Source organism: Oncorhynchus mykiss, chromosome 12, assembly GCF_013265735.2.
Source record: "Oncorhynchus mykiss isolate Arlee chromosome 12, USDA_OmykA_1.1, whole genome shotgun sequence".
In the NCBI taxonomy this organism is placed as follows: domain Eukaryota; kingdom Metazoa; phylum Chordata; class Actinopteri; order Salmoniformes; family Salmonidae; genus Oncorhynchus; species Oncorhynchus mykiss.
The window spans coordinates 64,320,834-64,378,983 of record NC_048576.1 but is presented as its reverse complement, the minus strand read 5'-3'; the positions used below and the strand labels follow the sequence as shown (position 1 = coordinate 64,378,983).

The 58,150-nt window shown below is 42.3% G+C and overlaps 3 protein-coding genes and 1 pseudogene across 6 annotated transcripts; 3 read left to right on the top strand and 1 right to left on the bottom strand.

Moving 5' to 3' along the window:
- Positions 1–2,627: 2,627 nt before the first annotated feature.
- On the bottom strand, positions 2,628–9,026 carry si:dkey-110g7.8 (GTPase IMAP family member 8). The gene is made up of 3 exons (XM_021624541.2): positions 7,567–9,026; positions 6,599–7,183; positions 2,628–4,748 (listed from the first exon to the last, which is right to left on the bottom strand). The coding sequence occupies exons 1-3, from the start codon at positions 8,363–8,365 to the stop codon at positions 4,672–4,674; spliced, it is 1,461 nt and encodes a 486-aa protein (XP_021480216.2). The 5' UTR covers positions 8,366–9,026; the 3' UTR covers positions 2,628–4,671.
- A 7,963-nt stretch (positions 9,027–16,989) lies between these two features.
- On the top strand, positions 16,990–35,539 carry LOC110538015 (adenylosuccinate lyase). Its single transcript, XM_021624540.2, has 11 exons — positions 16,990–17,247; positions 19,189–19,392; positions 19,528–19,572; positions 19,756–19,835; positions 29,121–29,339; positions 29,486–29,576; positions 29,724–29,793; positions 30,158–30,396; positions 34,575–34,664; positions 34,847–35,023; positions 35,279–35,539. The coding sequence occupies exons 1-11, from the start codon at positions 17,113–17,115 to the stop codon at positions 35,363–35,365; spliced, it is 1,437 nt and encodes a 478-aa protein (XP_021480215.2). The 5' UTR covers positions 16,990–17,112; the 3' UTR covers positions 35,366–35,539.
- A 5,502-nt stretch (positions 35,540–41,041) lies between these two features.
- On the top strand, positions 41,042–47,653 carry LOC110538934 (annotated as a pseudogene).
- A 1,561-nt stretch (positions 47,654–49,214) lies between these two features.
- Positions 49,215–52,100, top strand: LOC110538014 (modulator of macroautophagy TMEM150B). Of its 4 annotated transcripts, none has more exons than XM_021624539.2 (8): positions 49,217–49,616; positions 49,901–50,009; positions 50,125–50,208; positions 50,390–50,449; positions 50,699–50,766; positions 50,946–51,004; positions 51,260–51,437; positions 51,730–52,100. In XM_021624539.2, the coding sequence occupies exons 3-8, from the start codon at positions 50,144–50,146 to the stop codon at positions 51,954–51,956; spliced, it is 657 nt and encodes a 218-aa protein (XP_021480214.1). In that variant the 5' UTR covers positions 49,217–49,616; positions 49,901–50,009; positions 50,125–50,143; the 3' UTR covers positions 51,957–52,100. The 4 variants fall into 4 exon arrangements, 2 of the variants coding, with proteins under 2 accessions (XP_021480214.1, XP_021480213.1); XM_021624538.2 differs by having other exon boundaries at positions 49,221–49,616; positions 50,946–51,073; XR_005035083.1 differs by lacking the exons at positions 50,125–50,208; positions 51,730–52,100 and having other exon boundaries at positions 49,215–49,616; positions 50,946–51,073.
- The last annotated feature ends 6,050 nt before the right edge of the window (positions 52,101–58,150 follow it).

The window sequence follows — 58,150 nt, the reverse complement described above, 5'->3', positions numbered from 1 at the left end:
TTCAATAGTGCTGAGCCATAGACAAAGGAGAGCAGTTCAGTATCCTCTACTCACCATAATCTCTGTGTACGAGCAAGAAGGCCTCATCACCATTCACTCTGAATTTCCTCTATTTTGTCCAGCAGATCCAAACTGTGGAGCTCAAGTGTGTTTTCCATACCGGTACCCAGTTCAGGTCTCTGACCCTGCCATATCCTAGAACCTGTGGTGGTTATATGGCGGCTGGGCTGGAGGAAGTCGGCCCCTTGCTTCATTGTGCGCCTCACAGAAACCCAGTCCCAGTTGGGGGTGTCTACTATGGTGACCTTGCGTCCGACCACATCAGCCTGCCTCCTCAGGCTCTGCTCCATCTCTGTCCCCGACTAAAAAGGCCCTCTGACCTAAGATGGTGTTCCCGACAACTTTTTTCCACTCGTTTCCAGCCCGGCAAAACGCAAAGATCATCCGGACCCTCTGTGCCTTCTCCCTCACCCTCCTCAACCGCCCTCCTTGCCTGCTCCTACTCCAGCTGCAAAATACCAGCCATGGTTGTCTTTAACCAGCTCCTCTTCCTTCTCCAGAAGCTCCTGAACCTGTGTTTCACCATATTGTCGTCCTCACTCTGCTGTTTGTTACTATCCAGGCCATGGTATCTTTTACCACACCTCTCCACCAGCCACTGAAGGGGCTCCCCAGCTGTGATGAACTCATCCACAAATGTTCCTTCAGGTAGCTTGTCCACCCCCAGTGAAGAGCACCTCCAGGCCCTTCCTCCTAGATGACCCATCTGCTTCTCTGCAGCCTTCCCGTGGCCCTCTGAAGGGCTGTGACATGGGGACCCCCAGCAGAAGTGTGTGGGGCCCTGGGGGGGGGGGGGGGGGGGGGGGAGTTTGCCCGCTCTGATGGGCCCCGGTAGCATTATCTGCTGAGTCACAGGGTGTAATCCAGGGTGGTGTGTCAACTACGGTGATCCGCCTTCCACAGACCTCCCCGTGGCCAACGGTGCTGTGGACAGTCTCTGTCCCAGTCTGGAAGACCTCCTCACCTAGGATGGCATTCCCTGTAGTTCTATTCTCAGCTTCCGGCCCCGCCAGCAACCGGAGCCTACGGTCTAGGATATGAAAGATGGGTTCTCTTGTCGGAAACGACAACAACAACCACTGATGGCTGTTTTGACTCTTAATTTGTGCTCTCCACAGCAGGAAGGTAGTCAGGCAAAAGGGACAGTTAGTTTCCGGCCTCATCACCATTCAGTCTGAGTTTCCTCTATTAAGTTGACAGCAGATGTTGGGATTGTGCAAGAAGGAGTGGGGATGGATACCTGACATTCAGAAACTAAACTCAATTACGGGTACCAGATTCAGAGCCAGATAAGACTGTAGCCATTCTAGGCTCTTGTTTTCTTTCTTTCTCACTCCCTACCTCCCTTCTCCCCCCAGTTCTTCAGGGGTTAGTCTGTCTGTTAGAATGTGTAAACAGAGAGAGAGCTCCACAAGATGCTGGCAGTCTTCTTCTTGGCTCTCACATTCTATCCCATCTCTCTCAGACTCCTTCCCTCTCACTCTCCCTTCCTCTTTCTTCCTCCCTCTCTAATGGTCTTTCCTTCACATTCCCGGAACTCTCTTGTATCTCTTGTCATATTCAGCCTTAACGAGAACAGATTGTACACAATGCAGATGGGAAGTCAACACAGTGCAGCTCTTCTCTGGAAAGTGACTTGTTATTCAGATGACCCATATTAGGGAGCTGCTCCCACACAGAAAACAACATTTCGCTGAGGACGATGGGGGCTGGCTGGAGCAGGACTGGACTGAAGTTACAATGGTTTTCTGTTAGTCCTGGTATATTTGTCGTCCCAAGTACTAGGCTTAATCTGTGTCCGGGAAACCAGCCCCTAATGTTTTAAGACTACACACTCATTACACATATCACTACACAAGGGATGTTATGATACCAGCTAGCTACCCTACTGATATTGTTGCACACGCTATGTCTAGGTGTCCTAGGCCTAGCTACATGGGCTGTAACCTGATTTTAAATGTGCATTTATGTGAGAAGTTAGAGTATGTGGACCGTGTTGTATACCTGTGCCCAGGACACAGCAAACTTACCTGGGGTCCAGGACCAGCTCCGTTTTGACCCCTTAGTTGGCCAGCCCAAGCAGATTATCGACTTGTTCAGTTCATGGTGACAAAAAATAATATAAAAACAAAAAGTACAAAGAGGGCATGCCCCAAAACTAAAGCTAACACAAAACAAACACTGCCAGGCCGAGAGGCTTGTGGCCACCTTTCTCTGATTGACGATAATCTCAATTGCCCACACCTGTGTGCGTATCAAGGCTTCCTGGCAGAGCACAGGACCTGACTCGGTTGGGGATGGCGCATGGTAGTGGCAGTATGCTGTCCACCTACTATGTCAGGGTTAAGCAACCGTGGTCCTGTTTTTTATTTAACCGACCTAGAGGACCAGGTGTGTTGAATTTAGGCAATCACTAAACTGATCCATTAACTAAGTAGCTCTGTGTGGTGCCCAGTTGGGATAAAATCCTGCAGTACCTGAGGCACTCCAGGAACAGGGTGGCCCACCCCATGTACTATGTGCTAACACTGAACAACCCACCCCATATCATAACAATATACAGTACATGCAGTGCAAAATGCTTTAATGTACATGTTTTCACGGATTTCAGTGCAATTGAACATTCACATAACATCATGTGCATGTATTTTTTAATATGTGTACTGCAATGCACTACTAGATAAAACAGTCAGTAAAGCATTTATACGTGTCAGAGTTGCGATATTTAAAATACAAAGTTAATGTTAGATTTCAATAATACACGGCAGTGCTGTTACAGAACATCCATTACTACATTCCAATTTAGTTTGGTTTGTTCTGACGACACAAACCAAAGCCTGATAAAATGATAAGATTGATGTGATTATTTTAAGAGTGCCGTTTATCTTTAGGATGCTCACCACAACATGCATTTATAAGACAATGTATTCATAATGCGTAGTTGCATTTTCAATTACCATAACACCTTGAGGGAAACAATGACAACTGGGTCGTTCTTGAATTGCAGTGGCATTTTTGGAAACGTCCATTCTCTAGATTTTAAATATTTAAATGTATTTGGGTACATTTTCCCATTTCAAATCAACTAAAAGGGCAGCTTAATGACTTTAAATCATTTCTACCGTTATGATAGAATTGTGCCACAGTAGGAGTAATAACACCAATGATGGTAACACCAATGATGGTAACACTAATGACACATTTTAGGTAAACTAGGATTTTCTTAAATGGAGGCAATAGAAGGTCAAATATTACGTCTTTAACCCTTTAAAAATAATTGACTAAAGTGACATGATGAATAATTTTGCTCACAATATATTTGCCCTTCATTTACATTTCAATAGAGGCAACCACATCAGGTGAGGCAACCCCATATCACAGTCATAGTAAATATGCCACATTATATGCCAAATAGCCAACATGGATGGAAGTATATATAGACGTTTAGTTGCTAATTGATTACATAAAAATGTATCTTGAATGTTGGCTGTATGGTATATATGAGGGAGGTGTGCCCCTTTCTGTCCAATGAGGTCATTAATAGGGGGGAAAAATCAGCAAGTAAAAATATAGTCACACTTCAGAATAGGGAACAAGTATTGAGGTGCTATGCCCCTTATTAGTCCCAGCTTGAGATAGTTTCTTGTGTTACTTGATATTTACTAACAATAAATATGACTTTATTATAGCTAATAATGAGGTTATTATTACATGCATTATAATGTTTGAATAACAAATAAACTTAATGAAGGCCTAATAAATGGCTAATAACACATAATAAAGGCCTTATAAGCTACTTATATACATACTTATAATCTAGAAATGAGTGGCTCATATGTGTACCTTCAAATAAAGTGTCACCCTTGTTTGAATTGTTGTTATTAATTGGCTCAAGGCTGCATCATTCGTGGGGGACGACATGTTTACTGTTGCCTTGTATATCTTTGTAATGAGTAATGAGATCAGCTTTAATATTGCAGAGAGATTGTGACTTCTATCAATGTAATTCTAAGCATAATTTCCAATCCCCCATATATTTTTTGGTAAATAGATATTTTTATTATATACATTTGCCTTCTTTTAAATATACTTTATTTGTTTTCATTGAACTATACAATATTGTGTTACTTTCTAGCATTCAAAATGGTAGATAGATATCTCTTAATGCCCAAAATATCTCACTACAATGTGCTTGCATTAAGTACTGCATACAGTTTTGCAGTATAAAGGACTTGCATTATGTTGTATCATTGATAAACAGTTCAATATAAACAAGAACATGAATGATGTGCAATTATTTGTCCTTTTAAAGTGTTCTTCATGGTTGCAAAGGCGAGGGACGCAAATGCCACAGCAATTCAAGAATGACCCAACTACTTTGAATACATGTTCAGTCCCTTCAGAATGTATTCAGACGCCTTGACTTTTTCCATTGAAAAAGTCAAGGGGTGTGAATACTTTCTGAAGGCATTGTATGTGTTATTTCATTTCATTTCCAGTGTAATTATACACCAGGCCACTTTGAAATGTGAATGTTTTGGCTTGGAGTGTGAGAGCATGTCCACCTTACAGTGTGTAAGCATGTGCTCTTGGCTACTCTCTCCCTTGTCACTACTGGAGCTGGCATCCTCTGCTACAGTCCTCTTCAGGGCTGTTGTTCTCAGATGACTCAGGGCTTTCTTCATCCACTGTCAAACACAAAAGAACCCAATTATCTCAAAACTTATTCTCTAAAGGGGGGGTTCAAATAATTTGGTAAAATATTGAATTTGGCCTTTACTACTATAGCCCAAAGAAACACATTAATGGCAAAAAAAAGACTGGCAAAAAAAAACAAATCATAAGGAATAATGTTTTGAAGTGTCTGTCATATATCTAGTATATGTAAGAAACCTCAGGAAATATGTTATTTTTTTGGGACATGTATTTACCCCTTTATCTTTGTTGGCACAAAGCTGCCTTCATACTTCCCTTTGTTTGTTTGGGTTACCTTCAGACGAGTCCCGTGACACTTGTGGGGGTCGTAGAGCAAAACGGAAAACACCATCTCGGGTTCGTGAGTTTCTCCCTTCCATACAGTGGTCATAATAGTTAGGCCAAACCGTTTTTGATGCCACAGACGTTTTCGTGAGAAGAACGATTTTTGGGATGTCTCATGGTCTGACAAACACAGCTGTAGCTCGGCCACGTTCCACCGCAGATGTGGAAGGCCGACATAGGCGTAAGTGGTGGATTGAGACACATCCCATGCAAAAAATTGTATTCCTAGCTTAAACTGAAGGATTTTGATGTTCCGAGACAGGATTCTGTCGAGGAACAGATCTGGGTATTGAAACATTTCTGCAGCATTGAAGGTCTCCAAGAACACAGTGGCCTCCGTCATTCTAAAATGGAAAAAGTTTGGAACCACCAAGACTCTTCCTAGAACTGGCCACCCAGCCAAACTGAGCAATCGGGGGAGAATGGCCTTGGTCAGGGAGGGGACCAAGAATCTGATAGTCACTCTGACAGAGCTCCAGAGTGCCTCTTTGGGGATGGTTGTCCTTCTGGAAGGTTCTCCCATCTCTGCAGCACTCCATCAATCAGGCCTTTAGGGTAGAGTGGCCAGACATAAGCCACTCCTCAGTAAAAGGCACATGACAGCCTGCTTGGAGTTTGCCAAAAGGCAACTAAAAGTCTCTCAGTCCATGAGAAAGAAAATTCTCCCTACGGTGAAGCATGATGGTGGAAGCATCATGCTGTGGGGATGTTTTTCAGCAGCAGGGACCAAGAGGCGAGTCAGGATCAAGGGAAAGATGAACGGAGAATAGTACAGAGAGATACTTAATGACAACCTGCTCCAGAGTTCTCAGGACTTAAGACTGGGTCGATTGTTCACCTTCCAAAAGGACATTGACCCTAAGCACACAGCCAAGACAACGCAGGAATGGTTTCGGGACAAGTCTCTGAGTTTCCTTGAGTGGCTCAGCCAGAGCCCGGACTTGAACCCAATCGAACATCTCTGGAGAGACCTGAAAATAGCTGTGCAACACCGCTCCCCATCTAACCTGACAGAGCTTGAGAGCATCTGCAGAGAAGAATGGTAGAAACTCCCCAAATACAGGTATGCCAAGCTTGTAGCGTCAAACCCAAGACGACTTGAGGCTGTAATCACTGCCAAAGGTGCTTCAACAAAGCACTGAGTAAAGGGTCTGAATACCTTTGTAAATTTGATATTTAATTTTTTTTATACATTTGCAAAAAAAAAAAAAAACCTGCTTTTGATTTGTCATGGTGTATTGTGTGTACATTGATGAGGGAAAAAACCTATTTAATCCATTTTAGAATAAAGAAGGAACAAAAACAATTTAATACATTTCAGAATAAGGCTGTAACGTAACAAAATGTGAAAAAAGTCAAGGGGCCTTAAAACTTTACTGTATAACAAAAAATGCTTGACAAAAACAATCATAATAACATATATGAACTTCATCCAGAAGTGAATTAATGACAGCAGGGAAAGAAGAGAGGGGTTCAGTATCATCTACTGTCTACTCACTCTGTATTGGCAAGAAGGCCTCATCACCATTCTCTCTGATCATTTCCTCTATTTTGTCCAGCAGATCTGAGATGTTCCTTGTGTCCTTCCCCGGCATCTTGCTGTCCACCACGTGATAATAGTTCCCACAGTATTCCAACAACCTGTGGAGCTCCCGCCCTCCCTTCTGAATGTGCTCCTCGACGGGCGTTCGGCCTAGCCAATCCCCGCAGCTGAACAGCACCATGGTGTGGAGACACGCCCTATCACCAAACAGGCCCTCCAGGTGGGCCTCCAGGGTCCGCCTCTTGCGTGAAGTGAGGGTGGAGATGATTGGCAGCACCAGGAGAAGGGTGTGGGGGCCAGGCCGGAGGAGGGTGGCACCTCGCTTCGACTCCTGTCTCACGTGTTTCGGGGTACGTCTGACGGAGAACCAGTCCCAGCCAGGGGTGTCAACGATAGTGACCCTGCGTCCGGCCACCTCAGCCTGCCTCCTAAGGCTCTGCTCCGTCTCTGTTCCAGACTCAAAGTCCCGCCGGCCCAGGATGGTGTTCCCTACAGAACTTTTTCCCACTCCTTTCCAGCCCAACAAGAGGACCCTCAGCTCTGGAAGAGACAGGGAGAGATAGAAAGCTTTATAACGTGTATGCTATTTATTAAAACCTTTGTGAACGTTTAGGAACTATTATGCCAAGTATACAAAACTCTTAGAAAAGAAGGTTATATTTAAAAAGGTTTTTCAGGTGTCCCCATGGGAGAACCCTGTAGCAAAGTTAACCGGTGTTATTACATGAACCGTTGTTAAAAACCCTTTGAAGAACCCTTTTAGATTCCAGGTAGAACCTTTTGGGGGTTCCATGTAGAACCCTTTCCACCGAGGGTTCTACATGGAATCTAAAGGGGTTCTTCAAATGGTTCTCCCGTGGGGACAGCCGAAGAACCCTTTTAAAACTCTTTCTTCTAACAATGAAGCAATAAGAGCTGGTCACCTCTGGGAGGCCCTCCGACCATCCGCAGTCTCTGCCTCTCCCTTTCCTCCCGCTCCTCTCTCACCCGCCTCTCTTCCACCGCCTTCCTTGCCTGTTCCTCCTCTAGCAGAATCAGTTCGTTTACTGCAAAATACCAGCCATGGTTTTCCTTAACCTGCTCCTCTACCTTCTCCAGCAGCTCCTGAACTTGTGTGTTCACCGTGTTGTCATCCCCACTCTGCTGTGGGTTACTATCCAGGCCATGGTATCTGTTACCACACCTCTCCACCAGCCACTGAAGGGGCTCCCCAGCTGCAATGAACTCCTCTACGAACGTCCCCTCCGGTAGCTTGTCGACCCCAGTGAAGAGCACCATGGTGGACCTCCAGGCCCCACCTCCTAGATGACCCAGCTGCTTCTCTGCTGCCTTCCTGTGGCCCTCTGTGAAGGGCTGTGACACGGGGACCACCAGCAGGAGCGCGTGGGGCCCTGGGGGACAGAGGGTGGCACCGACACAGGGTCCCTCCTTGCTAGCCCGCTCTGGCGGGGCCCCTGTGTTATCATCCGCTGAGTCATGGGGTATAATCCAGCCTGGGGTGTCAACCACAGTGATACGCCTCCTGCAGACCCCCCCGTGGCCAACGGTGCTGTGGACAGTCTCTGTCCCAGTCTGGAAGACCTCCTCACCTAGGATGGCATTCCCTGTGGTGCTCTTCCCAGCTCCTGGTCCCCCCAGCAACAGAAGCCTACGCTCCGGGAGATGACAGATGGGTTCAACTGTCGGAGACGACAACGACTGGCAGATGTTTGGACTCTCCATTTGAGCTCTCCAAGGCAGGAAGGTAGTGAGTGATAAATATTGTCCTGTTTTAATGTCTATGCTGTCAGATGGCCAGAGAAGAGAGAGCTATAACTGACAGTAGCTGCTGTTGAGATTGTCCATGGAAGAGTGCAGATAAATATCTGTAGCAAAACATAGAGGAGCAGAGCTCCAGAAGTAAACTCACCTACCGGTACCAAATTCAGAACCAGTGGAGACTGTAGCCATTTTGTCTCAAGCCTCTTGTTTTCTTACTCACCCCTCCACCTCCATGCTTTTTGCCTCCTGCTCCTTCAGGGGACACCGGTAATCTGTTCAATGGTGTATCCTGACCGGTCCACAAAATACTGGCAGTCAAAAAGGTTTAGTCTTCTAGTCTCTCTCCCTCTCATGCTCACTCTCCTTCAATCGCAGAACATTTCACTCTATCCTACCCCGCCCCCTCTCTCTCGCTCTCTCTCGCTCTCTGTTTCCCCTTTCTCTCTTTGTCACTCCTTCTCTCTCTTCCTCTCATTCTACCATTTTCTTTCTCCATTTCTCTCTGTAGGTCTTTCTGTCTTGCCCCCTTTTCCCTGGAACTCATTTTCCCCCCTTTTTTTATTTATCTTCTCAAGAGCGAATATTGTGCAGACAGGAAGTTAACACCATGCAGCTTCAGGGAAATGACTGGTCATATTGAGGGGAAGCAGACAAGGGAGCTGCTCCCACACCGAGCACGACATACTGTTGCAGACAGAGACAAAGTGGGGAGCAGAGTTGGAGAGAATTTGCAGTGGTTACAGCTGTGGGAAGTATTCCCCCAATGCTGAACACTATTTATAATACAGACATTGGAGGAACATGTGTGAGAGAGGGAGAATATGAGGGAGGAGGGAAGAGATGATGACATATTGAAATACGGTATTAACAAGAAAATACAATATTTGAAATGCAGACCAGAAATGTGTGGTTTTGTACATTTTGGCTACTTATAATTCAAACCAAAGAGTCGTGACTCTTATGAATCATTTCAGTTTAGCATGTGAGCATCTTGTGCCAGTCTTACAAACGGAACCACACAAAGCACAGCAAATAAGCTTTGCAACAGCTTTAGGAGGAGGAAAAATGCATCCAGGCAGCCTAGCGCGAGAGCCACTGTAGCGGCGAGAGCACATGAAGCAACCACTAGATTGAGCGGCTCCCTCTGCAGGCCGAAATAAACACAACACCCCTTGACTTTAAAAAACAATAAATACTAAAAGAAATCAGCATTACAAAATGCCAAAGATAAGGGTACCATAGCTATATCTCACATTCTCCCACATTTCTGGTTGGCAACACAGGGAACCCAAACATAAGCAAAAAACGGTACAGAAAGTATTACCCCTTTTTCACATCAACTATTCCCTTTTTTCTTTGACGTTTAGACAAACCAGGAACAACAATAGCAGCCTAATGCCTCTGACTTTATCAGAAACGCGTCAATAATGGTATATAAATGCATCATAATACCAACCAACCAACCTCTTTTGACCTTGGTGGGTTTATTTATTGAATGCATTATACTGCTATTGTACCAGGGTAATGCACAATTAATAAAGATTATCATAATTATGCGTTACCATGGCCGAAGGTTAAAACCATGGTATTTCCATGGTATAAATTATGCAATATCTTGGATTTATTTAGGTGCATGACAGTACCATCATACTTCAAAGCTAAAACCATGGTACATTTCCATGATTCAGATCTATAGCATGGTATAAATGATGCAATATCATGGTAATATTTGAATTGTGCAAATAGTATAGGGCCTACCTATCTGAGATTTGTAAATAGATGTAGAGTCGATGTCCGGAAATGGAATTAGCCTAACAGAAAAATCCCCATAGCAATCTGTCTAAGCTACAGATATGTTTTTTTTCCCCATGGGCTACGTCTCAATCCACCACATTGGCCGATGTCGGACTTCCACATCTGCGGTTGGAGGTGGCAGAGCTAAAGACCTGGAGTCAGAAGACATCCGAAAAATTGGTCTTCTCACGAAAATGTCTGTAGCGTCCTAATGGTTTGGGCTACATCACGGGAAGTCTTGTCTGTAGCTACACACTATGACCCCTCTATGCATAGCTGTGGAAGTAGGGGTGCTGAGGGTGCTGTAGCATGATTGTATTTTGGTGCTATTCATTAACAATATCTCCATGTATATGTTTGCTACTTCCTATTGAAGAATGTGCTCTGACATGTTGACTCTGATGTAGACTGCTTGAATAGCCCACAAAGGCCGTTTTTGAAGTAATCTAAATGGAATAATTTTACACCATCAGCTACCTACCATTAGCCACACTATATGAGTAAAATATGATTTGCAAAACTTAAATTCTACATAAGTCATAAAGTGTGGAGTTGCTCTTCAATCCATTCAATTGGAGTTGAGACATGTTGGATCTACCATTTTTTTTGTGACATGGGCAATGGAAATATTTAAATAACATTGATTTTAAAAGTAGGTGCTTTGGGGTGGCAAGTAGCCTAGTGGTTAGAGTGTTGGGCCAGTAACCAAAAGGTTGCTAGATCAAATCCCCAAGTTGACAAGGTAAAATTCTGTCGTTCTGCACCTGAACAAGGCAGTTAACCCACTGGTCCTAGGCCATCATTGTAAATAAGAATTTATTCTTAACTGACTTGCCTAGTTAAATAAAGGTATCTCTGGTGAGTCTCATCTTATACCATACATCGCCCTGAAGTGTCGCGAAAAAAACAGTTCTTCTCCATGTGACATTTTTGGACAGCAGCTGCACCATGACATATTTGGTAAATCTTCAAGGGCAATCTCAATGCTGTGTGTTACAGGGAAGACATCCTCCTCCCTCTTGTGGTTCATCCTGACATGAACCTACAGCATGACATTGCCACCAGCAATATTGCTCGTTCTGTGCATGATTTCCTGCAAGACAGGAATGTCAGTGTTCTGCCATGGCCAGCGAAGAGCCCGGATCTCAATCCATTTGAGCACGTCTGGGACCTGTTGGATCAGAGGGTGAGGGCTAGGGCCATTCCCCCCAGAAATGTCCGGGAACTTGCAGGTGCCTTGGTGGAAGTGTGGGGTAACATCTCACAGAAAGAACTGGCAAATCTGGTGCAGTCCATGAGGAGGAGTTGCACTGCAGTACTTAATGCAGCTGGTGGCCACACCAGATACTGACTGTTACTTTTGATCTCCCCTTTGTTCAGGGACACATTATTGCCTTTCTGTTGATAACATGTCTGTGGAACTTGTTCAGTTTATGTCTCAGTTGTTGAATCTTGTTATGTTCATACAAATATTTATACATGTTAAGTTTGCTGAAAATGAATGCAGTTGACAGTGAGAGGACATTTCTTTTTTTGCTGAGTTTATGTTACCTAACTAATTCTGATTCTTATGCCACAGACCCTAAAACAGGGAGGCCAGGTGCAGCTTTCAGTGTTCCTGAGTTTAAGGTAGCAGTGACAAAAAGAGAAATGGATCATTTATCCATACACACAATGGAGTTGCTGGCCATACTGGGTAGAGGAGGTGAGGCCAGAGAGGGTAGTCATTTTCATTGAATAGAAGTTTCATAATGCTTAGGTTGTTATGAGTGTACTGATATAAGTAGGACATGTGACATCATGGCAACTTTGAAAGAAAACACTATATATCGGCTATGCACATTCATGACATGAGGCTAGTAGCCTAGCATCTCTCTCCAGTGAATACAGGCGGTTGATGTCAACATCCAATATTCCATAAAGTATTACAATAATGAGATGTATCCACCAATACAAATAGAGGAATGGACGGGAGCATGACAGGGAGCATTCCGGGAGCATTCCGGTCGAGGGTGGAAGTGTCTATGGCTGGTGGTTGGAAGAGCGTGCATGTTTGAAATGGAAAAGCTCCTCAATAGCTACTGACAAAGAAGAACATCAAGACGAAGCAGCTGCTTTACAAGTGGGATGCACTGTTGAGCGTTACGTCCCGAGGGGTTTGTGCTGATTGTATGGAGATTGTGACAGCCGGTTAAATGGCGTCCCTTAAGAGGGCAAGAACAACATGTAAGTCAGGAGAAGTGCAGTATTATCATAAGGAGGAATATGGGGGAGGAATGGAGGGGAAAAGAGAGGCAGAGGAGGTCGAAAAGAGAGAGGGAGGAAGAGGGTGAGCTTGAGTTGGTTAAAATCAGCAAAAATAAATGGAGATGATTTGTTAAAGAAGAATGGTAGAAAGTGTAAGCAGAGTGAGCTGTGTGCTGGATCGAAGACAGGAGAAGAAATGGAAGTGAATGAGGACGAAGTATCGGAGGTGGTAGGTGTGTAGAAGTTCTCAGAGCCCAAGGCTTGCACCAAGGGTCAGGATAAAGATGAGTCAGTGACAGTAGGAGTGAAGTTTTTGGAAAAAGTGGCCCCTTGCCTTTTGGTTGATCCATTTGTGGTTTCAGGGTGGGTGAAAACAGCATTGGGTGCTGTGGAATCGGTGAGGGTAAACATAAGTGGTCTTGTGATAATTGTTTGTGTTTCTGTTGGTCAGAGGGAGCAGGCGCTCCGCGTTAAACAATGGGGACAAGAGACATGAATTGTTTTGCTCTGAAGGAGAGGGCGCCATTGAGAGGAGTGATTACTGGGGTAGCGGTAAATGTGAAATTTGACCAACTGGAGGGGAAGAGTCCCGGTGTTTGTGATGCAGACCAGGTGGCGTGAGTGGTGAAACAGAAGAGTCGTTGTCTGTCCTTGAGTTTTGATGTTGAGTCTTTGCCCGACAAAGTGATGTTAGGATATATAAATGATGGCTTATGGGCATATGGCAGCAATGTGTAGGAGGGCCGTTCCTAGGTGTGAGAAGTGTGCAGAAGTTGGACTTCTGTTGGAGTTGGACTTCAAATTTGGACTCATCAGACCAATGGACAGATTTCCATTAGTCTATTGTCCATTGCTCATGTTTCTTGGCCCAAGCAAGTCTCTTCTTCTTATTTGTGTCCTTTAGTAGTGGTTTCTTTGCAGCAATTTGACCATGAAGGCCTGATATACGCACTCTCCTCTGAATAGTTAATGTTGAGATGTGTCTGATACTTGAACTCTGTGAACCATTTATTTGGGCTGTTAATTGATGATTTCTGAGGCTGGTAACTCTAATGAACTTAACCTCTGTAGCAGAGGTAACTCGGGCTCTCCCTTTCCTGTTGCAGTCCTCATGAGAGTCAGTTTCATCATAGTGTTTGATAGTTTTTGCGACTGCACTTGAAGAAACTTTCAAAGTTCTTCACATTTTCTGGATTTACTGACCTTCATGTCTTAAAGTAATGATGGACTGTCATTTCTCTTATTTTAGGTGTTCTTGCCATAATATGGACTTGGTCTTTTACCAAATAGGGCTATATTCTGTATACCACCGCTACCTTGTCACAGCACAACTGATTGGCTCAACGCATTAAGAAGGAAATAAATTCCACAAATGTACTTTTAACAAGGCACACCTGTTTATTTAAATGCATTCCAGGTGGCTACCTCGTGAAGCTGGTTGAGAGAGAGCCAAGAGTGTGCAAAGCTGTCATCAAGGCAAAGGGTGGCTACTTTGAAGAATCTCAAATATAAAATATATTTTGATTTGTTTAACACTTTTTTGGTTACTACATGATTCCATATGTGTTATTTCATAGTTTTAATGTCTTCACTATAATTCTACAATGTAGAAAATAGTAAAAATAAAGAAAAACCCTTGAATGAGTAGGTGTGTCCAAACTTATGACTGGTATTGTATGTTTCGGTAAGATTAGATGTTTTTGTGCTTATAACAATGGTTATCAACTGTATTGAGTCACAGAAAATTGAGGTGGTGGTGGCAGTTGCAGATAGATATTTGGGTGTGCAAGACTTGACTTCAGAAGAGTTACAGAGTGTGTTACGTGGTGGTGTCCCATCCTTGCAGCCTGTTGGCCTGAGGTAGGACTAAATAGATTTAAATAGTGGAGTAGGGTGGTGGGGTTTTAGTGAGTGTAGTTGTAATTGTAGTGCATTTATTGATTTATTAAGTATTGATATTTTTTTTCAAGCAAAGTATAAGTATACTCCAGTCTAGTAGGTGGCGGTAATGCAACATTTATTGGATGGCAATCGCCGTTAAACCTCATTGAATAATAAGAACTGGAAGTACTTTTGAATTGTTGCTGACTAGACGCAGGTAGTGATGCCAACTTAGCAATTTTGTTGCTAGACTTAGCAACTTTTCAGAGTACCCTGGCAACTTTTCTTTCAAACAGCATCTAGCAACAAATTTAGCTACTTTTAAAAATGTATTTGGAACTTTTAGCAACTTTTGAAAAGTGACTCAAACGCTAAAATGTGCACATTTCCCCTCTAAATGACACAAAAACGATTTCCTCTGTCACACACTCAGTCACAACACACGTGCCTGGCTGCAACAGTGCATTGTGAGTGATTGTCACGTTCTGACCTTTATTCCTTTGTTTTGTCTTTATTTAGTATGGTCAGGGCGTGAGTTGGGGTGGGCAGTCTATGTTAGTTTTTCTATATTTTCTATTTCTGTGTTTGGCCTGATATGGTTCTCAATCAGAGGCAGCTGTCTATCGTTGTCCCTGATTGAGAACCATATTTAGGTAGCCTGTTTTCCTTTGTGTTTTGTGGGTGGTTATTTTCAGTCTTTGTGTGTCTGCACCAGATAGAACTGTTTCAGTTGTCACTTTGTTGTTTTGTATTTTTGAAGTGTTCAGTTTCTTATTAAAAAGATGAACACTAACCACGCTGCGCTTTGGTCCTCTCCTTCTTCCACCAATGACAACCCTTACAGTCATGTCAGCAGCAGGTGCTCAGCTCGTGCGCAGGCCAGCAGCAATTTCAGCAAATTGCAAATCATTGTTGGCTGACTGCAGCAGCAGTAGTATGCGTTTGATGAGACAAACCCAATGAATATAGTTGGTGACAAATGTTTGATATTGAACAGAACTCACAACATCAATCAACATGTCTCAATCAAAATTGTCTTGCCAGAAGTACAGAAAAGAGTGTGAGTCTGTACCTGAATTTAAATGGTGGCTGATGCCAGTAATTGGGGATGATTGTCAGGCATACTGTGTGTACTGCAAATCAGATATGCTTGCAAAAATGTATGACATCAAAAAACATTGTGCTACAGCAAAGCATATAAATAAATCAAAACTGTAATTGTGTAAATTGTGTCCAGAAACCCCTGCAGATCACCAAAGTGCGTGCCACACGTTGGCTATCGATTGAGCCTGCGGTAACTCGTATATTGAGCCAGTGGGAATAACTGAATCTCCCCTTTGAGTTGACCAAGGCCAGAGAGCGTTGCTACATGGTGGATGTGCTACACGCCATATACATGGACAAGACCAACTATGTCTACCTGACATTCTTGAAATCAATCCTGTCTGACGTACAAGTTGCAGTGAAGTCATTTGAGGGAGAGCAAACAGATCCTGTCAAGCTTTTGGACAATCTGGTACACCTCTTAACATCAATTTGCAGCAAAGTAGTCAACACTATGGCAAAAATTGATATCCTGAAGGATGCCATTGATGGACATCTCAGTCCATCACCATACCTTCGGTACCTTTTCGAGAGCACGGTGTACCAGAGGACAAAAAGGTCATTCGGAGACAGTGCATCAACTACATTGTTGCTTTAAGCAAGGAGCTCCAAGCAAGGCTCCCAGACAACCTTGAAACCTTGCGAAACATGGCCTTGTTCAGTGTTAAGGAAACGCTAAAGCTCAATAAAGGCACCACTGAAATGATTAAAGTAGCTGAACTACTGGGATACCAGCCCCAAACAATTGATACATTTGTTCCCCAATGAAGAAATTCCATCTGTTTAGGTGGGACTCAACTGAAAACATAGTCGAGTTTTGGAGAGAAGTCAATAACTACACGGACTCTTCCGGGTCAAATTCATTTGAAGAACTGTGCAAAGCTGCACTCACTGCCCTCTCCTTGCCACACTCAAACGGGGAGGTTGATCGGCTGTTCAGCCAAATGAGTGTGGTCAAGTCAATGTTATAAGAAATAGAATGTCATTGCACACTGTCAACTCCATACTCCTGGTGCGGTATGGACTGAAGCTGGCTGGTGATACCTGTTACCAGCATAAACTACCAAGTGAAGTTCTGCAGCAGTTTGGCACCACAGCAGCATACAGCTTTAAGGCCACTCCATCCTCTACTGCTGGTTCCAGCTCCGTGACAATGAAGATGAAGAGGATTTCCTTGCCAACCTATGATTCATCATATTTACAGTACGTATGCAAGGAGTGGACTTTCTGGAACTGGCGGAGACACACAGCTGATGGTGGCAGTGTGTACTGCAGTGTGTGTGAAAACAGTGGCAATATCTGGAGGAAACCATTGAGCAGCTAGCCAGCCAAGCAGCACAACAACCTGGAGAGGTTGTGTTTCAAAATAAAAATGTGATCATATAAAATGTGTTGTGTTTATATTACTTTTACAAATAAAAATATATGGTAATAAACAAAGAAATCTTTACTAACAAATGTCAATCATATTTTTTGCCGAGATGACCAGTCAATTTCAGTAACTTTGTTGCGTATTCTACGTAATGACACAGTTTTACGTTATTACGTAATGACATCATCACGCAATGACATCACAACGTAATTGAGCAACTTTTAGCCACAAACTGACCTGCCTCTAGCGATTTCCCCTGAAATTTTGTTGGCAGCACTGCACGCATGCTGGTGATAAGCGAGTTTTAGTTATGGACGAGTTTAGTAAGTATCGTTCGCCGCTGGTGTCTCGATATGCCAGCAAGGAAATGGCCTACAACTTCAGTGACAGGAAGAAATTCACAACGTGGAGAAAACTGTGGATCTACCTGGCCAAAGCGGAAAAGGTGTTAGGTATTTTATAGTAACTTAGCTAGCCATCATGGATGAACATGTAACTGTTATGCAGGCCCTCGTCTGTATTTCAGTAACTAACATTAGCTAGCTATTGTTTTCCAAATATATTTTGCAAGTCTATTGTAAAAGTTGCGACCTTGAGAGACTTCAAGTTCCCTGCTCTAAATATGGGGACCTTACAGTAAATGAACAGGTTCAGAATGTTTGCCTTCCCAAGAGAGAAGATGCGAACCATAGTAGGCAACAGCTAAACAAGCTAGTTTTGCTAGTAGGATGCAGTGTCTTGTGATAGTCATTGCATAGTTGTGTACTGTTGGGGGTAGTCGAGGTCCAGGATTGGTTAACACTGGACTAGTGTAACTTACTTTACCAACTTTAAATCAACCCTGTAGTAGTCCTTCAGATTTAACGTTATCCCCTTCAATGAATCTAGCCTCTAACTTAATGTCTGGGTTACATATATTTTTCAGCCTCGTGACCACACTGCAAATTCCAATATTCCACTGCTGTTGGGCTAAACTATTTGGAAACTGGATATATGTCTAGCTAGTCCACATGATGAGTAAAAGTGCAGACTTTGAAACCTAAATAAGTGTTGCAAAGCAAAAACCTTTAAGAGAAAAACACTAGGCAATTTTTTTTATCTAACCTTTTTCTACTTGGCAAGTCAATTAAATACAAATTCTTATTTACAATGACGGCCAAACCCGGAGGCCAATTGTGCTCCACCCTATAGGACTCCCAGTCACGGCCTGGATGTGAGCAATTTTTTTTTGATTAGCTTAAAGACAAAAATGACTTCCACAACCCTTCTAATTTACAGGGGCGCTGTGTGTGTGTAATTAACCTTACTATCAGACCCTCTTTCAAATGCATCAGCTCATCTGTTCTGTTAGTGGAGGGGAAATGGACTACACAAAGGTAAGGATATAGGCAGGGATAGCCAGAAATGACAAAATACAGATACATTGATCGTTATATTTTGTATCAAAATAAACTACAAAATATGTGTGCAAATAAACACTACATGGCCAAAAGTATGTGGATACTCCTTCTGATTAGTGGATTCGCTATTTCAGCCACACACGTTTCTGACAGGTGTATAAAATCGAGCACACAGGCCGGCAATCTCCATAGACAAACATTGGCAGTAGACTGGCCCATACTGTAGAGTTCATGGACTTTCAACTTCATAGGATGCCACCTTTCCAACCAGTCGGTTTGTAAAATTTCTGCCCTGGTCAAGTGTTTTTGGTTACTATATAATTCTGTATGTGTTATTGCATCATTTTGATGTCTTCACTCTTATTCTACAGTGTAGAAAATACTAAAAGTTAAGAAAAACCCTTGAATGAGTAGGTGTCAACTTTTTGACTGGTATTGTACATTTATATGTAATTCATTTAGCAGATGCTTTTATCACACCATAGTGCTATCAGACTTCTGATTCCAATGTAGGGTGAAAGGGGAGCCACAAAATGTGAACCACTATACAAAATTATATAGTAAAATATTTTGCTTTTTGAAAATACAAAGTACATTGGAGTTTAGTTCAGCCCAGTGTAATTCAAAATACTCTAATTAAAATGTGTTTTTAATACATAACATAAATTAGGCAGGTAGCCTGGTGACCCAATTGGCTTACTTTTTATTACATAGGAGCCTACAATGTGCAACTACTACAAGCTGCAATGTTGCAACGATGTTTCGGCTTAATAAAATCCAGGGAACACTTGATAAAGTAGCTAGCGCTTACTCTGGGATATGCATCCAGTGTATCAGCTACAATGACAGGCTGCAGTGCTTTCCCTACACCCCTAGAGTACCATCTCTAACTGTCTCTGCTTCTCTTTCCCCCTCTGCCGCTGACCTCCAGGATCTTTGTCTGCTCCTTCTAACTCTCTCTCCTCTTCTTATCCTCCCTTCTCCAGGCTCTTGGCCTGCTCGTCACCGACGCCCAGGTGACCGAGATGGAAAGCCACGCTGAGGACATCGACTTTGCCATGGCGGTGGAGGAGGAGAGCAAGCTGAGGCACGATGTCATGGCCCACGTCCACACTTTCGCCCACTGCTGCCCCACCGCTGCTCCCATCATCCACCTGGGCGCCACTTCCTGTTACGTGGGAGACAACACGGTAAGAGAAGCCTGACAACCACGTTATTTTAGGATGAGTGTGCTTAATGGTCATGTTTGTTTCTCATGGGTGTATATATGCGACTAAGATTTTTATTCATATTGACTGATATACCTGCTTTTTTTTTTCTCCCAGGATTTGATCCTGCTTCGTGACGGTTTTGACATTCTCCTGCCGAAGGTAAATTAGTTGTTTTAGACCAGGAAGGATTAATACTACTACCCCCAGGGAAGCACTATATACTGATAGTATAGTGTAAAGTTATGTGCAACTTTGTTGAAAATGTCTGCGAAAGTCGAACAAGTATGATCCTATAGATCCTCATCACTTCCGTAAACTAAAAACAGTATTCTGTCTCTATAGTTGGCCAGAGTGATCGACAGACTGTCAAACTTTGCTGAAAAATACGCTGGTCTCCCCACCCTGGGTTTCACACATTACCAGTAAGTATGAACACCCCAGGAGGTTCGAACGTCTTTATTAGTCCATGAGCATGTGTGACAGGTTAAAGGAAATATTCATAGCCTGTTATACATTAAAAAGTATTAGTAAGTTTATAGTAAGTGAGGATCGTAAAACATCTAAGGTTAAAAAGATGCATTCAGTATTAGTTGATAGAGATGAATAACATTCATATAATTGTGTTAACGTTAAAATCTGTCAAAGGGTAAGAATTGAGAGTAATGTGTAAACGTTATATTGATTACTTTATTTTGTGGTGCCTAAAAGTGTTAATCTGTGATCTACGAAATGCTCTTAATCTATGAGCCGGAGATCGATTGCTCTGGTCTCCACCCATATTCCTGGGGAAATCGCGGTCTTTTCTCATATCCCTAAACGTTGAATTGAGAATACAACACCGTATCACGCTCGTGATTATTTCTCCCCTGTTTTCAGGTACTTTATTGATGATAAAAATAGTAATTTAAATGTTATAACTCACTAACATGTCAAGAGTGTTTAAGGTGTGTCTTAGTAACGTCTTGAGGAAGTTAGAGTTAAGTTTGAAGAGAGTAATATTAGCCCTGCTCATTTGAAGTGAAGAATAGCATCGTATTGAGAGTAGCTGCCATTTTATGTCGATTGTGAATGAACATGTACGTTGTTAATAAGATATTTTGCTGTGTTAGTTGTATAATGGGTTTTCTGTTGTTTTGTAATGTGTTACTTTTGTGAAATGATATCACTAAACGTTGAATTGAGAATACAACACCGTATCACGCTCGTGATTATTTCTCCCCTGTTTTCAGGGGCATAACATTTTTGGAGGCTCCAATGAGATTCGAACTCAGGATCTCCTGTATAAAAGCTCTCACCTTGTTTCTTTTGAGGCTTGGGAAAGCTGTTTTTACTGTACTGTATCGTTTAGTCTTTTCGGTCATTGTCAGGATGTGCTCGATAACATTGAAACCTATGATGGGATGATCTAAGGTTGACTGCAGCAAATGGGACTGAAATGCCATACCTGGGATGGATTGAAACAACTTTTCGGCTAGCCTCTGAAACTGACCAAACAAAGGAACTGATCATCCCGGTGCTGGTAATGAAAGGATGTCACCTATCACATCCCATCATAGGTTTCAATGTTATCGAGCACATCCTGACAATGACCGAAAAGACTAAACGATACAGTACAGTAAAAACAGCTTTCCCAAGCCTCAAAAGAAACAAGGTGAGAGCTTTTATACAGGCTGTTAGCGCAGAACAGACAGATGAATACGCAGTGAAAACCAATAAAGAGAAGGTTGCTGTACCAAAACACAGTAGCATTCAGATTGAGTGCCGTGTAGCTTCCCAGCCTTTCAAAGATGACATGACAATGCTTTTCCAGCCAGACCTAAACCCGCAGTGGCCAGACGACCTTGAGTTCTTTGACACACTAGTCAGAGTCAGGAAAGGTGTTTTTCCAGTTATCCTGCTTGATGTCTCTAACCCCACTGACCACGACATTGCCCTGCTAGGACGCACAATAATCGGTACAGTACAAACCATTATGACTGTGTTACCTGCCCAAGTCTTTGAAAAAACTGTCACCCCAGCCACAGTGAATCACACCAGCGTTCGAACCCCATGTACTGCTACTGAACAGTGGGATCCACCAGTAGATTTAACTCACCTAACCGAAGAACAGAGAGAGGTTGTTAGGCAAATGCTTAGAGAAGAGTGTCACTCCTTCTCCAGATCAGACAATGACATTGGCTGCATTGAACGATTGAAAATGACTATTTCTCTAAAGGACTCTGAACCAGTAAAGCGCACATACATGTCAGTGCCCAGGCCACTGTATCAGGAGATGAAGGGTTACATTTATGACCTCATAGTCCAGGGCTGGGTTAGGAAGTCAAACTCTTCATATTCTTCACCTGTCATGTGCGTTCGTAAGAAGGACGGGACCCTCCGGTTGTGTATAGATTACAGAGACCTGAACAGAAAGACACATCCCGACCGCCAGACCATCCCTCGGGTCCAAGACATCATGGACAGTTTAGGTGGTAATTCCTGGTTCTCCCTCTTAGATCAGGGGAAAGCGTATCACCAGGGGTTCATCTCTGAAGAGAGCAGACCACTGACCGCATTTGTGACACCGTGGGGACTCTATGAGTGGATACGTATGCCATTCGGCCTCATGAACGCTCCTGCAGCTTTTCAGCGGTGTATGGAGGAGTGTTTGGAAGGGCTCCGGGATAACATCTGCATTCCTTATCTGGACGACACGCTAGTTTTCAGTAAAACATTCGACAGCCATGTGAATGATGTGCGAAAAGTTTTGCAGCGTCTCAGAGAGTATGGCATTAAACTCAAACCAAGTAAGTGTGATCTCTTTAAACCCCAGGTCCGTTATTTGGGCAGAATAGTGTCTGCAGAGGGCAGCCGAGTTGACCCAGCTGATTTTGAAGCAGTAAGAGCATTGAAAGAAATCAGACCAGAGACTGTGGGCCAGCTCAGAAAAATGCTTCGTTTACTCACTTACTACAGACAGTACATCAAAGACTTTTCTAGGAGTGCCAGCTGCCTATATGACCTCCTGAAAGCAGATTCAGAGAAATTACCTGACCACCCACGGAAAACAAAAACAAAGAAAGTAAGTCATGTGGTGCCTTCAAACAAGCCAATCCTGTGGACTGACCAGCATCAACAGGCACTTGAACAGCTGATTGAGTGTTTGCTTCACCCACCAGTTTTAGGTTTCCCTGATTTCACTCAGCCATTTGTTGTACACACTGATGCGTCACACCAAGGCTTGGGAGCAGTTCTTTATCAAAAGCAAGAGGGGAAGCTTAGGGTCATTGCTTATGGCTCTCGAACCTTAACAGCAGCTGAGAAGAACTATCACTACCACTCAAGCAAGCTAGAATTTCTAGCTCTAAAATGGGCGATCACTGATAAGTTCCATGACTATTTGTACTATGCTCCGACCTTCACTGTATACAGCGATAACAACCCGCTCTGCTACATTCTGTCTACTGCAAAACTGAACGCAACCACTTCCAGGTGGGTTGCAGACTTGGCTGATTTCCACTTTACAATAAAGTACAGGCCAGGCAGAGAGAACAGTGATGCAGATGCTTTGTCAAGGATGCCACTGGATGTAGAGTCACTGATGAGAGAGTGTTCTGAGGAGCTTCCACCAGACACCATCGCCGCCACGATACAAGCAGTTGAGGTACAGAAAGAGGCTGTTGTACCTTGGTCATTTTCAGCTGCATCTATGTCAGTATTAGCTGAAGGTGAGACAACCACTGCAACAACCAGCTCGATCCCAAAAGATGGGATAAGAGAAGCACAAGAATCTGATCCGATCATCCGTCCTGTGCTCAATTTCAAACTGTCTGGTTCCAAACCGCCAGTTAAAGAGCAAAAGAAATTCAGTCCAAAGACAAAATGCCTATTCAGAGAATGGGACAAATTGACAGTAGACAGTGATGGCATTCTGTACAGAATCACTACAGCCTGCAAGCAGTTAGTTCTACCAGAGCAGTACAAAGGTAAAGTGATGGAAGAGTTGCACAATAACATGGGACACCAAGGTACTGACCGCACTGTTTCACTAGTACGTGACCGCTTCTTCTGGCCATATATGCAATCTGACATCGAGCACTATGTGACTAAAACCTGTAGCTGTGTCAAGCAGAAAAAGCCAGCCCATGAAACAAGAGCTCCTCTGACAAACATTGTGACAACACAGCCATTTGAACTGGTATGTATAGACTTCCTTCATCTCGACAGATGCAAAGGGGGATATGAGTACATCCTCGTGATTGTTGATCATTTTACACGTTTCACTCAAGCCTACGCCACCACATCAAAGTCAGGTAAAACTGCTGCAAATCTCATCTTCAATGACTTTGCCCTGAAGTTTGGGTTCCCGTCCCGCATCCACCATGACCAAGGGGGAGAATTTGAAAATCAGTTGTTCCATCAGTTAAAGAAACTCAGTGGCATGGCGGGGTCCAGAACAACACCCTATCACCCGATGGGAAACGGTCAAGCAGAACGCATGAACAGAACATTGTTGCAAATGTTAAAGACACTAACTGAGACACAAAAGTCAAATTGGAAGGAGTCTCTGAACAAACTGGTTTATGCCTATAACTGCACCCGGTGCGAAGTGACTGGCTATTCACCATTTTATCTTCTGTTTGGGAGATCACCCAGGCTTCCAGTTGATATGCTCTTTGGATTGTGCACAGAGGCAGGTTCCAGTAACCAGCGAGACTACGTGGAGAACTGGAAACGAGGGATGGAAGAAGCATACGCCATTGCAAATGAAAATGCTCAGAAAGCCGCTGAAAGAAGTAAGAAGTACTATGACACTAAAGTTAGGAGTTCAGTGCTACAGCCTGGCGAGCGAGTTCTGATTAAAAACCTGACACCAAGAGGAGGACCAGAAACTCCGTAACTATTGGGAGGATACAATTCACACAGTGGTGAGACAAATGGGTTCAGACCTGCCGATTTATGAATTGAGACCAGAAAGGGGTAGGGGACGCTCCAGGGTCCTGCACAGAAACCTGCTCATGTCCTGTGACCACTTACCTTTTGAGACACAACCAGAAATGACCAAAGTGGACAAAAGTCAGAAAACGAGGAGACACCAGCCTGCATCACAGCCTCTAGATTCTGATGAAGACAGCGGGGATGAATATGACCTTCATCATGAGCCGCTACAGGTTCCCACATCTCCTACAGTACCTGAGGAGAGGAATGCTGAACCAGCGAGAGAGTGGGAACACAAGCCCCCAACAGTGAGACAGACAGTTGCAGTGCCAGTCCCTGATACGCTACCAGCACAGCCTCTTGTTGAAAAGCGGCTGGAGGAGACAACAACAGTTAAAGACCTGCCTGCTGAGGAGATGAACTTGCCTGCTGAAAATTTGCCTGATGATCGTCCACCAAGTGCCTTTCCTTCATTAACTGATGCTGCTGAACCTGAGGAACCAGCCTACCAGCTGCCACAAAGAGAGAGACACCCTCCAAGACGTATCACCTATGATCAGCTTGGTATCCCTTCCTGCTACAGTATACAGCCACAGCCACAGTTGTTCCCTGTCTACTCTGCACCAGGACTGGTTCCATGGCTGCCATCACTACAGCAATATTACTTTCAGCCACCTTACATGTATGGGCTTCAGCAAACATGAGGCTACAGAGTTGACATGTTTGACCATGGACTACTGTCTGATTTCAGACTGTCAAAAGAGACAATTTGCAGACTATGCATATAGATCATTAAAATTGATGGACTGTTGATCAATAGTATGAGAAAAGACTGCTTATGTTATATAGCTGGTCAACAGATATGGACTGTGAATATAACTTGTTAGTTATATTTGAACTGTGACCCTTGACCTCTGCTCAAGTACTACCTTACAGAAGAGGATTTTCTAGGTCCAGTGCATACGGACTGTTGAAGACAATGTTGGTAATGTTGGGACAACATTTATTTTGTCGGGGAGAGTGTGACAGGTTAAAGGAAATATTCATAGCCTGTTATACATTAAAAAGTATTAGTAAGTTTATAGTAAGTGAGGATCGTAAAACATCTAAGGTTAAAAAGATGCATTCAGTATTAGTTGATAGAGATGAATAACATTCATATAATTGTGTTAACGTTAAAATCTGTCAAAGGGTAAGAATTGAGAGTAATGTGTAAACGTTATATTGATTACTTTATTTTGTGGTGCCTAAAAGTGTTAATCTGTGATCTACGAAATGCTCTTAATCTATGAGCCGGAGATCGATTGCTCTGGTCTCCACCCATATTCCTGGGGAAATCGCGGTCTTTTCTCATATCCCTAAACGTTGAATTGAGAATACAACACCGTATCACGCTCGTGATTATTTCTCCCCTGTTTTCAGGGGCGTAACACATGACCCTCAAATTTGGGCTGTCGGGCTCACTTGGGCCGACGATGATGATTTTCAGTGATTTTCTTCAAGGTTTGTGTCTCTAGAGTTGGAAAATGTGTGATAGCAGTGCAGCAATGGTAGCGTTCTCTGTGTTATCACTCTTGATTTCATCCCTCCATCTTATTTATTTTCCCCATAGGGATTTTACCCTATGACAAGCAATGTCAGTTTTGAACAATGTATTGTTCACGTATAGCCTTTAATCCTATATCATTGGAAAGCTTAGCTTCACAGCTATCCACCAGACATATTTTTGGAATGTTCAGGTCAACCTGAACCTTTGACCCCTAGGGTACGTACATATAATATTTTATCTGTGTAAATCACTTAAAGGATACACTGATGCATTTTAATCTTTGTTTGACAAGTGGTTCTGAAAGAAAGTTGAAGTTACCTTTTTTAAAATGATATATAATATAACCAACTTTTGAAAGCAGCAGCTATAACAATTTTTTAATTTTTTAAATAGCCCATATTGTGCCATTGACATTAGAATGTTGGAAGCTTAGCCACATAATTCCATGTAGTGGGGCAGATATGTTTTTGGATTGTAACTTTGATGGAGGTACCACATTTCACACACACTGCTAGAACAGGCCCTTTAAAAAATATTTGTAGATACAGGGCCATCACAGGATTTGCGTATTAACTCCACAGAAACCTTTTTCCTATATGGCCGCCAAGCAACTCAATAGGGTCTTATTGTATCAACTTCACACGATCATACCTGTATGACTAACTGTAGCGTGCCCAATAATATCATAACATGCTCATAGTCATGTAGAATACACAACCAAATGAGCCGGTTGTGCAGATATAAAGATTATTCACAGAACTGTAAGAATGTGCCTAAAAATCTGTCTGAATTGCTTATTTCTGAAGACGTCATGATCAATAACTGCAATGTTTTCTCTTCAAACATGTCAAATGGATATGTACAAGTGAAGAGTCATGGATGTGAGCTGATTAACATTCTATACAATGAACCACTTGTCCAACAAAGATACAAATGTATCAGGGTGTCCTTTTAAAGCAATTTATACAGGTAATTATGATATGTACCCTAGTCAAAGGTCAAGGTTATGTTGACCTGAAAATAAAAAATGTTTTGACTGATTGGTATCTGTGAATCTAAGCTTTCCAGTGGTATATAATTAAAGGGTATACGTGAGCATATAACTTGTTGCATACTGACACATTTCTAACTCTAGTGACTATAGACTTTCAAGGTAATCACTATGAGACATCGTCAGCCCGACCAATCCCCCCCCCCCCTGGCTCATGGACTATATGTGCCATTGTGGATACAGGTGAAGTCTGAAGTTTACATACACTTAGGTTGGAGTCATTAACTCATTTTTCAACCAATCCACAAATTTCTTGTTAACAAACTATAGTTTTGGCAAGTCAATTAGGACATCTACATTGTGCATGACACAAGTAATTTTTCAAACAGTTGTTTACAGACAGATTATTTCACTTATAATTCACTGTATCACTATTCCAGTGGGTCAGAAGTTTACATACGCTAAGTTGACTGTGCCTTTTTAAACAGCTTGGAAAATTCCATAAAATTATGTCATGGCTTTAGAAGCATCTGATAGGCCAATTGAAATCATTTGAGTCAATTGGAGGTGTACCTGTGGATGTATTTCAAGGCCTACCTTCAAACTCAGTGCCTCCTTGCTTGACATCATGGGAAAATCAAAATAAATCAGCCAAGGCCTCAGGAAAAAAAAATGGTAGACCTCCACAAGTCTGGTTCATCCTTGGGAGCAACTTCCAAACGCCTGAAGGTACCACGTTCATCTGCACAAACAATAGTACGCAAGTGTAAACACCATGGGACCACGTAGCCGTCATACCTCTCAGGAAGGATATGCGTTCTTCTAGAGATGAAAGTGCAAATCAATCCCAGAACAACAGCAAAGGACCTTGTGAAGATGCAGGAAACAGGAGGAAACAGGTACAAAAGTATCTATATCCAGAGTAAAAGAACAGGGGTGGCAACATCATGTTTTGGAGGTGCTTTGCTGAAAGAGGGACTGGTGCACTTCACAAAATAGATGGCATCTTCAAGGAAAATTAAGGAAAATTACGTGGATATATTGAAGCAACATCTCAAGACCTCGGTCAGGAAGTTAAAAGCTTGGTTGCAAATGGGTCTTCCAAATGGACAATGACCCCAAGCATACTTGTGGCAAAATGGCTTAAGGACAAGAAAGTCAAGGTATTGGAGTGGCCATCACAAAGCTCTGATCTCAATCCTATAGAAAAGTTGTGGGTAGAACTGAAAAAGTGTGTGCAAGCAAGGAGGCCTACAAACCTGACTCAGGTACACCAGCTCTGTCAGGGGGAATGGGCCAAAATTCACCTAACGTATTGTGGGATGCTTGTGGAAGGCTACCCAAAACATTTGACCCAAGTTAAACAATTTAAAGGCAATGCTATCAAATTTGAATTGATTATATGTAAACTTCTGACCCACTGGGAATGTGACGAAAGAAATAAAATATTAAATAAATAATTCTCTCTACTATTTCTCTGACATTTCACATTAAAATAAAGTGGGGATCCTAACTGACCTAAGACAGGGAATTTTTACTAGGATTACATTTGAGGAATTGTGAAACTGAGTTTAAACTTCCGACTTCAACTGTATATCCCATTTGTCTATGAACACTCATGTTCCTGTTGGCAGTTGATGTTATTCTTCAATAACACAAACCGCAAAGCAAATCAGGGGGAGAAAAATGTATTAATTTGAAAAGGAGAAATCATAGCTGTTATGCTGGGTGGTAATGTTCATTCCCCCTGTCCTCAACTTTTCTCCACAGAACAAAGGAACACAATGCCATTTATACCCCCCCTCCCCACCCTAGCCTGGGGTTGACCAATCAGAAGTTCTTGCAGTACAACTGGGCCAATGGCCAAATAACAAGTATCCTGCTCCAGTCTCAATGTACAGATCAATGAAAACGTGGCACACGTAGCTCCTGAGTCTGACATTTCCAAAGATTCTGAACAGCTGTTGAACTGAAGACCAATTATTTCCATTGACAATTCCCTATTGACCATTGGTACTCTATTTACTTTTTAGTTCTCCTGTCCTCTCATCCTCTACGTTGTGTATCTTCAAAATATTCTTATATTCCTCTAGGATTAAAGCGATGTATTGTGCACTTTAATCTCTGGCCTATTTCTGTCATCTTTCTGTTTTTATTTGAATCTTTTTATTATTTTTTTCATTTTATTTGAACTTTTCTTCTAACCTTTCTGTATTTTTTTTCTTCTCCACCTCTCTCTCGCTCTACCAGGCCGGCCCAGTTGACCACAGTGGGTAAGAGAGCATGTCTGTGGCTCCAGGACTTGGCCATGGACATGCGGAACCTTCAGCGTGCCCGCGAAGACCTGCGTTTCCGGGGGGTGAAGGGTACTACGGGCACCCAGGCCAGCTTTCTGCAGCTCTTCCAGGGGGACCATGATAAGGTGGAGGATCTGGACAGAATGGTCACAGAGATGGCAGGCTTCAAAAAGTGAGTTTAATTTATACTTTTGTCAACAGTCTCTTGAGTTTCCTATCTACCACAAGTTTTGTAATTTGAGGCTAGTAAAAACAGATCCCTCAACTTTTTTTATTTTTAGGTTTATGTTCTCTAATCCTGTTCATTTTTCCTCCCAGGGCCTACATGGTGACCGGACAGACGTACAGTCGTAAGGTGGACATTGACTCCCTCTCTCACCTGGCCAGCATGGGAGCCACCATCCACAAGGTCGAGATGAGATTTTACTTTAGTGGAAATGTTTGTCATCCTTACAGCCCTAAGTCACAAGTCTATATACGGAGAAACAATGCCTCCTGGTGGTCTTTAACAGTAGTTGAATGACCCACAGGTAATAAATTATACTCTCCTCCTCAGATCTGCACTGACATCCGCCTGCTGGCTAACCTTAAAGAGATTGAGGAGCCTTTTGAGAAGGAGCAGATCGGTGAGTTATAAGAAGGAAATTGATCAACTTCCTACCCAGGTATAGGGGAATCTAATCCCGAAATTAGGGTGACTCTCGATTCCTCTCTCCTTGCATCTTTCTCAAAGCGGATTGGAGCAAAAGATCAGAAGATCCTCTACCTCTGATCTTCTGCTCCAATGTGCTTTGACAAGGAGCTGTAGAGGAAGGATGTGAGGAATCAATAATATACAATTGAGTTTCGGCCCTAGATTTCACTTTGATTAAGGCACCAACCAGTAAATCATCCTGATGACTCAGAGTAAACAGCTAGTTTAAGTTATTTCCTAAATGCCAACCCATTGTTACTTGTCTGGGTCCCACTGACAAGTCTCTCCCCCACCAGGCTCCAGTGCCATGGCCTACAAGAGGAACCCAATGCGTTGTGAGCGTTGCTGTAGTCTGGCCCGCCACCTGATAGCGCTGCTTGCTGATCCCCTCCAGACCGCCTCTGTCCAGTGGCTGGAAAGAACACTAGATGACAGTGCCAACAGGAGAATCTCCCTTCCGGAGTCTTTCCTTACTGCTGACATCATCCTCAGCACCCTGCAGAACATCACTGAAGGTCTGGTGGTCTACCCCAAGGTAGAGTCATTGAGTTTTTTTTAGATAATTAGATGTAGTAAGCTTCTCCAGACAGAAATTGAAGATAAAAACACAATAAACCGGGATGTTTTTTTTTTTTTACCATTGTCCTCAAGGTATTATCACCAGCGTTTTAAACCTTGTCATTTCATGAGTCCACAACTGCATATCTGCACACAGAGGAACAACATTCAACTCACACTGTCTTGCAGGTCATCAGACTGTTAAACAGCCATCACTAACACAGAGGCTGCTGCCTTCATACAGACATGGGCTACTTTAATAAATTGATCACTAGTCACTTTAATAATGCCACTTTAATAATGTTTACATATATTGCATTACTCATCTCATATGTATATACTGTATTTTATACTATCTATTGCATCTTGTTTATGCCGCTCTGTTATTGCTCATCCATATATTTGTATATTCTTATTCCATGCCTTTACTTAGATTGTGTATTAGGTAGTTATTGGGGAATTGTTAGATATTGCTGCACTGTCAGCACTATAAGCACAAGCTTTTCGCTACACTCACATTAACATTTGCTAACCGTGTTTATGTGACCAATAAAATGTGATTTGATGTTATGTAGGGGTGTAACGGTACACATTCATATCCGTACCATTCGGTACGGGGACCTCTGGTCAGCACTTTGAGTGAATATAGCACACACACACAGTTGAAGTCAGAAGTTTACATGCACTAAGTTGACTGTGCCTTTAAACAGCTTGGAAAATTCCAGAAAATAATGTCATGGCTTTAGAAGCTTCTGATAGGCCAATTGACATATGAGTCAATTGGAGGTGTACCTGTGGCTGTATTTCAAGGCCTACCATCAAACTCTGTTCCTCTTTTGCTTGACATCATGGGAAAATCAAAAGGAAATCAGCCAAGAAAAATGTGTAAACCTCCACAAGTCTGGTTCATCCTTGGGAACCATTTCCAAATGCCTGAAGGTACCACGTTCATCTGTACAAACAATATGACGCAAGTATAAACACCATGGGACCACGCAGCTGTCATACCGCTCAGGAAGGAGACGTACTTTGGTGCAAAAAGTGCAAATCAGTCCCAGAACAACAGCGCAGGATCTTGTGAAGATGCTGGAGGAAACTGGTACAGAAGTATCTATATCCACAGTAAAACGTGTCCTATATCGACATAACCTGAAAGGCCGCTCAGCAAGGAAGAAGCCACTGCTCCATAACCGCCATAAAAAATCCAGACTATGGTTTGCAACTGCACATGGGGACAAAGATTGTACTTTTTGGAGGAATGTCCTCTGGTCTGATGAAACAAAAAAATAACCCTTTGGCGATAATGACCATCATTATGTTTGGAGGAAAAAGGTGGAGGCTTGCAAGCCAATGAACACCATCCCAACCGTGAAGCATGGGGGTGGCAGTATCATGTTGTGGGTGTGCTTTGCTGCAGGAGGGACTGGTGCACTTCACAAAATAGATGGCATCATGAGGGGGGAAAATTGTGTGGATATATTGAAGCAACATCTCAAGACATCAGGAAGTTAAAGTTTGGTTGCAAATGGGTCTTCCAAATGGACAATGACCACAAGCATACTTCCAAAGTTGTGGAAGGTATTGGAGTGACCATCACAAAGCCCTGACCTCAATCCTATAGAAAATTTGTGGGCAGAAGTGAAAAAGCGTGTGTGTGAGCCAGGAGACCTACAAACCTGGGTACACCAGCTCTGTCAGGAGGAATGAGCCAAAATTCACCCCATTTATTGTGGGATGCTTGTGGAAGGCTACCTGAAATCTTTGACCCAAGTTAAACAATTTAAAGGCAATACACTTAATTGGTATTTGGTAGCATGTAAACTTCTGACCCACTGGGAATGTGAAAGAAATAAAAGCTGAAGTAAATCATTCTCTACTATTTTTCTGACTTCACAATAAAGTGGTGATCCTAACTGCCCTAAGACAGGGAATTTTTACTAGGATTAAATGTCAGGAATTGTGAAACTGATTTTATGTATTTGGCTAAGGTGTATGTAAACTTCCGACTTTAACTGTGTGTGTGTGTATATATCTATCTCAGAATGGGATGATCCTCCATTTGTTTAAATCTCCAGTTAGGGAACATTTTGGCTTCCTCGTAGAAGCAAAAATGTATTGAACTTATTAGAGCATTAATTTGCCCAAGATAAGACGTGAAAAAAATGCATTTTTTGCACATTTTGTTACGTTACAGCCTAAATCAATTTTAGAATAAATAAAAATCTACACACAATACTCCATAATGACAAAGCGAAAACACGTTACAAAATAAAACGCCTTATTTACACAAGTATTCAGACCCTTTGCTATGAGACTCGTAATTGAACTCTGGTGCATCATATTTCCATTCATCATCCTTGAGATGTTGCTTCAACTTGATTGGGGTCCATCTGTGGTAAATTCAATTGATTGGACATGATTTGGAAAGGCACACACCTGTCAATACAAGGTCCCATAGTTGACAGTGCATGTCAGAGAGAACCAAGCCATGAGTTTGAAGGAATTGTCCGTAGAGGTTTGAGACAGGATTGTGTCGAGGCACAGATCTGGGGAAGGGTACCAAAACATTTCTGCAGCACTGAAGGTCTCCAAGAACACAGTGGTCTCCATCATTCTTAAATTTAAGAAATGTGGAACCACCAATACTCTTCCTAGAGCTGGCTGCCTGGCCAAACTGAGAATTTGGGAGAGAAGGGCCTTGGTCATGAAGGTGACCAAGAACCCGATGGTCACTCTGACAGATCTCTAGAGTTCCTCTGTGGAGATGGGAGAACCTTCCAGAAGGACAACCATCTCTGCAGCACTCCAACAATCAGGTCTTTATGGTACAGTGGCCAGACGGAAGCAACTCCTCATTAAAAGGCACATGACAGCCCGCTTGGAGTTTGCCAAAGACACCTAAAGACTTTCAGACCGTGAGAAATAAGATTCTCTGGTCTGATGAAACCAAGATTGAACTTTTTGGCCAGAATGACAAATGTCACTTTTGGAGGAAACCTGGAACCATCCCTACGGTGAACCATGGTGGTGGCAGCATCATGCAGTTGGGATGTTTTTCAGCGGCAGGGACTGGGAGACTAGTCAGGATCGAGCAAAAGTAACGGAGCAAAGTACAGTGCGATCCTTGATGAAAGCCTGCTCCGGAGCTCAGACTGGGGCGAAGATTCACATTCCAACAGGGCAACGACCCTAAGCACACAGCCAAGACAACACAGGAGTGGCTTTGGGAGTCTCTGAATGTCCTTGAGGGGCCCAGCCAGAGCCTGAACTTAAACCTGATCGATCATCTCTGGAGAGACTCTCCCCATCCAACCTGACAGAGCTTGAGATGATCTGCAGAAAATAATGTGAGAAACTCCCCAAATACAGGTATGCCAAGCTTGTAGCGTCATACCCAAGAAGGCTTGAGGCTTTAATCGCTGCCAAAGGTGCTTCAACAAAGTACTGAGTAAAGTGTTTGAATACTTATATTAATTTAATATTTCATTTAAAAAATATACATAAATTAGCTTAGCTTTTTTGCTTTGTCATTATGGGGTATTGTGTGTAGATTGATGGGGGGGAAAATGTAATCAATTTTACAATAAGGCTGTAACCTAACAAAATGTGCAAATACTTTCCGAAGTCACTGTTTACCTGGCAGAATGATCTCATGATTATTTGCATCAATCCAGTGGTGATTTGATCAGCAAACTCTGCAATCATGTGTGCTACAGAAACACTGTTAACCAAGCAAGGCTCTTGCTGGTGTGCACCTAAATGAAAGGTTATCTTCACCCAAAAATGAAATGTATTTGTTTTTTTGCCAGACCTAAAATGTCTGGTGCATTGTTTTGTTTTTCTTTTAGTGTTTTTGACAGTGGAAATCAGAAACCTGGAAAAACAACATTTTCATTGGGCCCGACATTATATGGCTCATGATCTGTTCCTGGGTTAGTTTGACATATTTTGCCAAAACTAAAATTAACTACAGTAACTGTTGCCTTTTTAAAAATGTCCTGCTCTACCGAAACTGAACCGTGACCCCAAAACCGCAATACGTACCGAACCCTGGGTTTGGTGAACCGTTACACTCCTAATGTAATGTATCCCTTTCTCATCATCATTTTCATCTTTCCCCCTCGCTTTCTCTCATCCTCTCTCGCGCTCTCTCAGGTGATAGAGAGACACATCCGTCATGAGCTTCCCTTCATGGCTACAGAGAACATCATCATGGCTATGGTGAAGGCTGGAGGCAACAGACAGGTACACACCCTTCTAGCGAAGGAGATGTCTGCTGTATGAGTCAACCTTTTTTCTGTATCTGTAACCAACAGATGCTTATCTATATTCCCAGTCAAAACCTTTGAAATGGTTGCATGTTGCGTATTTATATTTTTTGTGTAATCACACAGTAACAGTTTCTCTTGCCTGTGTTCTTGCTCCAGGACTGCCATGAGAAGATCCGTGTGTTGTCCCAGCAGGCTGCAAACGTGGTGAAACAGGAGGGGGGGGACAATGACCTCTTGGCCAGGGTCCAGGCTGACCCCTACTTCGCCCCTATCCTGGGCCATCTTGACAACATCCTGGACCCCAAGACCTTCATCGGCCGCGCCCCCCAACAGGTACTATACAGAACACCCGTTATCTTTGTTTTTCACAACTTGGCCTCAGAGTATTGTAAAATCTTTAGTTTAACCTTTAGTTAAACAGAAAATAATCTCCAGCACACTTGGTACAGATTTCATGGTGGCAAAATATCCATTCAATCTGAGCATCAATATCACCAGTGTGCTCTTTGGTATTTAGTAGAGTATACAGATTTTCTCCATGCGCTTATAGTTGACGCACCCTAACTCATCATTCTGTCTCCCTCTCAGGTGGCGAGGTTTCTCTCTGAGGAGGTACGTCCTCTGCTGGAACCTTACAAGGCCGAGATTGACGTCAAATTTGAGCTGGAGCTCTAAAACAGGGGACACTGACCTAAAAAACGACTAACACTAACAATTCTGAAATTATTATATTATTTTGCAGGTCAGGAGTGGCCTTTTCACTAAAACACACTCTTACACACCAAAATAAACCGCATGACTGACTAATTGCATGCTGTATTGTAAGACAATAAAAGACTGAAATCAAAAGTCGGTGAGTTTGTAATGATGTAATGCTTAACTAGCAGGGTTACAACGTATACATACAGTTGAAGTCGGAAGTTTACATACACCTTAGCCAAATACATTCAACTCAGTTTTTCCACAATTACTGACATTTAATCCTAGTAAAAATTCCCTGTTTTAGGTCAGTTAGGATCACCACTTTATTTTAAGAATGTGACATGTCAGAATAACAGCAGAGAGAATGATTTATTTCAGCTTTTATTTCTTTCATCTCATTCCCAGGAGCTCAGAAGTGTACATACACTCAATTTGTATATGGTAGAATTGCCTTTAAATTGTTTAATTTGGGTAAAACGCTTCAGGTAGCCTTTCACAAGCTTCCCACAATAAGTTGGGTGAATTGTGGCCCTTTCCTCCTGACAGAGCTGGTGTAACTGAGTCAGGTTTGTAGGCCTCCTTGCTCGCACAAGCTTTTTCAGTTATGCCCACAAAATATCCTTTGGATTGAGGTCGGGGCTTTGTGATGGCCACTCCAATACCTTGACTTTCTTGTCCTTAAGCCATTTTGCCACAATTTTGGAAGTATGTTTGGGTCATTGTCCATTTGTAAGACCATTTGCGACCAAGCTTTAATTTCCTGACTGATATATCCACATTATTTTCCTCCTCATGATGCCATCTATTTTGTGAAGTGCACCAGTCCCTCCTGCAGCAAAGTACCCCCACAACATGATTCTGCCACCCCCATGCTTCACGGTTGGGATGGTGTTCTTTGTCTTGCAAGCATCCCCCTTTTTCCTCCAAACATAACGATGGATATTATGGCCAAACAGTTCTATTTTTGTTTCATCAGACCAGAGGACATTTCTCCAGAAAGTACGATCTTTGTCCCCATGTGCAGTTGCAAACCGTAGTTAGGCTTTTTTATGGGGGTTTTGGAGCAGTGGCTTCTTCCTTGCTGAGCGGCCTTTCAGGTTATGTCGATATAGGGCTCGTTTTACTGTGGAAATAGATACTTTTGTACCTGTTTCCTCCAGCATCTTGCAGGGTCCTTTGCTGCTGTTCTGGGATTACTTTTCACACCAAAGTACATTCATCTCTAGGAGACAGAACGCGTCTCCTTCCTGAGCGTTGGACGGCTGCATGGTCCCATGGTGTTCATACTTGCGTACTATTGTTTGTATAGATGAATGTGGTACCTTCAGGCGTTTGGAAATTGCTCCCAAGGATGAACCAGACTTGTGGAGGTCTACAATTTTTTCTTGGCTGATTTATTTTGATTTTCCCATGATGTCAAGCAAAAAGGCAGAGTTTGAAGGTAGGCCTTGAAATACATCCACAGGTACACCTCCAGTTGACACAAATGATGTCAATTAGCCTCTATTTCTGGAATTTTCCAAGCTGTTTTAAAGGCACAGTCAACTTAGTATGTAAACTTCTGACCCACTGGAATTGTGATACAGTGAAATAATCTGTCTAACAATTGTTGGAAAAATAACTTGTGTCATGCACAAAGTAGATGGCCTAACGAGAAATGTGTGGAATGGTTGAAAAACGAGTTCATGGCTCCAACCTAAGTGTATGTAAACTTCAACTGTGTGAAATCTGAAATTTCAGGGCCTATGTCTGAATTCCATACTGTTCCAACACTACATTTTCCTAAATGAATGTATTATTCACCAAGTAAAACATCAACATGGTGTTTAATTAAATAACTTGTTAGCTATTTGAGGCACCATAAACCTATTGAGACTAAAGGACCCAGCTTCCACTTCAAATGGATCGGGTCAAAGGTCCTTTGTCCAACCAATCTTTATTACCAAGAGCGTCGTCATAGGAAGCTGATGATATTGGTGCAGTGGAACCATTATTACACTCATTTATTACTTTGTATTTAACTTATCTAATGCTCAACAGTAGACACCCTGTTACAGCTTTCAGTCTAGAGAGAAAGAAGAGTATATCAAGTCCTTCTGATAGATTTTTGGTTTCACTATGTGGATGTACTTATAATTTATGGTAATGTGGTTGTGCGTGTGTGAGTGAGAGTGAGAGAGCGAGGTGTGCAGAGGAAGCCCACAGTATGTTACTGGGAGGAACGAGTGCAAATAGTTGTGAATCAGGACATTGTTGGCTAGACTGTTACCGTAATGTCTTGCAGAGCAAACCCCTTTCAAAAATGTACTTTCAAAAAATGAATGCTTCTAAGTAGAATAGTTACACAATCTAATAATATTTTTTTTTGTATATAGTGCTTTTCATTACAAAGAGAATTTCAAATATGCTTTGAAAACAATAATCCATTCCGGGTTCTGGCAGTGGAAAGTGCTGGTGTTCCACAGCTGACCGGGTGTTGAGGCAGTTCAGAAAGGCAGTGGCATTGGAAGGAGTGTTGCTGGTACAGGAAGGGAGAAGTGTCAATCAGATACTGTAGATGGGGCCCGGAGCTCAGGTACCTTTGCTGTATCCTCCACAATGTGTTTAAAAAAAAAATCTAGGATATACACTTAACACACATGAATAGAAATACAGTGCCTTGCGAAAGTATTCGGCCCCCTTGAACTTTGCGACCTTTTGCCACATTTCAGGCTTCAAACATAAAGATATAAAACTGTATTTTTTTGTGAAGAATCAACAACAAGTGGGACACAATCATGAAGTGGAATGACATTTATTGGATATTTCAAAATTTTTAACAAATCAAAAACTGAAAAATTGGGCGTGCAAAATTATTCAGCCCCCTTAAGTTAATACTTTGTAGCGCCACCTTTTGCTGCGATTACAGCTGTACGTCGCTTGGGGTATGTCTCTATCAGTTTTGCACATCGAGAGACTGACATTTTTTCCCATTCCTCCTTGCAAAACAGCTCGAGCTCAGTGAGGTTGGATGGAGAGCATTTGTGAACAGCAGTTTTCAGTTCTTTCCACAGATTCTCGATTGGATTCAGGTCTGGACTTTGACTTGGCCATTCTAACACCTGGATATGTTTATTTTTGAACCATTCCATTGTAGATTTTGCTTTATGTTTTGGATCATTGTTTTGTTGGAAGACAAATCTCTGTCCCAGTCTCAGGTCTTTTGCAGACTCCATCAGGTTTTCTTCCAGAATGGTCCTGTATTTGGCTCCATCCATCTTCCCATCAATTTTAACCATCTTCCCTGTCCCTGCTGAAGAAAAGCAGGCCCAAACCATGATGCTGCCACCACCATGTTTGACAGTGGGGATGGTGTGTTCAGCTGTGTTGCTTTTACGCCAAACATAACGTTTTGCATTGTTGCCAAAAAGTTCAATTTTGGTTTCATCTGACCAGAGCACCTTCTTCCACATGTTTGGTGTGTCTCCCAGGTGGCTTGTGGCAAACTTTAAACGACACTTTTTATGGATATCTTTAAGAAATGGCTTTCTTCTTGCCACTCTTCCATAAAGGCCAGATTTGTGCAATATACGACTGATTGTTGTCCTATGGACAGAGTCTCCCACCTCAGCTGTAGATCTCTGCAGTTCATCCAGAGTGATCATGGGCCTCTTGGCTGCATCTCTGATCAGTCTTCTCCTTGTATGAGCTGAAAGTTTAGAGGGACGGCCAGGTCTTGGTAGATTTGCAGTGGTCTGATACTCCTTCCATTTCAATATTATCGCTTGCACAGTGCTCCTTGGGATGTTTAAAGCTTGGGAAATCTTTTTGTATCCAAATCCGGCTTTAAACTTCTTCACAACAGTATCTCGGACCTGCCTGGTGCGTTCCTTGTTCTTCATGATGCTCTCTGCGCTTTTAATGGACCTCTGAGACTATCACAGTGCAGGTGCATTTATACGGAGACTTGATTACACACAGGTGGATTGTATTTACCATCATTAGTCATTTAGGTCAACATTGGATCATTCAGAGATCCTCACTGAACTTCTGGAGAGAGTTTGCTGCACTGAAAGTAAAGGGGCTGAATAATTTTGCACGCCCAATTTTTCAGTTTTTGATTTGTTAAAAAAGTTTGAAATATCCAATAAATGTCGTTCCACTTCATGATTGTGTCCCACTTGTTGTTGATTCTTCACAAAAAATACAGTTTTATATCTTTATGTTTGAAGCCTGAAATGTGGCAAAAGGTCGCAAAGTTCAAGGGGGCCGAATACTTTCGCAAGGCACTGTAATCCCATTAAGTAGAGTATTAACAAGGAAATTCACTTATGTGTCTTAAGTTCCCCAGTTCCACTCACAATGGGCATGATCCGATGCTCAGACATGAGCTATGTCCTTACCTGTTTCTTTATGGTGATACGTGGCAACTTTATTTTTGAATGAATCAAATTATAACACTGTCATGGTCAAAATCGCTATCGGATCACATCTTCACACTTCAATCAATACTGTCATCCTCATACCAATCTTCGTTATCACCATTATAATAATATGAAATATCTAAGCCCCGCGGCGTATTATTTCTTAATCTAGCCCCTGACCCAATGTAATAATTGTACCATACAACCCTCTCTCTGGTAAAGCGAGTGAGAAACAACTTTCTTCTGGTGTCATTACGGTCTATTTGACAGTGACGGCCAAGGGGGAGAGGCATTTTCTCTATTGAGGAGAAAGTCAAGAGGTTGTGTCTGCTTTACCTCCCATCTACATACAAGAAAACTGTGACTTTAAACCCCTTTTTACTTAACTTCTCTTTCTCTGACAGTTAAATATGATTTTATTCTAGGTTACTATGTCATAGAGCTTGCAGGAAAGGCATTTCACTGTACTTGTGCATGTGACATTAACTTGAAATATGAAACTTGTCAATATATCTTATTTTGTGTAAATAGTGTCTATGACATTATTGCTCTTTCTGTATCTTGCTTTCCTCTCTTTCCTTTTAAGTAACGACTTTTCTGGGTGTCATTTGATGAGGTTTTAACAGTCTGGAAGAGCAAGGAGCTTATTTAAACTAGACAGTTATTTTTCTGTGCTTCCATTCTCTTCCTATCACTCAAAATGATTTCTCAATTGAGTAAGCCTGTAGCTTCAAACGTTCCTTTTCACCTCATCAGCTTTGTTCCTGTAAGATGTGTACGAACAGATAATCAACAGATACTTCTCTTTACCGGACCAGGGCTCAAATACTATTTCAGTTATTTCAATTACGTTCACATCCATTTCAAATGAAGTTTTCAGATGTTTTTATTATTATTTGAAAGTAGTTGAATATTGGAATGTATTTGGAAGTATACTTGGAAAGTACAACTAAATACTCCGATGCATTTGAAATAATGAATTTGAAAAATATTTTCAAAGTATCTTTTTTTATATGAAATTATTTGACAATAAATTCAAATACTTCCAACAGAAGTAGTTGACTTTGGCCACGTTATTTAAAAGTACTCAAATACACAGAAAATGTGTATTTCATCATTTGTTATTTAAATACTTGTGTATTTAAACTCGGGGAAGGATTCTACATGGCATTGAAAGCAACTACTGTACACAACTACTGTACACAGGAGTAATTGTGTCTGTCCCAGGTGACCTAAGTGGACCATTATGTGGCTCTGGGCACTGCTCCCGATCTGCTTGGCGGTGTTTGGCACTGTGGGCATATGGGTTGTGTAAGTATTTATCTGACGTCCGTGTGTGCTCTCCTCTTCAGCCACTTCTTTGTTAGCAATAGGCAGAAGAATACTGTGGTCACTTATGCTACAATGATATGGCAATGATGATGATGGAGAAAATGTTCATGTTTACTTACTTTCAGTACAAGTAACAAAAATAGAGCACTTGTGCTCTGAGTCACCCTCCACAGGGTTTTGTCTGGAAGATATACAGCGCCTTTGAAAAGTATTCAGACCCCTTGACTTTTTTCCACATTTTGCTATGTTACAGCCTTATTTTAAAATTGAATAAATAAATGTTTTTTAAAAACTTAACAATCTACTCACAATCCCCCGTAATGACAAAGTGAAAACAGGTTTTTAGAAATGTTTGCAAATGTATTAAAAATAAAAAACAGAAATACCTTATTTACATAAGTTTTCAGACCCTTTGCTATGACACTCGAAGTGGAGGTCAGGTGCATCCTGTTTCCATTGATCATCCATGAGATGTTTCTACAACATGATTGAAGTTCACCTGTGGTAAATTCAATTGATTGGACGTGATTTGGAAAGGCACACACCTGACGATATAAGGTCCCACAGTTGACAGTGCATGTAAGAGCAAAAACCAAGCCATGAGGTCAAAGGAATTGTCCGTAGAGCCCCGAGACAGGATTGTGTCAAGGCACAGATCTAGGGAAGAGTACCAAAATATTTCTGCAGCACTGAAGGTCCCCAGGAACACAGTGGTTTGGAAACACCAAGACCTTTCCTAGAGCTGGCCATCCGGACAAACTGAGCAATCGGGGGAGAAGAGCCTTGGTCAGGGAGGTGACCAAGAACCCGATGGTCACTCTGACAGATCTGTGGAGATGGGAGTTCCTTCCAGAAGGACAACCATCTCTGCAGCACTCCACCAATCAGGCCTTTATGGTAGAGTGGCCTGATGGAAGCCACTCCTCAGTAAAAGGCACATGACAGCCCACTTGGAGATGGCCAAAAGGCACCTAGACTTTCAGACCAAGAGAAATAAGATTCTCCTACGGTGAACCATGGTGGTGGCAGCATCATTCTGTTTGGATGTTTTTCAGCGGCAGGGACTGGGAGACTAGTCAGGATCAAGCGAAAGATGAACAGAGCAAAGTACAGAGAGATCCTTGATGAAAACCTGCTCCAGAATGTTCAGGACCTCAGACTGGGGGTGAAGGCTCACCATCCAACAGGACAACAACTCTAAGCACACAGCCAAGACAACACAGGAGTGGCTTTGGGACAAGCTTGTAGTGTCATACCCAAGAAGACTTGAGGCTGTAATCGTTGCCAAAGGTGCTTCAAAAAAGTACTGAGTAAAGGGTCTGAATACTTAAGTGAATTTGTATTATTTATTTTTGATAAATTAGCAAAAATATCTAAAATCCTATTTTTGCTTTGTCATTCTGGGGTATTGTGTGTTGATTGATGATGGAAACAAACAAATTAATATATTTTAGAATAAGGCTGTAACTTAACAAAATGTGGAAAAAGTGAAAGGGTCTGAATACTTGTCGAAGGCACTGTATGTTGTAATGGGAGGTATTAAAATACTAACTGCAGTTCTTGTTCTCGCCAGGTTTGGTATCGCTGTTTCGAATGAGACTGTTAACATCACAGACAGATTCCCCTACATCAGGTAGGAGTCACACTGGTCTTGCAATCAAGTCAATGTCTCACAGTACTCTATAAATATTCTCAATGGCATGGATCAAAATGAAAAGGGAATCATTGAGGAATCAACACTATATCACTTTAATATTAAAGTTATAACATTATTCAAATTGTATTTGTCGCACGGTATACATCGTCCAATTAAAAACATGCTTGTAGGTTCCTCCTCGACAATGCAACAACAATAAGAAATAAGAAAATATAAGAATACGAACATAACGCAAATGGCAGAAAATAAAATAAACATTTTAGCATACACAGAACGGCCTCACTTTGTCAGGGCGTGGACTTTACAATGTCAAGTTGGCTGGATGTGTTTTGGGGGACCATTATTGATACACAGGAAACTGTTGAGCGTGAAAAACCCAGCAGCATTGTACTTCTTTACACACTCAAATTGGTGAGCCTGGTAACTACTACCATACCCCGTTCAAAGGCACTTCAATTTTTTTGTCTTGCCCATTGGCACACATACACAATCCATGTCTCAAGGCTTACAAATCCATCTTTAACCTGTCTCCTCCCCTTCATCTACACTGATTGAAGGGGATTTAACAGGTGACATCAATAAGGGTTCATAGGTTTCACCTGGTCAGTTTATGTCGTGGAAAGAGCAGGTGTTCTTAAGGTTTTGTACACTCAGTCTAAGTATAATACAGGAAAGCACAATTTATTGTCCAATATTTACACGTGTATTGGAGAGGGGTGCACGTGTATAAATTGAGCAGTATAATACGAGTCTGGTAGCAGCAGTTGTGATGTGTGTGTAATGAATGAATTTATGTGTGTGGGTGTGTGTGTATAATGAATGTATGAGTGGGTGTGTGCGTGAGTGCACGTGTGCTAAGTTGTGGAGAATCAGAGCAGGTGGTCAGTTCAAGTGTTCAGCAGTATGATGGCTTGTGGATAGAAACGGTCTCTGAGCCCGTTGGTATCAGAACGGAAGATGGTATCGGAGCATGAGACACTTGACCTGAGAGCTGAACACTTGACCTGGACTGACCACCTGCTCTGATTCTCCACACACTAGCACACATGCACTCACTCACAGACATACACAGTCCCAGGCCCAGATGCAACCGGTCAGGACGTGCAGCGGTACTATTTGGAGAGGACCCGGGGAGGCATGCCGAAAGCTAGCATGGTGTATTAAAGTTCACCCAAATTACAAAATGACATTGGTTTCCTTACGCTGTAAGCAGTCTATGGGCAAGGTATGACTCCAAAGTGGCGCAGCTCAGTGCAAGAGGCGTCACTGCAGTCCCTGGTTCGAATCCAGGCTGCATCACATCCGGCCGTGATTGGGAGTCCCATTGGGCGGCGCACAATTGGCCGAGTGTCGTCCGGGGTAGGCCGTCATTGTAAAAAAGAATTTGTTCTTAACTGACTCGCCTAGTTTAAAAATAGGTTACATTTAAAAAATGACAGCAATCCATGCTTTGGTTGTGTTTACCGGTCTGCAAGTCAATATTAGCTTCTTTGCGCTTCATGTCCAAATCATCTATAAGCAACTTCATTGAGTTACACACTCATTTTGTTTAGATACTTTAGGATAATTTGAAGCAAAAACTAAGATACATTTTTTTACATAAAGTATGAGAGGGAAACAAGGTGTGTATTGTGAAATCAACGAATACACATTTTGAGGTTCCTACGTCTGATATGATTTGTTTATAATCGTAGAAAATTCAAATGTGAATATTTTTGTTCCGTAGTGAATGTGGCACCTATAATCCTTAGAGCTGCATCTTTGCTCAGATCTGCAACGTCTGTGCTGTCCTGGGTAAGTGAACAGATATATAAAGTGGGGCAAAAAAGTATTTAGTCAGCCACCAATTGTGCAAGTTCTCCAACTTAAAAAGATGAGAGAGGCCTGTAATTTTCATCATAGGTACAATTAAACTATGACAGACAAAATGAGAAACAAAATTCCAGAAAATCACATTGTAGGATTTTTAATGAATTTATTTGCAAATTATGGTGGAAAATAAGTATTTGGTCAATAACAAGTTTATCTCAATACTTTGTTATATATATATATGTCCTAAGTTTTCATAACTGTGACCTTAATTGTCTACTGTCTGTAAGCAGTAAGCGTTCCACAGGTGCATGTTCATTAATTGTTTATGGTTCATTGAACAAGCATGGGAAACAGTGTTCAAACCCTTTACAAGGAAAGTCTGTGAAGTTAATTGGATTTTACGAATTATCTTTGAAAGATGGGGTCTATTTAATTATGTTGTCAGAATGTTGCAGGGTGAGGATGACCTAGAGGTGCTGGACTGTATTTAGTTAACTCTACCACATGGTTGCCCCATCAAGCCATTTCCGTCTACTGACCTATACTCATTTCAGCATACTGAATACTTTTTAGCCTTTACAGTATTCAGAATATCTTTTAATCACAAAACAAAAGTACATTCATTAAATATATTCAATATACAGTGGGGCAAAAAAGTATTTAGTCAGCCACCAATTGTGCAAGTTCTCCCACTTAAAAAGATGAGAGAGGCCTGTAATTTTTTTTATGACAGACAAAATTAGAAAAAAAATCCAGAAAATCACATTGTAGGATTTTTTATTTTTATTTATTTATTTGCAAATCATGGTGGAAAATAAGTATTTGGTCAATAACAAAAGTTTATCTCAATACTTTGTTATATACCCTTTGTTGGCAATGACAGAGGTCAAATGTTTTCTGTAAGTCTTCACAAGGTTTTCACACACTGTTGCTGGTATTTTGGCCCATTCCTCCATGCAGATCTCCTCTAGAGCAGTGGTGTTTTGGAGCTGTTGCTGGGCAACACGGACTTTCAACTCCCTCCAAAGATTTTCTATGGGGTTGAGATCTGGAGACTGACTAGGCCACTCCAGGACCTTGAAATGCTTCTTACGAAGCCACTCCTTCGTTGCCTGGGCGGTGTGTTTGGGATCATTGTCATGCTGAAAGACCCAGCCACGTTTCATCGTCAATGCCCTTGCTGATGGAAGGAGGTTTTCACTCAAAATCTCACGATACATGGCCCCATTCATTCTTTCCTTTACACGGATCAGTTGTCCTGGTCCCTTTGCAGAAAAACAGCCCCAAAGCATGATGTTTCCACCCCCATGCTTCACAGTAGGTATGGTGTTCTTTGGATGCAACTCAGCATTCTTTGTCCTCCAGACACGATGAGTTGAGTTTTTACCAAAAAGTTATATTTTGGTTTCATCTGACCATATGACATTCTCCCAATCTTCTTCTGGATCATCCAAATGCTCTCTAGCAAACTTCAGACGGGCCTGGTCATGTACTGGCTTAAGCAGGGGGACATGTCTGGCACTGCAGGATTTGAGTCCCTGGCAGCGTAGTGTGTTACTGATGGTAGGCTTTGTTACTTTGGTCCCAGCTCTCTGCAGGTCATTCACTAGGTCCCCCCCATGTGGTTCTGGGATTTTTGCTCACCGTTCTTGTGATCATTTTGACCCCACGGGGTGAAATCTAGCGTGGAGCCCCAGATCGAGGGAGATTATCAGTGGTCTTGTATGTCTTCCATTTCCTAATAATTGCTCCCACAATTGATTTCTTCAAACCAAGCTGCTTACCTATTGCAGATTCAGTCTTCCCAGCCTGGTGCAGGTCTACAATTTTGTTTCTGGTGTCCTTTGACAGCTCTTTGGTCTTGGCCATAGTGGAGTTTAGAGTGTGACTGTTTGAGGTTGTGGACAGGTGTCTTTTATACTGTTAACAAGTTCAAACAGGTGCCATTAATACAGGTAACGAGTGGAGGACAGAGGATCCTCTTAAAGAAGAAGTTACAGGTCTGTGAGAGCCAGTAATCTTGCTTGTTTGTAGGTGACCAAATACTTATTTTCCACCATAATTTGCAAATAAATTCATAAATAATCCTACAATGTGATTTTCTGGATTTTTTTCCTCATTTTGTCTGTCATAGTTGAAGTGTACCTATGATGAAAATTACAGGCCTCTCTCATCTTTTTAAGTTGGAGAACTTGCACAATTGGTGATTGACAATACTTTTTGCCCCACTGTATATACATACACACACAACACAACACAACACACAAACAAACAAAAATACCCCCTTCTCTCTCTGTGTGTCAGCCCTGTGGGTTGTGGTGATCCGGTTTCAGCAGGTCAGGGACTATGGTCAGAACAGCAAGGTGAACATTGCCAGTATCGTACTGGGCTTCATCTCCTGTGTGGGCATCTCCATTATCGGAAACTTCCAGGTATCGTTTAGAATCTCGCTTCAGTGTAAACTATTGTGATAAAGGGCAGGCGTGGCTCTGCTACAAAGCCCACCCCTTTAAAGACCGCCACTGGGTTGGACCTCTTCGAGCTACCTTGTGTAGCATCTGCAGCATCCTGGTCATCACCAGTATCCTTACAGACCATACCGCTGGGGGCGAGAGAATGTCTCTTCATGTAGGAAGATGAAACACATCTATTACTCACTGTTGATGCATGCTTAACAGTGTTTATGCAAAATATAGCAACTTGAATACCAGTGAAAATATGACACATAAACAATGGACTGTAGTATATATTCCCTGACCAGACTGGCAGTACAGTGGTACACTACACTTAGCTGGGAATGAGACGGTATACAAACTGTATAGTTTCGACATTGACAGGTCATCTGCTAGTGTTGTTGCTCCTTGCCTGGCCTTTCCCTCCCCAGTGGCAATACTTCATAATACCAGCTACAAATCTGGAACGGCCGTTTGTGAGTGGGCCTTGGTCATGTCCTTCTTTGTCCTTTTTGGCCTCTTTGGGTCCGAGTTCCGTCACATCGACTTCCACCAGCTCACCGTGCAGAAACAAGGTCTGAAGACCAACGGAGTCGTTTCATAGTAAAGCCAATGAGACCGTGACCGTGACCTGTTCATTGCTTAGTATCTAAAAACAAACACACACACATACACGCTGGGTTATTTTGACCCAGCTAGTTGTGTGAATACCCAAACATGGGTTAATTGAACCATCATTAGTTCTTTTTTTACCATCAGTTGGTTTGACCCAGCAGCTGTTTAAAAAAAATTTAATCCATAGGTTATTTTCATGAGGCATGGCCTATTGGGGGCGTGGCTTTCAAATAATGATTTTTGGCCACCTGTAAGAGTAAAGGTCATTCCTGTTAATCATGTTAAGTTTGTACACTGCAAATTTCAATTTTCTTTGAATTTCTTTGCACATTACATATTTGAATATAACATTTATAACATTATTATATACATATCCCAACATTGAGATATCCCATATTTTAGCATAAGCTCTTGGGGAACTCACATACTTGTGTAAGCATCATTAAAGATACAAAGGTGTCTGTGTTTAACCTTAACATGTGATAACAATACAACAGAACACATGAACCAGAATGACATTTACTTTCACGGGTGGCCAAAAATAAAAAAAGCCACGCCCCTACAAAGCCATGACTCCAGTCTTCTGAGCTGACCCGCTGGGTCATATCTCAATAACCCAGCAGTTAAAAAAAAAACAACAACAACTAAGTGGCCCAATGCCTGCAACCCAGCAGTTGGGTCGAACAACCCAGCATTTTGTTGTACACGCACAAACAACTTTTGTATTACTGTTATTTATTTACTTATTGAATATTATGTTATGAAAGTATTGAAAAAATGCATAAAGTTATATAAAAAAAAAATTCACAATTATAATTGTCTTGTACTGTTATTCAGTCAAGCGGATCTAAGATTTTCTCCCCTTTGGTTTTATTTTTGTACCAACAGATATTATTTCAATGGCACATCAAGACATGAACGCTGGAAACATATCTACAGTATTTATATAGAGGAAGATGAATGAACTGATTATTGCCATGGAAATTGAAATCAACTTTAATGTGATTTATGATGTGATACAGGAACTGATACTTCAACAAAGTTTAAGTCATGAGGGTTTACATAAGTGTCTGATGAGGGTTTACATAACTGTAAGTGTTTTTATTTGACTAATGTTTAATCAAATGTAACTTTAAACTTACTGTACAGAGAATATCGAGCATTCCATCAGTGTCTGTCATATAAAAAATAATATCATGACATTTGTTCTCCCAGTGCAAACACGTCATTTAAACAACTTTTTATTTTTTTATTTAATTTTTTTTATTTAATTTCTTTACAAACATTTGAAACAATCAATGTTTTTTTTGCATCAAAGGTCCATATTGTTGATAGATGTTGTACCAAATCTGTTTTCAGTGCTATTAGTGTTTCTGATTAAATAGGCATATAGCACTGTGTGTCCAAGCCTTTAGGACAAGCAGCCTTGTGTGTGGGTTTCCCAAAAACATAAAGCATACCTTTGGGAAACTCACACTCATCTCGGTGAGTGCCGTGTGCAGGTGGTGGCTGTCATCAGCTGTGCTGCCCTTCATTTTCTTCAGAATTACCCTCTCACACAAACAACCAGAGGTGTATTCAGAGAGGTAAAAGCATTAAGAACGTTGCAGATAGAAATATAATTTATAGACGTGGCATGACACCTAATTCTATGTGACATGTAAGGATAGCTGTTCTACGTAACGCATTTATATCTGAATGCTTTTAACGTTGCACCCTCCTGAACACACCCGGTCCTCCGCCGTTGCATCGGCAGAGACAGATTGGCTGCCCGCCAAGGAGAATGCTGCAGTTTCTTCAGGCTCTTGTTTTGTCAGTCCGTTTAGTCAGGCTATCGAGCTGAAGGTGAAGACTGACTGTTTCACATTGCATTAGATAGACAGCATGCTACATGATGTCTCAGTCAACCCTGAGAGTTATGGCAGAAAATACGGGACAAGATTTGCTTCTAGGTAAGTCGTCTACAGCATCTATTCACCTAGAGCCTATCTCTTTGTTTCTGTTGAAAGGGGAGAATATGTCCTCAATGTTTTGACTGCAGCAGCGGTGGATGCTATGTTTCGTCCCTCTGCTGGTTGTCACATGGTATTGGTTTCCCTGCTACAGGGATCTTTGTGTGAGGGGGATGCGGAAGTCAATTCTACCACATGGTGGCACCATCAAGCCTATGCTCACTTCAACATACAATGATTAACCTTAGTTTTGTTTGACTATTCTTGGGTCTCTCTGTTACCAGGTTATAGGTGCCTCTGACAGTTTCCTGTGTAAGGCTCCGAGGAAGGTGATCCTCAAAGATCATCGCAGAAATATTTTTCTGGGATAGTCACCATGTGAAATGTCCTGGGGTAAGATATTTTTATGGCTTCCTGAGTTCCTCAGTTGAGGGCCTTTGTCCCTTTTTATTGAAATTAGGCTAAAGTGTATCTGGCTGTCTCAGTTGTCTCGTTTCATATTTCCCAGGGGAAGTAAGTAAACAATAATGTGGCTCTGGGCACTCCTTCCAATCTGCTTGGCGGTGTTTGGCACTGTGGGAATATGGGTGGTGTGAGTATCTAACAGACTGGTCTGCTCTCTCCAGCTACTTGTCTAGATATAATAACAGTGTGGTCTTATGCTACGGTACAATGAGATTGTGTTGAGGATAATAAACGTACTCTCAGTGCAAATAACAAACAGAAAACCACTGAAGCATTGATATGCTAACGACAGGTCTTGTTCTTCCCAGGTTCGGTATCGCTGTATCAAATGAGACTGTTAATATCACAGCGAGATTCCCTTACATCAGGTAAGAGTGACGCTGGTCTTCACAATACTGTAAAGGGTTTACCCTGAATTCCACTGTGTATCTAGACTATGTCAATAGAGGCTCCACCACAGACCAGTTAAACGGGTATAACCACTAACAAAACATGCTGGGAAATGTGACTGAGCCCACAATGCCACAATACCACTGGCTATTTGTTTAAAAGTCAATATTTCATTACCAAGTCATTTCCAAATGTGTAAATAATTCAAATGTGAATTTGTCTTCCAGTGAATGTGGCACCTATGATCCACAGAGCTGTGTCTTTTCCCAGGTCTGCAACATCTGTGCAGTCTTGAGTAAGTTAATTTATTCAGCACTTACACGTTGGTTCATACCACTTTATTATTCTGTCTTGTCTTTCGTATGTAACCTCATTCTTATTCTCCCTTCTATCCTCCCCACTCCACCCTCCTCTACACCCCCATCTCTCTCTTTTCTGTCTCTCTCTTCCTCTCCCTCTCCCTATCTCTGTCAGTCCTGTGGGTTGTGGTGATCCGGTTTCAGCAGGTCAGGGACTATGGTCAGAACAGCAAGGTGAACATCGCCAGTATCATACTGGGCTTCATCTCATCTCTGGGCATCTCCATCCTCGGCAGCTTTCGGGTATCGCCTTACGATTACAATAGGATACTATAACTACAGTATTGTCGTCATACGAATCCCAATATCGTCCCAATCCTAGCATGTTCCCTTAAAAAGATGCTATATTGATATACATTGAAATATGGTTGACAATATCCTGCCTGGCTCTTTCCCTCTCACCACCATTCCTCTCTCCGTCTCTTTCAGCAATCTGTGCTGTTTGGCATCCATGTGTTCGGGGCTTTTCTGGCCTTCTTTGTGGGCCTGGCCTACTTCTGGTTGCAGGTGTGGCTCACCTATAAAGTCCAGCCCTCTAAAGACCGTCGCTGGATGGGGCCTCTCAGAGCTGCCCTCTGTAGCATCTGCACCATCTTGGTCATCACCAGTATCCTTTAACATCAGATCTATCAGCTGAGATAAATCAGAGAGAGGGAGAGCACAAGGGGAGTGCTCGACGATCCAAGATCAACACAGCTGAATGGTGATCCAGGGTCAACACAGCTAATTGTAAATGATAAAAAAATCATCCTAAATCATGCTTCTTTACCTGAATTTACAGTGAAAACATTGCGCATAAAAATAATATCATAAAATTGTATGTCCTCCCTACAAACCGCTATATTTTAGACATTGTCACCTGTTTGGGTTGTGCTCCTTGACTCCCCTTTCCTCCTCAGTGGCCATAGGTCTACTCTTTGATACTGGCTACCGCTCAATGGCGTCCATTTCTGAGTGGGCTCTGGTCATGTGCTTCTTTGTCCTATTTGGCCTCTTTGCATCCGAGTTCCGTCACATCGACCATCACCAGCTCACCGTGCAGAACCAAGGCCTCAGCAAGACCCAGAGCATCAGCAGTGGTGGGATCATAATGTACAATAGTACAGCCAACAGAACAGTAATGTAATAATTACATAACCTTTGAACATTCAGCTCTGACTGATGAAGCTCCACTTAAGTGTACATATTTGAAACCTATTGTTGAATAAAATGCTACTCTTTTTCTTTAATAAAATACTACGGCCTTTGATGCGGCATCTCCTTAGCTAAACCTCTTTTTGTTTGGTTTCTGTTGAGTTTATGGGAAATAGAGAGTGATTTTTTGGATCTTTGTTAATCTTTTGACTACAGCAGGTGGTGGCTGCTATGTTTTCTCTCTCTGTAGGTTGTCTCATTGTATTGCTTTCACTGTTACAGGAATCTGTAGGGTGAGGGTGAGAGAGGCACTACACTGTAGTTAGTCCATTCTACCACATGGTAGCACCATCAGGCCATGTAAGTCAGCCTGGCCTCAGAGCCATATGAAACATACTTTATGTGTTTCTTAGCACCTCCAAGACATATGATACCTACTAAGACAGCAACAAAAGGAGAGAGTTCGGTTAGTTGGTCAGTCGGGTGGGGTGTGTAAGCCATGACCATCTAGCAATCCAAAAGTTGCATGTTTGAGTTGAGTAGGGGACAACTGATGCATTTTAGTTATTAACCTGTCCCCTAACCCTTTTTCAAAATTTTAAGGAAAACTCCACCCAAAAACAATCTTTTGGTATTTGTTTAATTAGTTCAGTGTAAACATATTCCCACAATGTTTTACTTGTCAGCAATCACATTTTCAAGATCTGTAACTTTCAAAATACAGAAATGATCCCCGTTTGCTTCATGTAAAATGCATCATACGGGGATGATTTCTGTATTTTGAAAGTTACAGATCTTGAAAACTAACCTGCTACATAAATTCACCCAACCTTTGTCATGTTAGTTCTCTTAACCTTTCATGTAAATTATCCCAACCTTTGTAGTTAGTTTCCCTAACCATCAACGTAAATTCCCATAATTCCCATAATTCTAATTTGTTGCTACAGCGCAGCAAACAACCTGGTCTCATCCAATTCGTATGCTATTGTACGACCAGGTAAGATGTATGATATTATGCCTCCTATTATTCGGATGATATGGTACGAGCGGTTTTCCATTAATAATGTAACCTAACGTAACCTAATTGAAAATGGAACCTAAATATATCATACTAAATGGAGTTTCACATTTACGTACAGAATCATACCAACTGAATGGCAAATATCTTTCAGCTTACAATTTTGAACTTTTAAAGTACATTATACTGCATCTCTGTGTTCCAAAACAGAGTAGAGAACATACAACATATTTAATCCATAGCTTGTGTCTATATGTGATTAGATAATCATTAGAAGAGCAAAGAGCATCATTTAATCTAGTTTCATCTATCCCAGGTGACCTAAGTGGATCATAAGGTGGTCCTGTGCGCTACTTCCGATCGGTACGGTACTAGTATCTGACCGGCTGGTTTGCTGTGGTCACTGAGATCTCAAGCTAATGTACAATGAAATTGTGTCTATAATAAAATATAGTACTATTGGTGCATGTAACAGACACAGAAAACGTATTTTCTGAGAGCGAGAAACAAAACACATTAACTGAATAACTCAATTTTGTTTGTGTCAAACTCTGAAAAAGGTTTGAGTGTCACTGAAGTGTTGAAATACTAAACACAGTTATTGTTCTTGCCAGGTATTGCTGAGACTTTTAATATCACATAGAGATTCCACTACATCAGGTAGAAGTCACACTGGTCTTTACAACACTGTGAAGGGTTTAACGATTCCAGAGTAATGTGGACCTACAGTACGCAAATCACGTAGCCACAAATATATCCAACTTAAGTGGTGATTAAGTTTAGGAATTCTATGACTGAGCATAGAGAGGAAAAGTCCAATGGCAATACTTATATTTTTTCTCTTGTTACCAAGTAGTGATTCCTCAGACAGAACGAGCTTTTGCGGTCATTTGTCGCTGTTTGTCATCGTGAATTTAAATTACGGCTGGGAAGTTATTAAATCGGCAGTGCGACAGGTAGCCTAGCGGTTAGAGAGGCGTGCCAGCAACTGGATGGTTGCCAGTTTGAATCCAGGTCTGATGGGAAGTGAGCTGGAAACCAGAGGGTTGCTACTATCCAATCCTAGATGCCATTGCCTGCCGTTGTGCACTTGAGCAAGGCACATAGCCCCCCACAACAACTGTTCCATAGGCGCCCAGTGTGGCAGCCCCCTGCTCCAACCTGTATATGTATGTGTGTGTTTTGGAGGGGTTGGGATAAAGCAGAAGTTACATTTTGGTTGGACGTTGTGGACAATTGGTGAATTAAGTCATCTTATTCAATCAGCATCTTGGATCGGCACCACCACAGACCAGTTAAACTGGTGCAATATTTTCCCTAACAGATGCAACTACGATTTCCTCAGTTTTCACACTGCAGTGTAATGTACAGTGTGCTCCTAATGCTTTCTCAGTATCTGTAGAGAATTGAATTTTGAATTTGTCTTCCAGTTAATGTGGCACCTATGATCCACAGAGCTGTATCTTTTCCCAGGTCTGCAACATCTGTGCAGTCTTGGCTGAGTGGATTTATTCAGCACTTTCAAGGTTAGTTCAAACCACTATACTCAGCATTATTTTCTGTCTATGGCATGCGACAGCCTTCTCTCTTCTATCCGCCCGTCTCTCTCTCTCTCTCTCTCTCTCTCTCTCTCGCTCTCGCTCTCTCTCTCTCTCTCTCTCTCTCTCTCCCACCTGGACAAAAATAACACCTATGTGACACACCTATCTGCCACGCTGATCCTCAACAGGCTCGCCCCTCAGGGGTGAGTGCTTAGTTCCCTCCTGTACTCCTTATTCACCCATGATTGCGTGGCCAAGCAGTACTCCCACACCATCATTAAGTTTGCCGACGACAAAACGGTGGTAGGCCTGATCACTGACAACGATGAGACAGCCTATAGGGAGGAGCTCAGAGACCTGGCAGTGTGGTGCCAGGACTACAACCTCTCCCTCAACGTGATCAAGACAAAGGAGATGATCATGGACTACAGAAAAAGGAGGGCCGCACATACCCCCATTCTCATCGGGCTATGCTGGAGCAGGTTGAGAGCTTCAAGTTCCTTGGTGTCCACATCACCAAGAAACTATCATGGTCAAAACACACCAAGACAGCCGTGAAGAGGGCACAACAACACCTATTCTCCCTCAGGAGACTAAAAAGATTTGTCATGGGTCCTCAGATCCTCAAAAGGTTCTACAGCTGCACCATTGAGAGCATCCTGACTGGTTGCATCACCACCTGGTATGGCAGCTGCTCAGCCTCTGACCGCAAGGCGCTACAGAGGGTAGTGCGAACGGCCCAGTACATCACTGGGGTACCACATGAGGGAGGAGGATGTCTTCACTGTAACACACAGCATTGAGATTGCCTGCAATGACAACAAGCTCAGTCCGATGATGCTGTGACACACCACCCCAAACCATGACAAACCCTCCACCTCAAAATTGATCCCTCTCCAGAGTACAGGCCTCGGTGTAACGCTCATTCCTTTGACAATAAACGCAAATCCGACCATCACCCCTGGTGAGACAAAACTGCGACTCGTCAGTGAAGAGCACTTTTTGCCAGTCCTGTCTGGTCCAGCGACGGTGGGTTTGTGCCTATAGGCAACATTGTTGCCAGTGATGTCTGGTGAGGACCTGCCTACAAGGCCTACAAGGCCTACAAGCCCTCAGTCCAGCCTCTCTCAGCCTATTGAGGACAGTCTGAGCACTGAGGGATTGTGCTTTCCTGGTGTAACTCAGGAAGTTGTTGTTGCCATCCTGTACTTGTCCCGCAGGTGTGATGGTTGGATGTACCGATCCTGTGCAGGTGTTGTTACACGTGGTCTGTTACTGCGAGGATGATCAGCTGTCCGTCCTGTTTCCCTGTAGCACTGTCATCTACAGTCCTCATGCCTCTTTGCAGCATGCCTAAGGCAAGTTCACGCAGATGAGCAGGAATCCTGGACATCAGTAGAAAGGCCTCTTTAGTGTCCTAAGTTTTCATAACTGTGACCTTAATTGTCTACTGTCTGTAAGCAGTAAGCGTTCCACAGGTGCATGTTCATTAATTGTTTATGGTTCATTGAACAAGCATGGGAAACAGTGTTCAAACCCTTTACAAGGAAAGTCTGTGAAGTTAATTGGATTTTACGAATTATCTTTGAAAGATGGGGTCTATTTAATTATGTTGTCAGAATGTTGCAGGGTGAGGATGACCTAGAGGTGCTGGACTGTATTTAGTTAACTCTACCACATGGTTGCCCCATCAAGCCATTTCCGTCTACTGACCTATACTCATTTCAGCATACTGAATACTTTTTAGCCTTTACAGTATTCAGAATATCTTTTAATCACAAAACAAAAGTAAATTCATTAAATATATTCAATATACAGTGGGGCAAAAAAGTATTTAGTCAGCCACCAATTGTGCAAGTTCTCCCACTTAAAAAGATGAGAGAGGCCTGTAATTTTTTTTATGACAGACAAAATTAGAAAAAAAATCCAGAAAATCACATTGTAGGATTTTTTATTTTTATTTATTTATTTGCAAATCATGGTGGAAAATAAGTATTTGGTCAATAACAAAAGTTTATCTCAATACTTTGTTATATACCCTTTGTTGGCAATGACAGAGGTCAAATGTTTTCTGTAAGTCTTCACAAGGTTTTCACACACTGTTGCTGGTATTTTGGCCCATTCCTCCATGCAGATCTCCTCTAGAGCAGTGATGTTTTGGGGCTTTTGCTGGGCAACACGGACTTTCAACTCCCTCCAAAGATTTTCTATGGGGTTGAGAGCTGGAGACTGGCTAGGCCACTCCAGGACCTTGAAATACTTCTTACGAAGCCACTCCTTCGTTGCCCGGGCAGTGTGTTTGGGATCATTGTCATGCTGAAAGACCCAGCCACATTTCATCTTCAATGCCCTTGCTGATGGAAGGAGGTTTTCACTCAAAAACCTTTACACGGATCAGTCGTCCTGGTCCCTTTGCAGAAAAACAGCCCCAAAGCATGATGTTTCCACCCCCATGCTTCACTGTAGGTATGGTGTTCTTTGGATGCAACTCAGCATTCTTTGTCCTCCAAACACGACGAGTTGAGTTTTTACCAAAAAGTTATATTTTGGTTTCATCTGACCATATGACATTCTCCCAATCTTCTTCTGGATCATCCAAATGCTCTCTAGCAAACTTCAGACGGGCCTGAACATGTACTGGCTTAAGCAGGGGGACACGTCTGGCACTGCAGGATTTGAGTCCCTGGCGGCGTAGTGTGTTACTGATGGTAGGCTTTGTTACTTTGGTCCCAGCTCTCTGCAGGTTATTCATTAGGTCCCCCCGTGTGGTTCTGGGATTTTTGCTCACCGTTCTTGTTATCATTTTGACCCCACGGGGTGAGATCTCTCGTGGTGCCCCAGATCAAGGGAGATTACCAGTGGTCTTGTATGTCTTCCATTTCCTAATTATTGCTCCCACAGTTGATTTCTTCAAACCAAGCTGCTTACCTATTGCAGATTCAGTCTTCCCAGCCTGGTGCAGATCTACAATTTTGTTTCTGGTGTCCTTTGACAGCTCTTTGGTCTTGGCCATAGTGGAGTTTGGAGTGTGACTGTTTGAGGTTGTGGACAGGTGTATTTTATACTGATAACAAGTTCAAACAGGTGCCATTAATACAGGTAACGAGTTGAGGACAGAGGAGCCTCTTAAAGAAGAATTTACAGGTCTTTGAGAGCCAGAAATCTACACTTGGCAGTAGCATTTTGTCACCATATCAGGAAAAGTCTGGCCTTTGTCTCGGGCGGGCGGGCGGGCGGGCGGGCGGGCGGGCGGGCAGGCAGGCAGGCAGGCAGGCAGGCAGGCAGGCAGGCAGGCAGGCAGGCAGGCAGGCAGTTCACAATGATATCATGTGAATGTCACTATTATATAAATGTAAAGTAACTTTTTCTTTAGCATCAATTTAGTCATAATGTAGAAATACTGAATGTTGTGTTTATATCAGGTATTAAAAACGTTCAAAGGTTAATACAACACTTTGTGCTCTTATCTCCCATGTCCTTCATAGCCCGACTATGCCACACAGCTTACTTCTGTGGGTACAATATATCCTGTGAGCTATTTAAAACAGCTAAGAAAACACAACGTTTTTAATTGTGAGAAGGATTTGCGCCTATCCCCTTCAAATGCTCTCATGATTTTAGGCTCGT

What these genes read in the sequence shown, in the direction of transcription:
- si:dkey-110g7.8 (XM_021624541.2), bottom strand. Translation starts at nt 8,365, where the DNA reads ATGGAGAGTCCAAACATCTGCCAGTCGTTGTCGTCTCCGACAGTTGAA. An exon ending in GGTCGGAGGGCCTCCCAGAG is followed by an intron (nt 7,184 to 7,566) that starts GTGACCAGCTCT and finishes TGTCTCTTCCAG; the next exon opens with AGCTGAGGGTCCTCTTGTTG. An exon ending in GGCCTTCTTGCCAATACAGA is followed by an intron (nt 4,749 to 6,598) that starts GTGAGTAGACAG and finishes TGTGTTTGACAG; the next exon opens with TGGATGAAGAAAGCCCTGAG.
- LOC110538015 (XM_021624540.2), top strand. Translation starts at nt 17,113, where the DNA reads ATGGACGAGTTTAGTAAGTATCGTTCGCCGCTGGTGTCTCGATATGCC. An exon ending in GTTACGTGGGAGACAACACG is followed by an intron (nt 19,393 to 19,527) that starts GTAAGAGAAGCC and finishes TTTTTCTCCCAG; the next exon opens with GATTTGATCCTGCTTCGTGA. An exon ending in TGGGAGCCACCATCCACAAG is followed by an intron (nt 29,577 to 29,723) that starts GTCGAGATGAGA and finishes TCTCCTCCTCAG; the next exon opens with ATCTGCACTGACATCCGCCT.
- LOC110538014 (XM_021624538.2), top strand. Translation starts at nt 50,144, where the DNA reads ATGTGGCTCTGGGCACTCCTTCCAATCTGCTTGGCGGTGTTTGGCACT. An exon ending in ACTGTGGGAATATGGGTGGT is followed by an intron (nt 50,209 to 50,389) that starts GTGAGTATCTAA and finishes TGTTCTTCCCAG; the next exon opens with GTTCGGTATCGCTGTATCAA. An exon ending in GCGAGATTCCCTTACATCAG is followed by an intron (nt 50,450 to 50,698) that starts GTAAGAGTGACG and finishes TTTGTCTTCCAG; the next exon opens with TGAATGTGGCACCTATGATC.